General features: G+C 43.8%; 3 protein-coding genes and 1 long non-coding RNA gene across 5 annotated transcripts; all 4 read right to left on the bottom strand.

The window, feature by feature from the left end:
* Window positions 1-15,826: 15,826 nt before the first annotated feature.
* LOC127332435 (probable nucleoredoxin 1-2) lies at window positions 15,827-19,711 on the bottom strand. The gene is made up of 4 exons (XM_051358734.2): window positions 19,498-19,711; window positions 18,050-18,535; window positions 17,470-17,958; window positions 15,827-16,674 (listed from the first exon to the last, which is right to left on the bottom strand). Exons 1-4 carry the CDS (start codon window positions 19,585-19,587, stop codon window positions 16,006-16,008), a joined length of 1,734 nt encoding a protein of 577 aa, XP_051214694.1. The 5' UTR covers window positions 19,588-19,711; the 3' UTR covers window positions 15,827-16,005.
* Window positions 19,712-22,377: 2,666 nt separating this feature from the next.
* On the bottom strand, window positions 22,378-28,550 carry LOC127332433 (uncharacterized). The gene is made up of 6 exons (XM_051358733.2): window positions 28,117-28,550; window positions 27,919-28,026; window positions 23,762-23,929; window positions 23,505-23,676; window positions 22,875-22,948; window positions 22,378-22,783 (listed from the first exon to the last, which is right to left on the bottom strand). Exons 1-6 carry the CDS (start codon window positions 28,447-28,449, stop codon window positions 22,700-22,702), a joined length of 939 nt encoding a protein of 312 aa, XP_051214693.1. The 5' UTR covers window positions 28,450-28,550; the 3' UTR covers window positions 22,378-22,699.
* A 1,572-nt stretch (window positions 28,551-30,122) lies between these two features.
* LOC127332432 (3beta-hydroxysteroid-dehydrogenase/decarboxylase) lies at window positions 30,123-35,319 on the bottom strand. The gene is made up of 12 exons (XM_051358732.2): window positions 34,943-35,319; window positions 33,276-33,365; window positions 33,035-33,168; window positions 32,777-32,947; window positions 32,411-32,533; window positions 32,267-32,346; window positions 31,625-31,823; window positions 31,375-31,471; window positions 31,119-31,293; window positions 30,810-30,966; window positions 30,615-30,681; window positions 30,123-30,518 (listed from the first exon to the last, which is right to left on the bottom strand). The coding sequence occupies exons 1-12, from the start codon at window positions 35,181-35,183 to the stop codon at window positions 30,382-30,384; spliced, it is 1,671 nt and encodes a 556-aa protein (XP_051214692.1). The 5' UTR covers window positions 35,184-35,319; the 3' UTR covers window positions 30,123-30,381.
* A 13,316-nt stretch (window positions 35,320-48,635) lies between these two features.
* LOC127332431 (uncharacterized) lies at window positions 48,636-52,606 on the bottom strand. Of its 2 annotated transcripts, none has more exons than XR_007870465.2 (4): window positions 50,659-52,606; window positions 49,684-49,828; window positions 49,093-49,279; window positions 48,636-48,965 (listed from the first exon to the last, which is right to left on the bottom strand). It is a non-coding gene; the product is annotated as an uncharacterized lncRNA (long non-coding RNA). The 2 variants fall into 2 exon arrangements; XR_007870466.2 differs by having other exon boundaries at window positions 49,684-49,836.
* Between the last annotated feature and the right edge of the window lie 19,228 nt (window positions 52,607-71,834).

Consider the following 71,834-nt stretch of genomic DNA (forward strand, 5'->3'; position numbering starts at 1 on the left):
TGATACATGTGTGTTATGTAAACAACAATGAGTCCCTAGTAAGCCTCTTAACTAGCTTGTTGATTAATAGATGATTAGTTTCATAATCATAAACATTGGATGTTATTAATAACAAGGTTATGTCATTATATGAATGATGTAATGGACACACCCAATTAAGCGTAGCATAAGATCACGTTATTAAGTTATTTGCTATAAGATTTCGGTACATAGTTACCTAGTCCTTTCGACCATGAGATCATGTCAATCACTTATACCAGAAAGGTAATTTGATTACATCAAACGCCACTGCGTAAATGGGTGGTTATAAAGGTGGGATTAAGTATCCGGAAAGTATGAGTTGAGGCATATGGATCAACAGTGGGATTTGTCCATCCCGATGACGGATAGATATACTCTGGGCCCTCTCGGTGGAATGTCGTCTAATGTTTTGCAAGCATATGAATAAGTTCATAAGAGACCACATACCACGGTACGAGTAAAGAGTACTTGTCAGGAGACGAGGTTGAACAAGGTATAGAGTGATACCGATGATCAAACCTCAAGCAAGTAAAATATCACGTGACAAAGGGAATTGGTATCTTATGTGAATGGTTCATTCGATCACTAAGTCATCATTGAATATGTGGGAGCCATTATGGATCTCCAGATCCCTCTATTGGTTATTGTTCGGAGAGAGTTCTCACCCATGTCCACATAGTTCACGAACCGTAGGGTGACACACTTAATGTTTGATGTTGTAATAGTAGAACTTGAATATGGAATGGAGTTTGAAGTATTGTTCGAAGTCTCGGATGGGATCCCGGACATCACGAGGAGTTCCGGAATGGTCCGGAGAATAAGATTCATATATAGGAAGTCATTTATAAGTTTTAAAATGATCCGGTGAATTTATGGAAGGTTCTAGAAGGTTCTAGAAGGTTCTAGAAAAGTCCGGAAGAATTCACTTTGCAAGGCGAAGTCCCGGTGGGACTCCACCACCCATGGCCGGCCAACCCTAGAGGGGGGAGTCCAAGGTGGACTCCACCAAGGGGGCCGGCCACCCCCCTCATGGAAGGGTGGGAATCCCACTTGAGGTGGGAGTCCCACCTTGGGTAGGTTTCCCTACACATGGAAGGTTTTGGGTTGGGGTCTTATTCGAAGACTTGTAGTCCAACACTTGGGGGTTCCACCTATATAATGAGGAGCAAGGGGAGGGGGCCGGCCACACCAAAGCCATTGAGGCCGCACCCCCTCATAGTGGCCGGCCACCTCCCCCTCTCCCAAACCCTAGCCACCCCCTCTCCTCCACCTCTCCCGCAACGCTTAGCGTAGCTCCGCCGGAGATCTCCGTCGCCACCGCCACCACGCCGTCATGCTTCCGGATTCAAGGAGGAGCTACTACTTCCGCTGCCCGCTGGAACGGGGAGAAGGACGTCGTCTTCATCAACACCGAACATGTGACCGAGTACGGAGGTGCTGCCCGATTGTGGCACCGTCAAGATCTTCTACGCGCTTTTGCAAGCGGCAAGTGATCGTCTACCGCAGCAACAAGAGCCTCATCTTGTAGGCTTTGGAAATCTTCAAGGGTGAGTCTCGATCATCCCCTCGTTGCTCCCGTCTTCTAGATTGCATCTTGGCTTGGATTGCGTTCTCGCGCTAGGAATTTTTTTGTTTTCTATGCAACGAATCCCTACACTTGCATGCTTGTTCTAAGTTGTAAAAATTAGTTTTAATGCATGTTTAGTACTCTACCAAGTTCCTATAGTAGTTTCCCTCAATTATATGTCTCCAAATCAAATTTTATAATGTTTGTTGAAAAATTTCAGAAAAGGGAAGATGGATAACCATACCTTTGGAGATGTTCGAAAGAGAGACGACAAGCACGGGGAGGCCCTCAAGGGCAGCCACCCGAATTAGACGATCCTATAATGAGGATGTCATCACACCGAGCTTCGAAGTTGAAGAGGATAATGGAGTCCCTAATGCTTCATCTTTTCCATGTTATAATTTTTTGTGCAATGCAGGGCTTCTCGATGATTTCTTGGTCCTCATCAATAATGTGCGCTTATCCACCTATATGGAAGATGAGAGGGATCAATACTACATGCTAACTAAAATCTTTGTTGAGAGCTTTTAGTTCAACAACACACACTACCAACCATCAGTTACATTCAGGATTTATGATAGTCCTATTACTATGAAGTTGAAGGATTTTTGTACTGCCTTGAATATTGCTCCTGTAGGTACAGCGAAGAAGATTGAGAAGAGTCCCAAAGCTTTGACGGAGCTCTATCGAGAAGTCACCAATGATGATAGCCGCACCATTCAGCGCGGCAAGATAAGAAGCATTCAACTCCCTACCATTAGATATTTCGCTTACTATCTTGCTACTAGCATTCTTGGTAGGGAGAACACTAGCAACATTTCTAGTTATCATCTTGCTTTCCTAGTTGCTGCACTTACTGGAAAGACACCTTATCATCTTGGTGCTCTTGTTGCTCGTCGTTTGTCCACTAAGGGGCCTATTTTTGGAGGAATTGTTGCCTCACGTATCTTGGCATTTCTAGATCTTCCTCTTGACCCTACTGATGTGAAATTAACTCCTATAAGGCTTGATATTACTGCTATGAAGAGTCACCAATTTGTTACAACTGACTCTAGTATAGATAATATTGTCTATAAAATGTTGTTTATTGACGGGGATGAGAGGGCAATCCCTTTGCCGCAAACAGTTTTATTTGATATTCACAGGAGACCGTGGTCGCGCTCTAAGGAGGAGGTGGATGAGCAGCTGAGGATACATGGCTTCCACCAGCAGCATGACTCCGAGGACGCCGAGCCCTCCTACGGGTACATCGTCACGTATCCTGGTGCGTCTTCCAACACATACCCAGAACAGGATCCATCTTCGTCGTACTACGGAGGTGCCACTTCATGGGCACCATGGGATTGATCTCCACTTAGGCCAAAAGCCTAAGCTTGGGGGGAGGTATACCGGCATCACTCATTCATTGCATATTATAGTTGCTGGATACTTGTACATACTTGTTTAGCTTCTTAAAGTGGTTTTCTAATAAGAGGGAGATGATATTTGGGGAGGTGCTGCCTGAAAACAGATTCTGGACTGATACCAAAAAAATTCTCAAAACAGCCAGGACGTTATTTTGCGAAGCCAATTTTTGTGCTTGTTCCCCAGGTTATTATCTAACTTTCGTTAGTTGAACACTTTTCGAGTTGAGCAGCGGAAGAATTTCTTAAAAATCTATTACTGTACTGCAGTCAAGTTTGACGAATTTCTGCCGCTTTGTGTTTATGTGACTCTTTTAGTTTTCATTTTCTTGTTTTTGCTTTGTTTCTTTCCTAAAACACAAAAAGACCAAAAATATTTCTGTTGTTTCTCTTCACCATTTTTTTATTTTGGTTTCTTGCTCTTATTTTGCTTTATTTTCTATCGTTGGTTTGCTATAAGAAAATCCAAAAAGATTTTGCTTTGTTTGCTTGTTTCCTTTTGTTCTTGTTTCCAATTTGAAAACACCAAAAATATTTGTTGTTCTTCTTTGGTTTTGTAAAGTTTATTATGGAGTTCAGCGGTCTCCGGTGGCTGGAGCTTGGTTTTCATTCCATATTATTCAAGCTACACAAGTGAAAGGCAATAATGACGATCTACGACAATTCGACTGTGGTGAGAGGCTGGTATGAACCCTATTTGTTTTCATTTTTGTACATATACTCATCCATGTGAGCATGCTTAGTTGGTTCATGTGAGGTATATGTCATTTAAGGAAGTCTAGTAGTTCATGATCTCTCATGTTTAGCTCCAGTTTATTAATATGAGTAGCATGTCATAGATATTTGCTTGCATTATTTTATTCATAAATAGGTATGACATTGTGGTATCCTCCTCTGAATAATTCACTTGAATCGACTTGGCACATGCTCACGCATGCACATGACTGAACAAAAGTCAATTAAGCCTCGATGATTTACTTTGCCTCAGAGTTCTTGTATCACTTTTATGCCTCCGTTAATTTATTTTGCCGCAAGCATGATTATGACGGTTATTGCTCTCTTGATTGTCGCTTCCCAGTCTATTGCTAGCCTTCACTTGTACTGAGCGGGAATGCTGCTCGTGCTTCCAAACCCCTAAAAACTAAGTTATTCCAGAGTGTCCACCATAAATACCTATGCATGGTATTTCAAACCATTCCAAGTAAATTCTCATGTGCTACCTTTAAACCTTCAAAATACTTCTCAATTTGTGTTGATGTTTTATAGCTCATGAGGAAGTATGTGGTGTTTATCTTTCAACCTTGTCATTTACTCTTGATAGACTTTCATCAATGGACTAGTGGCACATCCGCTTATACAATAATTTTGCAAAAAGAGCTGGCAACGGGGTTCCCAGCCCCAATTAATTAACTTTCATCAATAATTCTCTTCACATGTTTTGCCCTGATTCATCAGTAAGCAACTTAATTTTGCAAATAGACACTCCTCCATGGTATGAGAATGTTGGAAGGCACCCGAGGATTCGGTTAGCCATGGCTTGTGTAAGCAAAGGTTGGGGGGAGTGTCATCCATAATGAAACTAAAATACGTGTGTAAACAAAAGAGAAGAGGGATGATTTACCTTGCTGGTAGAGATAACGTCCTTCATGGGAGCCGCTCTTGAAAGTATGGTTGACGAGGTAGTTAGAGTGCCCACTACCATTCGTTGACAACAACAAACACCTCTCAAAATAATTTTACTCCAGTTTTAAAAATGAAAAGCTCTAGCGCATGTTAATCCCTGCTTCCCTCTGCGAAGGGTCAATCTTTTACTTTTATGTTGAGTCACCATCCTTTCTTTGAGCACTTTCTTGAGAGCACAACTGTCATTCTTAGTATAATATGCTTGTCCCAAAATGTGATTAACTGTGGTATAACTTTGATGCTTTTATCTTTAACAATCTCTACTACCAGTCTTTCCATGAACTTCAAAGGTGCCCGAGCATTTATGTTTTGCTGTACAAATACGGGCAAGCGAGATACACTTTATCATATCCTTTTATGAACATTGCAATCCTGCTGATAGACATGATTCATGATGCTTATTATTAATTTGTTGGTACCTTTTCCATGATTGACATAGCTATTAGATGATTTTATTTGCATGTATCTTATTATGAATTGCCTAAGTACTTGTCCATATCATGAGAATATTTACATCATATGAACAAATGTGTTCGTGAAAGTTCTTTTATCGCACTCAGTTGTTAACTTAATTGCTTGAGAACAAGCAATAAGCTCAGCTTGGGGGGAGTTGATACGTCCAAAACGTATCTACTTTCCTGAACACTTTTGCTATTGTTTTGCCTTTAATTTGTGTATTTTGGATACAACTAACACGGACTAACGCTGTTTTCAGCAGAATTGCCATGGTGTCTCATTTTTGTGCAGAAACTCAACTTTCAGGAAAATCCCCGGGATTAATTCCAATGGGCCTATTTTCACATAACATTGACGGAGCCAGAAGACCAGAAGGAGGGGGGCCACGAGGCAACCACCCCACCAGGCGGCGCGGCAGGCCCCTGGGCCGCGCCGGCCTGTGGTGGCGGCGCCTCGGGCAGCCCCAGGTGCCCCCCTTTTGACTACTTAAGGGTTTCGACCTAAAAACGCACGGGGGTTAGACGAAATCGCCAGAAGCCATCAAGAACACCGCCGCCATCGCGAAACTCCGTCTCGGGACCAGAAACTCCGTTTTGGCACTCCGCCGGGACGGGGAATTGGAGGAGATCATCGCCATCGTCACCACCGACGCCTCTCCATCGACCAGCCATGTTTCCCCCATCCATGTGTGAGTAATTCCCACGCTGTAGGCTGAAGGGGATGGTAGGGATTGGATGAGATTGGTCATGTAATAGCATAAGATTGTTAGGGCATAGTGCCTAGTATCCGTAATTGGTACTTTTATGATATTGTTGCAACTTGTTATGCTTAATGCTTGTCACTAGGGCCCGAGTGACATGATCTCAGATCTGAACATGTTATTGTTTCATGATGATATTCATTGTTTTATGATCTTACCTGCAAGTTGTATACACATATCGCTGTCCGGGACCCGAGGCCCCAAAGTGATAGCAATTGGGACAACCGGAGGGGAAGGCGGTGATGTGAGGATCACATGTGTTCACAGAGTGTTAATGCTTTGCTCCGGTGCTCTATTAAAAGGAGTACCTTAATTTCCAGTAGATTCCCTAGAGGCCCGGCTGCCACTGGGTGGTAGGACAAAAGATGTTGTGCAAGTTTCTCATTGCGAGCACGTACGACTATATATGGAACACATGCCTATGGATTGTTTAGTACTTGGATAATGTTTTATTACTATCTGCAAATGCCCTATATTGATTGTTACATGAGTTTCTCTCATCCATGCAACGCCCGTTCATCCATCCCTGTGCCTACAGTATTTTAATCCTGCTATTTATTATAATCACTACTTCTGTCTTTGTTACACTGCTGCTGATATTTCACTACCGCTACTGCTATAAAACTGTTGCTACTGATAAACTCTTGCGAGCAAGTCTGTTTTCAGGTGCAGCTGAATTGACAACTCCGCTGTTAAGGCTTACAAATATTCTTTGGATCCCCTTGTGTCGAATCAATAAATTGGATTTTACTTCCCTCGAAGACTGTTGCGATCCCCTATACTTGTGGGTCATCACCCCGCGCACCCTCGTCGGCCCCAAGTGCGCCCGCCCCGGCCTCGAGAGCCCCCGCCTCGACACCGCCTCGCCCAGCCGGGTCCTCTACCGCGGCAGAGAATTCGGCGTTTTCTCTGCCGCCGCAGGCTGCCACTGCAGGAATTCCGGCAGTTTGTCTGCCGCGGCAGGCAGCCACAACAGGAACTCCTGCCGCCGCATGCCCTGCCCCTGCCACAGCTTCTGCTGCCGCCGCCCCGACGGCCTCCTTGAGGTAGGAGGTGAAGTCGGTCTTCTTGACGTGGTTGAAGCACTCGTCGCGGAGCACGTAGAACTGCTGAAGCACAAGCCTTATCTCAATAGCCCCGTTGCGCTATCGCGCAAATAGTAGAATAAACTATAAATTTTACTTAATTTAGTATTGAGAATTAGCATGGAATTTAACTGTTGTATTTTTAAAACTCACCAATCCATCAAAGTGCTGCAGATACGACAACCAATCCATCGAAGTGTTGCAGTAAGGTATGCCAATTTAGTACGATTTCTTACTATATTTCGGCTTTTATTCTTTCGTATATGCTCCGTCGGCAAATTATGGTTATTGTACCAAAAAATGTAGCATCATAAGAGAAGCATAGAAATACAATTACTAATTCGAAGAAGAATATTTCTACTATAAGTAGCAATACAAAACAAAGTTTGGTTCAAGATTTTAAGCCCTTAACCAATACCACATAAATCAGAAACTATACAAATGTTTGACCCGCGTAAAAAAATTCACCACTATTCTTGGCTCATGCCGCCAATCCCATAACGATTTGAGTTAATGGTCCAGTCTATTCATGTTAACTCATCTCCCTAACCCTCTGCCTTGTTCTGTTACATCTCCCTTCGTTGCCTCCACCCCATCTAATTTGCTGACCAAGTACTCAAGCACAGCCATCCACACCATGAACCACAACCATCCACGGCATGAGTCATCCGCTGCCCGTCCCAAGATTTACCTAACACTTGATAGATGACAAAACAGATTGAACATTTTAGAATCCTAAGATAATATGTTGTCATTTCATAATCCTAAAAGAATACATTTAGAGAAATAGTAGGAAATCTTAAAGAAATATATTTAAAAAAATGATAATGCAATCTGTTAGAAAGCCATCACTACCATTAGATAACAGAATGTACACTTTGCAGATTAAGGTAAGGTAACTTCATGATGTTAGCATCATAAGAATGCAATTTCTGTTCTCGTGAACCTAAATTAAATGTCCACTTGAATACACTACATATAGAATTTATTCAACTTGTCAAAAGTAAATAATTACAGAGATAATAAGAAAATGAAGGTATCACATGTATGAAAGACCTCTATACCAACTATGGAAATTCCTTGCATTTATCTCCTTTTCTTGAGACATAGAAGGCATGCAGGTTGACAGCGGAATCTTGCAGACTATAATGGTGAAAACGGTGTCAAATAAATTTAGATATAACAAATCCAGGGGTTGCACCTGATTGTTAATTGATGAAACACATGGCACTGAAAAATCTCTAGTACCGCTATAGAGGCGTTCCTTAATCTTTGCTGGTAACGCCACAGTCCAAGCTAATGTACGTACATCGCTATCTCGTAGAAGAACTTAACGTCTTAACGGTTGACACCCTGTATGTTAATATGGAAACATATATTTAGATAACTTTATAAAATAAAAGCAATTCCTCTTAACTTGGATGAGCCCTACATTCTTGGTATGTATATACACTTTTGTTTATACTGTGACCCTCGGCCGAAACCTATCCCACACTCATAGTATTTTTGTTTCAAAGACATCAGCATGACATCCAGGTCAATAACTTATAGACGGGCAATTCTACCACTTTTTGATTTCATTGATAAGTTTGGATAGGCCAGAGCTCTCCCAAATCCATGTGATTCTACCATTCTATCAGCAATGAGTTTAACTCCCAAATGTAGGGATGACTATTGGGTCGGCCTTGCCGTGTAACTTATGCATGATCCCTCCTTGTAAACGCTGTAGTTCAACCTATATATATCGAGAATCTAAATGAAAAAAATTGAGTGCAAAGTTTCAGTTCTCTTTTTATCAAACAAATGCATCACCAAATCAAACTAAAACAAAAAAATTATCACTCGGGCAGGGTAAATTAACTACACACGAAAAGTACCATTCACGGCGAACCATATTGCCTTCAGTAAAGCTATGCACTGTAAGTTTCATTTAGAATGAAGATGTAAAAAATATACTATGCCATGAACTGCAATACTGCCTCACTGGGGAAGATGCAGCCTTTTATACAGATGCTACAATTGTGTAACTTACTTTCTATATAGTGTGCACTCCCGCGCAGAAATTTGGTACAGATCCTCAATATTCCGATAGCACCATATCCACACTACAGTAGAAAGGCAATCATCAAATGACACTCACCCAGGAGTTGCAGGGTTCTTCTATTTCACTTTACAATCCCAATGAACAAGAGGCATGAAAACTAAAAGTATGATTTATAGAAAGTTACAACATAGCAACGTTAAGGTTATATGAAGAAATTAATCTATACAGTGGAGCAAGCATGCATTATTTCCAAGAGAAGACGCAATTGTTTTTCTCCCAAAAATATATATATAATCCAACAACTTGGGAAAGGCATACTGGTTATTCTAAATAAGTATCATAGTTAATTTTGATAAAAGGCATGATTGTCAGAGCGGACCATGAGAAAAGGAGGAGAGGGCTAGTAGATTATGCCTGAGTATCTCGTTCATTGACAAATCTGGTTTGTTGATCCTTTCCCTTACTTCAGAAATGGCAATTAAAGGCATACAAAATTGAGAAAAATAATTAGTAAATATTCGTATAAGAAGACCTAGAGATCATGAGGGTGAGGGAGTACATGATAGGACATTGATGGGAAGAATGAATACCTGCAATAGGAACCAGAAACACTAATGATCGCCGTTGTCATCAGAGATGTAAAATCTCCAAACTGAACAACAAACTATAGTTAGAAAAGAATAATGAACTTACGACATCATTCCGCACTGATATTGTCTACCCCCACAAAACATACACATACTGTATATTTATAAAAAAAAACGCCTACATGCTGAACATGCTGAAATTTCTTGATATGTCCCAAACATATCTATAATTTTTATGCTCCATGCTTGTTTTGTTACAATTTTTATATGTATTATGTGCACTTTTCAACACTTTTTAGTATTTTTTGGGACTAACCTATTAACGTAGTGCCGCAATGCCAGTTCCTGTTTTCTGCTGTTTTTGTGTTTCGGAAAAGTTGTACATGAAAGTTTCTCGGAATTGGACGAAACAAAATCCCAGAGTTTTATTTTTCCGGGACGAAGACGGAGCCATAAGGACACGCGCAGGAGAGCTACCATGTGGCAGTACATAGGGCAGGCGCGGCCCCCCCTTGGTCGCGCCTGGCCCATGTACTGGCGCCTCGTCGCCTCGTTTGCTCCGCCCTTCCGTCTATTTATTCCTCGTACCGGGAAAACCCCAGGGACCCGAGCCTCCATCCACGAAAAGTTCCAACGCCGCAGTCAACCGAAACCCTAGTTCGGGAGGGTTCTGCAGTCCATCCCGGCACCCTGCCGGAGAGGGAAATCACCGTTGGAAGCCTCTACATCGCCATGTCTTCATCCGAGGTGATGCGTGAGTAGTCCTCTGATACGTCTCCAACGTATCTATAATTTCTGATGTTCCATGCTAGTTTTATGACAATACCTACATGTTTTGCTCACACTTTATAATGATTTTATGCATTTTCTGGGACTAACCTATTAACAAGATGCCGAAGTGCCATTTCTGCTGTTTTTGGTTCCAGAAAAGCTGTTCGGGCAATATTCTCGGAATTGGACGAAACAAAAGCCAAACCTCTTATTTCACCGAGACGGACCCAGAACACCGAAGGAGAGACGGAGAGGAGGCCCACAGCCTCCAGACCATACTGGGGCGCGGACTAGGAGGGGGGCGCGCTGCCAGGTGGTGTGGGCCCCTCGGGACCCCTCCGACGCCGCCCTTTCGCCTATATATTCCCCACGACGCGAAAATCCTATAGAATCGATCATATTCCAGAAAGACTCCAGGGGCGCCGCCGCCATCGCGAAACCAAGTTTCGGGGGACAGAATCTCTGTTCCGGCACGCCGCCGGGACGGGGAAGTGCTCCCGGAAGCCATCTCCATCGACGCCACCGCCTCCATCATGCTCCGTGAGTAGTTCCCCCATGGACTACGGGTTCTAGCAGTAGCTAGTTGGTACTCTCTCTCCCATGTACTTCAATACAATGATCTCATGAGCTGCCTTACATGATTGAGATTCATCTGATGTAATCGGTGTTGTGTTTGTTGGGATCCGATGAATTGTTACATTATGATCAGTCTATCTATAAAGTTTGTGAAGTTATTGTTGCTGCAATCTTGTTGTGTTTAATGCTTGTCACTAGTGCACGAGTGACATGATCTTAGATTTAAGCTCTATAATTATTGCTTAGATTGTATCTACAAGTTGTTTGCACATGTCTATGTCCGGAACCCGAGGCCCCAGAGTGACAACAACTGGGATAACTGGAGGGGAAGTCTTAGGTATGAGGATCACATGTTTTCACCAAGTGTTAATGCTTTGCTCCGGTGCTCTATTAAAAGGAGTACCTTAATTACCAGTAGATTCCCTTGAGGCCCGGCTGCCACCGGCTAGTAGGACAAAAGATGTTATGCAAGTTTCTCATTGCGAGCACGTATGACTATATATGGAAAACATGCCTACATGATTAATAATCTTGATGTTATGTCTTAATGCTATTTCAATCCTATCAATTGCCCAACTGTTATTTGTTCACCCAACACTTGTCACTTGTTTTTGGAGAGTTACCACTAGTGTAGATAGCTGGGAACCCCGGTCCATCTTTCATCATCATATACTCATTCATATATGACATTAGAAGTAGTATCAACTATTTTCTAGTGCCATTGCCTCTGTGTTACTGCTACTGCTGATGTGTTACTGTTACTATTGCTCCCATGTTACTGCTGCTTTCACATCACCCCTGTTACTAGTGCTTTTCCAGGTGCAGATGAATTGACAACTCAGTTGTTAAGGCTTATAAGTATTCTTTGTCTCCCCTTGTGTCGAATCAATAAATTTGGGTTTTACTTCCCTCGAAGACTGTTGCGATCCCCTATACTTGTGGGTTATCATCCTGCACGGGACCATGGCTCCATAGCAGTAGCTAGATTGCTATCCTCTCCTTGTTGTGCTTCATGTATAGATCTTGTGAGCTGCCTAACATGATCAAAATCATCTATTTGTAATTGCTACATGTTAGTTTGATGTGGATCTGATTTATAGAGAGATTGCTTTGGTTGAGATTATGTATTATGATCTTGCATGCTCTCCGTTTCTAGTAGATGCTCTGGCCAAGTGGATGCCAGCGACTCCAAGAGGGAGTATTTATGCTCGATAGTGGGTGCATGCCTCTATTTAACCATGGGAAGTGACCTTGTTCTCTATGGTTGTAGATATGCTGTTGCTACTAGGGAGAAAACAACGGTGTTCTATTCAAGGGTAGTTTCATCGTTTACTTTACACACATTGCTTAAAGCGATAGTCCGTTGCTTGCAACTTAATACTGGAGGGTGTAGCGGATGCAATCCTGAAGGTGGATTATTAGTCATAGATGCAGTTGGATTACGGTCTATGTATATTGTTGTAATGCCGCATACTTTCATAGCATGTATTCTGCACCAACCATTAGCGTAGAATCTCTGTTTGTCAGTTGCCCATCTGTAATTTGTTTACCCAGCATATTTATTTTATTGGGGAGACGCCTCTAGTGAACTGTGGACCCTGGTCATTCTTCTTTTAATTGCAATCTTCTACAACATTTTTTGTTCTGTTCTCTTCAAACAATTCTTTTTCCACACGGTCCGTTTAATCCTTTGTTTTCAGCAAAACTAGTGAGCTTGACAACCTCGCTGAAAGTTGGGGACAAAGTACTTGGTTGTTTGTGTACATGTCTCCACGTTGCTGCTGACGCCAGCAGTGCGCCCTGCCACAAGTTGGTTCGCAACACCTCGGGAGAGAACGTTTTTCTCCTACTGGCCGATAAACCTTGGTTTCTTACTGAGGGAAAACTTCCTGCTGTGCTCATCATACTTTCCTCTTGGGGTTTCACTCAACGTTGCGCATAAATTCTCCTTCATCAACTCCACGCCCAGCAAGACTTTCTCCGGCGCCGTTGCCGGGGAGAAAAGCATCTCTTCTGCGAGGGAAGTCTCTCACTCTCAACTCTTTTACTTTATTATTGTTTTGCTTGCATACTTTATTTTTATCTTGTTTGCATTTTATATCGAAAATCCAAAAAAAATAGTATAGCTTTTATTTATGTTGCTTGCATTATTTTTATTAAATGGCTACTCCTGAGAATACTAAGTTGTGTGATTTTACTAGCACCAACAAAAATGATTTTATTTGCACACTCATTGCTCCACCTGCTCCTGAAGCAGCTTTTTATGAGATTAAGCCTGCCTTGTTGAACCTTGTTATGAAAGAGCAATTTTCTGGTGTTAGTACTGATGATGTTGCTTCTCACCTCAACAATTTTGTTGAGCTATGTGAGATGCAAAAATATAAGGACGTAGATGGTGATATTATTAAGTTGAAATTGTTCCCTTTCTCACTAAGAGGTATAGCTAAGGAGTGGTTGCTATCTTTGCCTAGAAATAATATTGATTGTGGGGTTAAATGCAAAGATACTTTTATTGAAAAATATTATCCTCCTTCTAAAATTATATCTTTAAGAAGTGATATTATGAAGTTTAGACAATTTGATACTGAGCATGTTTCCCAAGGTTGGGAAAGAATAAAATCTTTGGTTAAAAATTGTCCCACTCATGGACTGACTACTTGGATGATTATTCAAACCTTCTATGCAGTACTAAATTTTTCTTCAAGGAACTTATTGGATTCAGATGCTGGAGGCACTTTTATGTCTATGACCCTTGGGGTGGCTACAAAACTTCTGGACAATATGATGGCAAATTATTTAGAGTGGCATACCGAGAGAGCTCCACAAGGTAAAAAGGTAAATTCTGTTGAGGAAACTTCTAGTTTGAGTGATAAGATTGATGCTATTATGTCTATGCTTGCAAATAATAATGCTCCTATGGATCCAAACAATGTTCCTTTGGCCTCTTTGGTTGCTCAAGAAGAAAATGTAGATGTGAATTTTATTAAGAGCAACAATTTTAATAATAATGTCTATAGGAATAATTTTGGTAGCAATAATTATAGGCTGTGTCCTCCCAACAATGGAAGTGGTTTTAGTAGCTTTTATTGTAATTCTTATAACAGCAATAGGAGTGCTCCCTCTGAACTTGAGGGTATTCTCAAAGATTTTATTAGTAAACAAACTGCTTTCAATAAATCTGTGGAGGAAAAGTTTAGCAAAATAGATGCTCTTGTTTATAAAGTGAATAGCCTTGCTCTTGATGTTGATCTTCTTAAATTAAAGGTTGTTCCTCATGATAATACTGAGAATAAAACTTTTGCTCAAGCAAATGCTATTCAAGTTAGAATTGATGACAATATGAGATTGTTAGCTGAATTGCATGCTAGGTGGGAAACTGAAGATGAGATGGATAGAGAAAATAATTTAGCCAAGGTTTACACAATCATCACCAATAGTAATATTGAACCTTTGAATTCTAGCAAACCTCCTACTAACTAGCAAAATCGAAAATATAGAAAAAGTCCCCACTCCACATAGAAAAGTGTATAAACCCATTAAAACTGTTCCCGACAAGCGTGCTGAATTTTTTAGAGGTGTGGGAGATAATTGTCCTTATATTTTTGATAGCAATGATTTTGATTTTGAAAGTTGTACCATTACTGAAGTTATAAAGTTCTTGCAAGAACTCAATGAAACACCCAATGCTAGTGAACAAAATGTTGCTCTTACAAAGCATATTGCTAGTGCTATTATGAAAATGAGGGAAGAGAAGTTGAAACATGAGGCTTCAATTCCTAAAAAGTTAGAAGATGGTTGGGAACCTATTATGAAGATGAGAGTAGAATAATTTTATTGTAATGCTTTATGTTATCTTGATGCAAGTATTTCTGTTATGCCTAAAAGAGTTTATGATATGCTTGACTTGCCACCGTTAGAATTTTTTTATTTGGATGTTCTTCTTGTTGATGTTACTGCAAAGAAACCTTTGGGGAGAGTTGATAATGTTCTTATACAAGTGAATAACTATTATGTCCCCGTTGATTTTGTTGTTTTGCATATTGAATGCAATGCTTCATGCCCTATTATTTTGGGAAGGCCGTTTCTTAGAACTGCAGGTGCTATCATTGATATGAGAGATGGAATAATTCGTTATCAATTTCCACTCAAAAGAGGTATGTAACACTTCCTAGAAAAAGAAATAAGTCACCTTATGACTCTATTTATAGGACAACTTATGGTTTTCATGAGCCACCTCTTGATAATACTTGATTTGCACCCTTTCTGCGCCTAGCTCAAAGACGTTAAAGAAAAGCGTTTATAGAAGACAACCCATAACACGCGCTATCGGTATACAGTGCGCCGAATCGGCGGATACAACGCCAAATTTTAGAGCCTCTATTGGAGATGCTCTAAGGGCATGCCCAATGCATTGCCCTAGAGGTACTGCCTCACACCTTTAGCTAGGTTCGGGTGGTCCAAAGTAGGTTCGGATGAGGAGGTAGCCTCTTCATCAGGAGGCAGCCTCTTCAGCCATAAAGTGAAAACTGAGTGAAAATGTGAGAGAGAAAGAGAAAAACCAAATCAACTTTTCAGAGAAAGATATATTAATGGGACCATAACATAGCATGCATATGTCAAAAGTTTTATCCAAGCCTAGTTGGACAGCTGCCTCCATTGCTCATGCCCTAAGGCAGCTAACAGCATTTTTGACCCACTTTCCTAATTGATACCCAGCTGCGGTGCTCACCCCGTCGTCGGGATGAAACAAAAGGTCTACATCGCTGGTTATACACGCCCCAACTGAAAGGTGTGAGGCAGGCAAAATGCAATGCAAAATTGTATGAACTATGCACAGATCATAACTACCACAATCTCCACTTCGCAACTGAAGTACCGTGAAAGATCAAGCCATTTCATTCAACACTCTGAAATCATATTTAGACGGTTTTGCTCACATGTGTCACCGGGATAAAATAACCTCCAGGCAAAAACCATCGGATGCAAGATTTATTACCACACCACACATCACATGATTCAGATACGCTTCATCTGGCAAGAGAAAACACAACTCTAGGCCTTTCTGCAGACGTCTCCTTCGCAAACGTACCCAGCTGGGGCAGCATCAGCAGCATCCTGCCCCTTCTCTTCCTCTCCCTTCTTCTCCCCATCCAGCGCACACGAAGTGTGCAGATCGAAGTCGCATTCTGCGCAAGCATAGGACCAAGAGGTGCCCATCTCGTCGCATCCATCACAGCCGTATGGCCTGGGCCGGCGCGTCAGCACAAGCTCATGCTCGTGCAGCTCATGCTTCAGCTTCTCAGGCCATGTCTTCGCCATCTCTTCGATCTTCTTCTCCAGCTCCTGAAGCCTCTCCTCGGTGAACGGGAATGCCTCCGCACCGTGGACCGCTATTGGAGCTTTCGCATCAGTGTTGACTGTCTTCCCATCAGGACCAATGGCGACGAGAGAAGGGATCCCACGGATTTTGAACATCTTTGACAGGTATGCCTTCCTTTCATCTCCCAGGGGAAGGGCGAGCCATGGCATGCCGGAGAAGAAGTCATCGAAGGAGTCCTTGTCTCTGTCGCTGGAGACGAAGACGATCTCAAAATCACTGTTCTTATCCTTAATCTTGTTGTATACATCCACAAGTGTCGGCAGGAAGGCCCTGCATGGTCCACACCATTTGGCTGAAAAGTAAAGGAGGACAGTCTTCCCAGCAAGTTCTGATACAGGAACCTGACAAAACACAGTACAGAGTATATTTCAATTTCTCATACATCACAAACTTAGGTAACACATTGTAAGTGCAGTTTTTTTTTTTTGCATAACATCTCTCAGCTAAACAAGTAGCATGATTGTAGTTGTAGGAACAGGTGAAATAACTACCATATGCTCATTTGTCAGTATAAATCGCTCTCTACCAGTACCATAAGTTGGAAAAGGCTGAACAAGAGTTCAGACATCATTTTCCTTTGGTTCTGGGCCCTAGCAATATAGATTTTCCATTCTAATTTGTGCACATAGTTCCTAGGCTAGTCCTTCAAATTTGTCCTTGTACGGCTCACGCAACACACATGTTATGGCATGTGGTACATCTATGGTTTTTATTTATTTCTTTTGGTTTAAAACCATCTACAGTTGTTTTTTTTATAGACAAACTGAGATGAACAAACTAGAATGGGATGTGTGAGAAACTAGTTGCAACAAACTGTATTTAATTTACTAGTACTAACTAGAAAATGTAGGATCTTGGTAAAGATGATATGCTGTCTAAATATCCACATTTATGTTTTACGACTCTTTAACATAAATAAGCAGCGAAGGAAAATAGAAAGATGAAAAATGTTAATTAACCTAACAAAATTGCTCTTTAAATTGTGTTACATCGACATGGTCAATCTACTCCGATGATATCTTCTAAGATACAAAGCATAATTTGCTGCATCTTACTTCAAACACAAATAGGCCTGATCCATTCTTGCCAACCAAAAGGGATTCGGATCTATGAAATCAAGCATATGTAAGACATACCTTTGCTCCATCTTTCCCGATGACAAAGTCTAAATCACCAGTAACCAAAAGGGACTCCAGCGTCTGTGACGCTGCTTTAGCCTTTGCCTTCTCAGCGAGAATTGCCAGCTTCTCTGCATTGAAGGGGAACCCCTCCCATGCATCCATACCATGCTCATCAATTATGTCCGCAATATTGCTGTTCAGTGTCTTCCCATCAGGACCAATCAGCACAACTGTAGGGAGATCACTAAGCTCAAAGTAACTGACCAGCTTCTGACACTTCTTGTCGCCCTGAGGAATAGCAAGCCAAGGCATGCTAGAGAAGCTCTCATTGAATGATGTCTCATCACTGTCTAGTGATACAGCTACAACTTCAAACTTCTCACCCACTTCTTTGAGCTTCCCATATATCTTGGAAAGAACTGCTGTAAATTCCTCAACCGGACCATATCCACTCACTACAAAGCACAAACCAACATACTTCCCCTCAAGATCAGAGATGGGTACCTGGGTACAAGTAATGTCAACATAGCAGATAAGAATGTCTGCATCTGTAAAACCGTGAATGGACGATAAAGATTTTTTGTCGATCAGTTACCTTGTCCCCCTTGTTTGAAATTACATAGTCGCGCTCCGGTGTACCAAGCACGCTATGGATAGTTTGATTATCCTTAGCTGCCTTTTCTTGTTCTTTCAATTCACTGATCCTCTCGGGCGTAAAAGGATAAGCTTCTATGCCATATTCACTCACAAACTCGACTCCATCCCCAGTAAGAACTTCACCAGTTTTTGCATCAAGGATAACAAGGTGTGGAATGCCCCTGACTTCAAACCTCCCATCAAGACCTTTACGGCCTTCAGAGTCAGAGAAAGGGACTGCCAACCACGGCATCTTTGCGAAATAGGCGTTGAATGCCTCCTCATCCTGATCGCCTGACACGAAAACCACCTCAAAGCTCTTGCCATGTGAGGCAAGTTCTTTGTATGCTTCAATAAGCTTTGGGGTGAACCGCCTGCATGGTGGGCACCATGAGGCCGAGAAGTAGAGGGCCACAACGCCTCCCTCAATGCTGCTGATCTTCACCTGAAGGACGACAAAAGAGGACAGGTGCAGAGCACTTCAGGTTCAGCTACTACAGACTAGTCCGTGTAAACAAGTTGTTCTCATCCAAATCATGTAACTGTATCTGTTGTTTGCTCTTTTTTTCAGAAATTTACAGAATATGATGCACACTGCTAATGATTTAATAACCTTCTAATATATGCATGAAGGTTAAAAAGAGGTAGCCTGTTTTCATCCACTTAGGAGGTAACCTTTCTCATATGCATGTACGGGGAGTTATGGTAGCGAGATTGCTAACTATCAGTCACAGGACAAAGACAGATTGAACTATACTATTTCTGGAAGACAGATCATTTACTTATGCACCAAGTATTATGTATCCAGGAAATGCATGCTGCTCCCTCCATCCCAAAATGTAAGGTGCATTTCAATTCATTAAGAAAAAAGGCTTCAACCAGAAAACTGCTCTCCAGATATGTGGTTTACATGACGCAAAATTGATGCCACTAGACTTGTATTACAAGTTACCTAGTACTTACAATTGCAATTTTACATCACGTAAATAAACCACAAAAGACATATTAATCTAATAATCGTTGGTGAGACTACCTTTTCTTAAGGAACTAAAAATACACCGGCCCAACAGCAAAAAGTTGACCACAGTGCAAATCATGTACTAGCAGCGATATCAGCGCAGACATAATCAATTGGCCTCGATCAAGCCAAATCGTCAGTCTATTATTTATATTCAACAGCATCCTTGGCGGAAAAAAAAGGGAGGAAACCCATCACATCCTATTTTGTACTAGCTGTTGATAAATATACAGCTCGAACTCTAAATCCACCGATTCAAGCGGAATAAACAAGGGAGGCGCCAGGTAAGCGCGCACGCCGCGCGAAGCGGCCAGCATCAGAGCCGTACCTCGCGAAATCGTAGAGGCGCACTAGGTTGGGATAGGGAGGGAGGGAGGAAAGGGGCATGCCTGCTCGCCGGAGTTGCGGACGAGGTAATCGCGCTCGCCGGCGGCGAGGATGGTCCCGATGCCGCCGCCGGTGGTGGGTGCCGCCGCCATCCGGCGCCTTCGCTGGAGGGGCGGAGTGGAGTGGGCTAGAAGGGGCTAGAAGCGGAGACGGAGCGGTCGAGGTCGTGATTTATTCCCGTTTGGTTTAGAGGAGAGAGGTTTAGGTGGGGGTGATGTTGGTTAATGGTCGGGTTTATATAGCGAGCGGCGCAATGGGCGGTGGCGGTCTCCGTGTAGTTGGCGTCATGTCCGTCCACGGATGCCAAGTGCTGATGCTTCCTTAGCATGGAAGCTTGGAAATTACGCGGTTCCTTCCTGCAATAATATTTGTTAGTTGCAACAATAATTATTATACTTATAATACATTAATAATAATGTTGTTTAAGACAGTACTACAGTACTTTATTTGTAATTTTAGTCCTGAACTTTGTAGTAATTGTGCTGGGTGCCGACCCGCCACCAGCAGCACACCGGCGTACAACGACTAAATCATTGACCAAAAAGTTTTTATCATCAAGGCAATACTTTGATCAATGATTGCTTTTCTACAACATAGGCTTCGTGACATATTAGCATTAAAATCATAAGTTGAAATTTTCTATGCAATGACATCAATTTTCCCCAAAATTATTGCTACGTAGGTAAATCGTTTTAAAGATCAAAATATAATACTTCTTTAGAATGAGGTTTAGTTTTCCAAAACATCTTAAGTTTTTGTTTGTTTGAAAGTAGCTTATCACGTGTACCACGCGATTAAAAAACATCATAAATTAGCAAACAAAGATAAACATCACAGAGGTAGGTTGTCGTATGTTTTTGCATCCCGTGGTGCTTTGTTTTCCTGAGATCCGTGACGTCATTTACATTACATAAGCTTTCATCGTGTGTGCTTGCGTCAGCCTATCTTAAACATGACACGCATCATACATCTTAAAGATGACACGCCGCATAAAGTGTCGTAATCCCTCCGATGCAAATTACTTTGTAGTAATTGGATGGATCTAGACAGGTTTTAAATAACACTTTTGCCTAAATCTAATGTAAATAATTGTGTAATTTGAATCAAACGGAGTAGCTTCTCTATAAATTTAGCGAATCTACATAGTAAATCAAACATGTTCGATAAAATCATCCTTCCAATCCAAAATAAGTATCGGTGACTTACTATAAAATTTGTCCTAAATTATGCCAACCCGTGTCCATACGAAGCCGCCAGCGTCTTGATTTGATTGCAGCAACTAGGCCACGCATGAGCTCATCGAGTCCGTGGGGTTCACACTCACGAACACATATTTTAATCTAACAACGTGTCACATAGCAGTCACTAATCGACAACTCAAACAGGTCACCAACTAAACACTTTCTCGGTTACGCGCACAGGTCTATCCTCACAGCGCTTATTTGTATAAAAAAGTGCTATATAGAATGTAAGAGAATTTCAACATGAATAAGAAAGTGGTGGTGGAAACGTCGAGAATGGACGTTATCGATGGAACCGGAAAGACAAGTTCACACGCTTTCTTCATTTCTGGAAAACCTTGTTTAGGATGTCATGGATGGGGCCAACGCCCAAGCCTGCTCTCATTGCTTCAGCTAGATATATCCGGCATGTACACAAGAACTAGAAGGACCTGGCGTGCTTTGACGCGTCGTTTTCTGATGTCCCTTCTCGGATGCCAAGTGCCGATGCTTCCTTAGCATGGAAGCTTGGAAACCATGCCGTTCCTTCGTGCAATAGTATTTGTTGGTTGTACTAGTAGATTATAACAATAATATTTTCTCCGTTCATGAACATGTTGGATATCTGCCAAAATTTGAATATATCTATATACTTCCTTCGTTCACAAAAGAACATCAAAGATTTGTCTAAATTTAGATATATCTATACACTACAATATCTAAATTTCGATGAATTTCAGACATTTTTTTATGCACAGAGTAGTACTATTCACTGACTAGATATATCTAAATTTAAATAAATCTCGAACATGTTTCGTGACACGAAGGAAGTACATTAATAATGTTGTTTAGGACAGTACTATTTTATGTCTAATTATAGTCTTGAACTTCGTAGATAATTGTGCTAGGTTCCAACCCACCACCAGCAGCTCACCGGCCTACAACGACTCAAACAGAAAAGTAATGTCACCAAAATTTCTTTAATTTCTATTCCACCACCGTACCCCCAAGTTCTCGATTCATCAAGACGATACTCCGATCAATAATTGCTTTACTATAACATAGGCTTCGTGATATAGCATCTAAATCATAAGTTGAACTTTTCAATGCAAATTTAGTGCAATGACATCAATTTCCCGCAAAATTTGTTGCTACGTAGGTAAATCGTTTTAAAGATCAAAATATACTACTCCATTGGAATGAGTTGTAATTTGCCAAAACCTTTTTAATTAGCGAACAGAGATAAACGGTCGGAGAGGTAGGTTGTCGTATGTTTGTGCATCCCCTGGTGCTTTGTTTTCCTGAGATCTGTGACGTCATTTAAGTTACATAAGCATCCATCGTGTATGCTTGCGTCAGCTTAAACATGGCATGGTCGTATTAACCACCGATCCGAATTAGTTGTTGTAGTTGAATGAATGTAGACAGATCTTAGACATTTGCCTAAATCTACGATAAATTTGAATCGAAGGGAGTAGCTTATCTCTAAATTGGGCGAATCTACAAACTACTAAAACAAACATGTTTTATAAAAGCATTTGTAGTATTGTACTCCTTCTGATACAAAATAAATATCGATGAGTTGGTATAATCTACATTATTACAAAGTCTACGACAATAAGAGGGAGTACTATAGTTCTTTAAAATGCCAACAGGTGTCCATACGAAACCGCCAGTGTCTTGTTTTGATTGCAGCAACTAGGCCACGCATGGGCTAATTGAGTCCGTGGGGTTCACACTCGCGAACAAATATTTTAATCTAACAACGCATAGCAGTCACTAATCGACAACTCATACAGGTCGGTCACCAACTAAACACTTTCTTGATTACGCGCGCAAGTCTATCCTGACAGCGTTTATTTGTATAAGAAAGTGCTATATACAATGTAAGAGAATTTCAACGTGACATAAGAAAGTGGTGGTGGAAACGTCGAGAATGGGAGTTATTCAATGCAGTCCGCAAAGACAAGTTCACACGCTTTCTTCATTTCTGGAAAACCTTGCCCAGGATGTCCTGTATGGGGCCAACACCCAGGCCTGCTCTCATGGCTTCAGCTAGATATCCAGCCTGTAGACAAGAATTGTTTCAGATCACAAGGCGGGGTGGCGAAAATCTAGAATAGCCTACACATTTTGATTTAGGGACTGTGATTTGCTACCTCCTTAACAGATTTCTCGAGATTGAGAGCGTCTTTGATGCGGCTATTCACAAAAGTCCACGTGTCACGAAACTCTGCAATGTGTCAACAGAAATGTAGATAATCAGTGAATCTGTAATAGAATCAGTCGTGCAGAGAAAATGTCGAGTCTGATTTTTCCATAATCCAATCAGTCGCGTAAGGTAAATGTGAATTCTGCGAATTTTTATTTATATAATATTAGTGCACCTAAAGTAATATAGGACGAATAACTCTCAGGATCGAGAAATAAATGGCAAATGTAACTGCTTACTCTTAACACATCAAACATGACAACAAAGCAAAAGATACAGCAAGGTGTACAAGTCAATAAGAATCAGAGATATTTACAAATATTCCAAATACAAATTTCGATTTTCAAATGAGGGTATTGAAAATTCGAGAACTCATAGTAGTAGAAGTTGAGTGTAGGTTAATAATTCCAAATACAAATTTCGATTTTCAAACTCAAGTTACTTTGGTTTCATTACACACAATAATACATGGTTACAAGGATTGCTAATTTGCTGAGGTTGGCTTAGTCATAGTGTCAAATTGTAAAGTAGAAAAAAATATATGCAGAATGGTATCAGGCTTAGAAAAGATGCAAACCTGGAGAATTATCTGTTAGCATGTACACCTCCGAGGTTGAGTAGATCCCACCAAGCACAGCACGCTTCACATACCAATCAATATCTGATCCAGAATCTCCAGCAGCATGCCAAATCTCATCAACAAGGACCGCTCTCTGCTTCAAGCTTGTGGAGACGTTTGCCGGTTGGGACTGCCAAACAAATTATATAGTTGGACATATAGCTATCACATAATTTAGTCAAAGACATGAGAAAAAAGAGAAGACAATGCACCACCTGGATACTCAGGGCTTGAGGCCACTTTGAAATGTAAGGTGCCTGCATCTCAAGCCTCGTACGAATAAGCCTGGCTAGTCTCTCAGTGAGTATCAAGGTTTTCAACTGCTCTCCCTCACCAGCATCAACGCGATCCATGAGTTGTTGAAGGCAGTCATCCATGAAAAACTATGTGCACACTCAAAAAGAAATTCATAAGTGTGGGAAAACAGAAGCATAGAAACAAAAAACTTTGACATGTTCCAGAGTCTGTCTAATATGTTCGGTTAACAAATAGAAATTTTATGCATCAATGAAGTTCCAATCTATGCTTATAGTGATCCTGAGTTTCATAATTTATGTGCTCACGAAGTTAAAGAAAGAAGTTTCAATGTATGCACGTGGCAATGATGAGTTTCATGCACCAATGGATTGAGAAGTTTCAACCAATGCTGACAATGCTGGTGTTTGATTGTTTCTCACAGAGCTCAAGAACCTCCAAAATCATGTACTCTCTCCGTCCCACATTATAATAAGCTTTGGCAAGCTGTTTTAGCTTGCCAAAACGTCTTACATTGTAGGATGGAGGGAGTATTATTTAAACTAGATAAACCAATGCAACACCCTAAAGCAAAGTTTAAAATAGCGAGCTCTTGCATCCAGCCAGAGCGATTCCAGCAGCTACGAAAGGCTATGGCCGGGCTATAGCAGTTTTGCTAAATAATGAAAAAAATTATCAAATTTTGGGAAGCATATATTAGTATATATATCAATAATTCACAGATGCATAACATATTTATAGTCACATAAGAGATACGAATAACCGGGAGTTCTGGACATAGTTCTGTCCACGTATTACAAGTTCACAACATAAAGTAGCAGAAATTTAGGACATAGTTCTGTCCAAATATTACATAACCAACAAACGCAATTAGCATGTAGCAAAAGCAAGTTCAGGACATAGTTTTTGTCCACATGTTACATACTAACAAGAAGTTCAGAGACACAAAAAGTTCACAGTAAGCAACAACAAGTTCACATAACCGGGTTAAATTGGGTTTAAATTGACTTAGCCGGGCTAAACTGGGGCTAAATTTACTTAGCCAGGTTACTAGCGGCTATTCTCCTTTTAGCCTATGAAGACCCTAGCTATAGTGGGAGGCCTCTCAAAAGGCTATAGCAGGGCTATGGCGGGTCACTTAAAATTTGCCGTAAAGTAGTTCAGTTTCTAACATTTATCTTTAGTTCAAAACTCTAGTAAGCGTGATCAGTGTTTCCAATTGAAAAAGTGTGCCCAGTACAAGAAAACAGCAAGGGGTTTCTGAAGGAAACAATAACTATAATGAAATCAAGGATTTCATTTTGGAATAAATACAGGTGGTGGTGGTGTGGATTAGTAGTACGTCGCATCAAGGCGGTGGCAATTTGGTTGGCCACCCGGCAAGAAGACCAGGGTGGTCATATTGCAGCAGAAGTTGATTATATGTTTGACATGGCTAATAAGTCCAATCGTATTAGGAGAGGACAAGGGCTTGAGTATCTATGTTTAAACATGCAAGAAGAATCGATCTATTCTGCCAAGTTATTCACTATTCTCAACCTATGTGTAACTAGCCAATCTCCCATGGCGTCTAACAATCTTCAGCGCGGTAGTTATCTTGCATGAATCAAATTTCCCAACAGGTTGAGTAAATATATACAGTTGGAGGCAGAGACAGTAGTATGTACAGAGCCTATGAGACAACATAGGAAGGGATATTTTCATTTTTCTGTTGTTTGTCGGTTGAACAGGCAAGTTGTCGAGGGATAGGGCGACGGAAGTTTTGGACTGAACGATCAAAAGTTAATAACGATCTTCCTTTTTTTCTACATTGATCACAAGAAGAATGTCTATCTGCAGATGTCAATCCCTCAGAGTAGCAACTGATTTCAAGACATATAATTCTAGTGTTTCAGTGCATACCAACATTTTGACTATTTTAAGTGCATGTGGTGTAAACCTTTCTACGAACATTGAGAAAATATCCAGTGGAAATCAGTAAAACAAGTAAAACAAGTAAAAATAATCTCCAAATTTTTTTAAAAAAATCAACAAAAAATTACAGTATTTTAGAAGGGTAGAGTTCTATAAACATAAACATGTCAAATTTCAAGTTTAAACTCAAAACCATTCCAAAGAACATGGTTCCCGCGGAAAGTTCACCATAGTATGGTTTCCATCAGATACTTTCTCATGCATATTTGTTAGTATTGTACCCTGACAAATACCCTCATTTCAAAAGATTATGAACAATTGAAATCAAACAAAAAACTAGACATCACTCACATAGGTTGTAGATAAGCATAATTCCGGTGACATACAAAACAGATAAATAGTTAGCTAATAGTGATCCACCAAAATGCTATTCCGAGAAAATTTGACATGTGTTCGACACAACACGAACATAATGACCTCACGTACACATGGCATCAAGGATAAAGACACTGGCCAGTTTGTTGAAACTACGGATGTCATGCTAAAAGGGATACCCACAAATTTCAGATATATTCAAAAGCAAATAGTGACCTTCGGAATAAGCAACCAGCCACATCTGCTTCTGTCAAGAAGCTCAGCACCATCAGGGTGCAATGTGGTGCCACTGAAGACAAAATCAAGGCCCTCTTCAATGCTTCGGTGCCAGCTTCTCCCCCATAATCGACGTGAGTATGATCGATCAATGTGGTTGTTGTGCCCCTTTTGTGCTTTACATAGTACTCACACATTCCCTTCTGTCCCTTTGCCAGAGCTAGGTACTAGCAACTGTTTAAGGTATGTCTTTAAGTCGCTTTGCAGCAATTTTGGTTGCATATCCTTATTCACCCAAAAGCTTAAGTTCATAGGGAAAGCTAGCAAAATATATTTCAACGCCCCCTCACGTCTAGGTTCCTCAGGGATAGATGTAGGCTGCAACTATTTTTATTAGTACTGTGTTAGCCAGGTCTTGACCTCGCGACAGCTTGGCTCTGAAACCATATTGCATGAACCTAACCAGTTAACCCAAAAAGTTGATGCAATTGGGAGAGGTGAGCAATATATTTCAACACCCCTTGTCTACAATCCTCAAACCAGTAAGTGGCAATATTAATACGAATGGTTGTGATATTAATTGCCACTGCCTCGCAGAGAGGAGAGGATGGTTTAGGCATTAAAAATCTTCAAAGCCAAAACAGATGCCTTCCTCCAAATTTGCTTACAAAAAATCTAAATTCCAACTGCTTCTCCAGGATTTCCTGGATTCTAAGGGACACAAGCCCTCAAATACTCCATCCTACCTTTCCAAACTCACAGCTGACAACATACAGACCCCTAATCCAAATCACCCAGGTCAGAATCAAAGATGTTTTGGTGAGTTTCTTTTGGGTTGACAGATTCTCCATGCGCCCTTAGCTGCCCCTCTATTTTTCTCCACGCACTAGAACCCAAAGACTTGATTTCTTCAGTTCTCCAAGATAGATTGAATTTGAATCTGAAGAATGGAGAAACTCTTTTGGTACCATCCAGCTTTGATCCCGGTCTTTGCTGCTGTAGGATCTCAGGTTACCGAATGACAGCACACTCGACTGATGACTGGTGGAGGAAGCCAACAAACTCCCTCCCTTCCCTCCCCACCTTCTCTAAATAGTGAGATAACACAAATACACATATACTAGCATTGGTAACATTACTTGCACTCGCATCAAACTTCTTCCAGTAAATGACCCCAACTAGGATGGTCTTATCAGTCATTAACATTTTCCACCTAAAGGATTAAACTCTTCGTACACATGAGTTTCTTTATGCAAACATGTGATACATAAAAAGCAATGCCACAGCATTCCTAGCTCTGATATAATTACGCTCTTTTGAGCTCAACAGCTGAAGATGCATAGAAATCACCAAACACATCACAAAGTTGAGAATAAATATCACACATTCATACCACACAATAAAGAAAACATAAAACTGAGTAACAAAACTGGCCTAGTTAGCTTCCAATTCAGATAATATGCAATCAGGCAATTAACTCTGGGGTAAACTACAAAGCATACATTCCTCCAAACTCTGATTCGTGTAGATTATTTCCTTATGAAATTGGCCACCACAGTAGTATAAGCCAACAAATCACAACAGAAAATGTGCAGTCGAAGGGGGGTGGTACCTCAACGAGCGCGGCCTCCTTCCTCTGGAAGGCACCGACAATGGCCGGCGACACGCCCACGTCCCTGGCCCCCGCGATCATGGCCGACTCGCTCCATCCCATCCTCGGCTAAAGAAAAAAATTACACAAAAAATCCATAAAAAAAAAGTACGAAGGCCCGGAAACGGAACTAGATTTGGAGGGAGTTCGAGGCACAACCACATGGAGCAGCGACGCGCGGAGGACCTTCTCCTGCTCCTCCTCGTACCCCGCGCCACCCGGGCGGCGGCCCCCAGATGCAGCACCCGGTCCCGACCGGTAGGAGCCCCCAGCGCCGGCACCGGCACCGGGGTAGGAGGAGGCGCCCTCCGACTTGGGCGGATCGACTGTGGGCTCGAGAGGCGGAGGCGGGAGAGGCGGTGGCGGCGAGGCGTCGGTGGCGAGCCGGCGGAGAGCGGAGGGGGAGGAAGGCAGCGGAGAGGCGCAGGGGAGGACGCGCCGGGCGGCGAAGGCGCGGGAGAGGAGGCGGCGGGCCGCGAGGGAGGAGGCCATTGCGGCGGCGCGGGTGCGGCCTGCGACGTGTTCGACGAAATGGCGAGCCTGTGCTGAAACTGGGGTGGCCCTCCGATCGGATCGTTCGCCGCTTCGGAAACACACTGACTCGTGCGGTTCATGCCGTCCCTCGCGTGCCACGTCATGCAGCTAGCATCGTCCAAGTCCAACACGTGCCTCTCTTGGCACGAGCTTACATTGGAAATCGCAGATTTTGGTGTTGTTTGGGCATGAGCATCGTCCAACACTTAGTATTTTATAATCACAAAAAAAAAAAACACTTAGTATTTTATTGACATAGCACGATAATAATTAAAAAAAAGGGTGGTAACTTAATTATTGGTTGGAGTCTAATGAGGTGGTAACTTAATCCGCCCACCTTTCGCCTCGCCGCGTCGCCGGCGCCATGCCTCTGCGCGTGAACCATACGGGCTTCACCGGCCGATGGAAGGTTCTATGTGGAGATCCGTGCCGCCGGGGAGCGCAACGTTCTCGGGACGACATGACGGAGCTCGGCGCGCGTATGACGCCGCTGCATGGCGGCTTGGGCGCCCGGCCACCACCGCCAACTTCCGCGACGGACGTACCCTCGCGGAAGCTGAGTTTGTGGCCGGCGTGTCCATGAACCTCGTCGGTGCTGAGCAGCTCTGTCGACTGTCGCCACCACTAGCTCTAGCGCCGCCTCGACATAGTAGAGGCGGACGAACGCACCATGAAAGCGTGGCTCCAAGCCTTCCCGCACGACGTCCTGAACGAGGAGGCCTTCTTCGCGCAGAAGAGGGCCGAATGTAAGGCGGATATGGCATCGAAGAAGGCGGCGAAGATGGAGGTCCGCTGGAAGAAGGCGTTTATCGCGTCTCAGAGGGAGGGGCCCTGCACAATCAGCGACAACGACGATCGTTGGCTCGATGAATGCCTGACCACGCCATCGGCGTCATCAGCCTCTGAAGAAGATGATGATTTCTAGATCATCGCCGTGAAAATAAAAATGTTTAACTTCCTAGTTTATTCTCTGCACTAGACTTTTATGCTAAATGTAATCCATGGTAAACATGTTTCATGCTAAATTATGTTTAGCGCACCTGCTGGGGGTGATTTTTTCTACTTTAGCGTGCCTATGTTCCGACAGAGATGCTCTATTATACTCCGTAGAAATGATCGCATCATAGAAATGATCACGCATTCTATATCCATCCTTTGTCCAATCATATCGTAGGATCTATATATCTACCCATCTAAAAATTCGAGTCACACAATTATTGGTACGTATATTAATTAGGATTAGGCTCCTAACTAGGATCATTTCACCTCCGGTCTCCATGACTGCCACAATATATATCTTCTTTACGAGATCATAACACAATATGTTTCAGAAAACGTTGCATGAACTCCCACCAATCTGATCCCAGTTTTAAGAACTGAGCTTTCCAATGCATCAATACAAAATTTGGAAAATTTCAGTCACTGATTCGACCACATTTACAACAACTTTCAGAAATTTCAGCTTTGTACTATGGAGTACATGGTTTCCACATGTCCAAAATTTTGAGAGGCAAGTTCCAACCATCCAGAAAATGCAACTAATAGCAGGGGTATAATGGGATAAAAACCTTATTTCAATAGACATCTATTTGGCCGACAATACAATGGGAGAAACACCTTAAGAAAATTCTAAAAATGGACAGCTCCATATATTACATCCACTACCGTCAGGAAAGTGTCTACAAACTTTCATCTGTGACTTGAATGACGATTGTGTAACAATAAAATGACAAACAAAGACAACAACAACAAAGCCCTTTGTCCCAAGCAAGTTAGGGTATGCTATAGATGACATAGGAAGACTAGTTCAGAGATAAAAGAAACAACAATAGCTGAACAATAAAAGTTAATAACACTAAAAAAAATGCTATTCAATCACGTGCTCCTTGTCTATGTTTGTTTCTGCCTTGAAGATTTCTGGGTAGGACTAAACTGCAGAATGAATGAACAAGCATCACCCACCAGGCTGTCAATGGTGTCCTCCCATTTCTCATATGCCTTGAAGCCTATGAAAATCAGAGCAATACCTATTGTTGCCATGTAAATTTCATGTCATCAGTAGTCATGCGGATGATGCACACTTCGCTGGAATTTAGAAAGGGAAGCGCAAAAATTTTCATTACCGATTTTAAATGCAGCCTGCGAAGACATGGAACTAAGGATGCTAACAACCAGTAGGAAGAATACCGCCTGACGGAAAAAAAAGTAACTAAGTTAGGCACTAGCACAAAACATATCCGAAGTGCCGGTACTTAGCACAACATCAACTCGTCAAGTAGTGTAAAGCGTTTAACGCAAATCATCGGAGCATATCATGCCTTGAAAAACAGTGGCCAGTCATTTCCTCTACAAAGAGATTTTAGCACTCCAACTGATGAGTTCCATGATGAGCTGACTGAACAAGCAATCTGATGAGCCTCCATCTGTGAGATGTGAAAGTTTGAGGGCTCAAGTTTCTCAATCTTGTGTCCAAATCTGCAATAAATGTTAAACCAAATCACAATCTAGTACATGGAAAACACTCGAGGAAATGCTAAGAGATGAATAAAAGACCCAAATGGTGTTTAACTGTATTTGGTAGCAGGTATATTGATTGACCAAAGGTAGCAGGCTAACAGAGGACGTACACATTTGCGGGCAGCATGCCATGAATGAACAAGAACAGCGCTGTAAGTGAGAAAAGTTTTGCCATTGCTGTCATTATGGTGTAACCACATGTAAATAACTGGTAGTAAATAACAGCCAAGAGTAGTAGCACTGTCATTGTTTGCTTCGTATCTTCCCAAAGAAGCGTTTTTGCAACTGAAAATAGATAGAAAAAATAATTATTGAGAGCGGAACGGGCAGGGAGGGGAGTGGGGGTTAAGGGAGGTTAAGTCATACGATTTCCATTCCCAAGAAATATTGAAGCCTTTGATATACTTCTTTGACTCCTAGCTTGTAGATGGGAATACGACTCTATTGTTCTCTTCAGACCATCCTGAAATTTTTAAACAAATATATGAATCACTTATAGTGAAGATTCAGAAGAGAGAAGTAGGAAATGAGCTGAAATCGATGTTCAAACCATCCCACACAAAAACACATCGAGTCAAGCAAGCTCATTAGTAAAACTACAGGACACAGTAAACACCTTGACTGACACGATGGGTTCATAGCCAAGCTGATCTTTCGCTCTTGAGCAACTGAATGTCCGGTTGCATGACAGGAGCCTGATCCTTGATGGTGTCAGCTGAGGAACCTTCATTCCATACTTACAGAACGTCTTATAAGTCCATTCTACCACATGAGCTACTGGCATCATAACAGAGACAGGAATTTTTATTGAAGGCCTGCAACAAAGTCCTAAGGCATTAGGATGCTGGTTACTTGGTCACCCCAAAAGGTATAAAAGATCCTGAATCTTTAAATGTTTTACATAGGTGTAGAGGTATAACTTCAGATTTATAATCAAATTGGTACAGCACATCTAGGGCCCTGGAACCATAAGACTGTGCAGAGGCGATTTAAGATCTCACAACCTTGCAACATCTCTTAACAGAAAAACCTATGATATGGAATGGTAATAATCTATAGGAAACTCAAGATAAAGCATAGAATTTTAAATTGATGTGCTCTGAAGTTATCAATTAACCAAGTTCAAAATGTATCTCAAATTCATCATCAATCTGCATGAGAATTTCAGCAAACATTGTTTAAAAAACAGCAAGTGTTCAATTTTCAGATAACGTGTATTTACGTAAAGTCATTTTCAAAAAATTATTGAAGTGAATACCTTTGATATCCAAGACCTTCTAGAATCAATGACATGAACTCCCAGAATTTTATGGGCTCCGCATTTGTTATGAAGTATGTCTGGAAAAGGATCATAAATCATGACATGGAATCTTAAAAGTAAATTGTTAGGCATTGGCCTTACTTTTCCAGCAGCTCTCTTTGCACCATCTTCAGATGATAGAGTTTTATCTGCACAAACATGGCCATATGCCACGTTCTCGACATAGGTGAAATCATAGTAGTTGTCCCCATCGCCAATTATGTACTGCAAATGAAGATTTCAGTAAAAATTGAGAAGCCAATTCAATAGCTTACAGTATTTACATTGTCTGATACAGTGACATGATTTGAGTAATTGCATTACTAATACAGAAAAAAGGCATCCCAAATATATCTTTATGGGAATTAACTATGAATATCAATATTTGAAGATAAACATTGAGACTGACACAAGAATTACAACTTAGCACAAGCAAGTTTACAGATTTACACATGTAGCAGTTCTTACTTTGGACTTGCCTGCCCTTGCAGCAGCAACCAGAGAAGGAACCAGTAGCTTATCGCCAGGCCCAAAAATGCTACTTGGGCGTATACAGCAAGTAAGAAGCCCATCCCTACCATTAGCTCTCATTACTAATTTTTCTGCATCTGCCTTTGTTTCTGAATATGAATCATTAAACTGGAGTAAGAGAACATCTAGTCAGGAGTTGTAAATAAGTATGAACCAATGGAAAATTAAAAAGGATGTAATGCAGATGAGACATACCTTGTCTGGGTACGGCATTGATTCGTCTGCATTGAAAATTCCGTGAACTCCATCAAAAACTACACTTGGTGAGCTAGTGTAGATAAGCCTCTTCACCTTGCAACGAATACACACATCAATGACATTCTTTGTTCCTGTGAATATAAGAACAATAAGCAATCGACTTGGTGTCATCCCGTAAGTAAATCGGTGTCATCATTAGTAACCAAAACTGCCCAGTATACAAGTTTGCATTACAAACCTTCAACATTAACTGAATAATGAAGATGAAAGTTGTTAATGGATGAATCTGGAGCAGCCATATGAAAAACTACTTCGGCCCCCTCAAAAGCTGCAGACAAGAAAAACACAATGGGGGCAAGAAACAAAGGCATTAGGCATGGATAAAGTAATGAGAAATGCCCATAACACCCTGCTATATAGGAAACAAAAGCGACATGTACCATGGCAATACTAGTTTTGGCTTTATGCTTTAGGAACAAACCAGAGAGCTGCCAAGTCAACTGAAATTTAACAGGGAGAACTGCTAAGTCACATGATTCCCGATTTCCTGGTTTTGTACCCCAACATAGTAGACATGTTCCCGGGATAATGGGAACGATAAACAGGGACCCGGGTCGAGGATCGCCACTTTCCAGCAGTTTGGAACGGTAGGGGTACACATCTCTCGATCGACCAATCGATAGCGGGGACGCGACCCAAACAATTCCAGGATGATGACTCGGGAACGATATGGGGTCGAGAAATTTTTCAACCAAATCTTTCCTTATCCAAGCCGTATATGGAGTAGACATAGAGGGAAACATCAAAACATCCGGCTAAAATCTTTCACCGGTGGACAAGGCAACAAATAACTCCTTAGTCATTCCTAAAAATCCTCCTATTACTTGCCATCTGCATCGAAATCCTGGGCTAACCCCAGTCGATTGACCCAGCCGCAGGCTGCCAGCCCCCCACTGCGTCATTAGGTGAGTGCAGCTGGCCGTCTGGCTGCCGCGCCGCACAACCACGTCTAGGGAAGGAGCCGGGATAACGTGCTGATGCGCAGACTGCGGATGCTGCCGCTGGAGTTGTTTCTTTTTTCTCCTTCATCGGCGGCAGAGGGCAGGACTCCTGGTAAGTCTCCAACTTCCGATTGATCAAGATGGTGCTGCTGAGTATTTTTCCTGAATCATGGTTGAGAACCTAGCCTATGTGATTGCTGAATCAGTGTATCGGGACGCGTTCCAGCAGCAACTCCCAGCGTCCCACAGGTCGACCCCCACTGTCGATTCGGGACAGAGATCCCGGTTCAGAGGTCACACCACCGTTCCCCATTTCCGTCTCAAACCATGCATGACCCCAACAAATGACTGAAAAGCTTATGGGATCAACCAAGGAGAAAGACCTGGGGCCAAAATTAAGCACGCAAATTGTCATGCAACTAAGCGGACCTCACACCACGGTGATACGGATAAATGTAGTGACTCTACTCTATGCACGATCCCATACTCTTTTCGTCAATCACTAGTACTTAACTGTTGATAATAACTACATAATAGTAAACATAATTTAGTAGAATTCATTCACTACAATTGACACCACAGGATTTCTGGTCTGACTGTGCCACAACATTAACAGAGTGTGCAGCAACTAGGAGATGCAGATTATATCTACCAATGTGTGGAAGCTTAATATTCAAATAATATAGGTCTTGGCAAAATTAACTCTGTCACCCTAAACTACAACAAACTAACGCAAAAGGGCAAACCAGCTCTATCAAGCGTAGATCATGTGACTGGTAGGTACACCGGCGGATCACTGGCTCCTACGAGTTTCAGATCCACACGGATCACGGAATGAGGGGCAACATTATCGTCAACTCCCGCCCAGCCTAACAATCCAGGGAGCAAATGGTGGATCACGCACCTTTGGCAACCTGGGCCTTGTCGCGGAGGTCGGCGGAGGCGTAAACGGCTTGGCCTTCGCGGAGGGCGGCGCCGAGGATCCCCTCCTCCTCATCCCGATCGAGGGAGATGGCGTGGGGCAGGTCGGCCACGCGCACGCGCCACTGGCCGGAACGGAGCAGCATCAGCACCAGGTGCCTCGCCGCGAAGCCGCGGCCCCCGGTGACCACACACCATCTCCCGCCGCCTCCAGCCGCATCCATCTCCGCCGTCGCCGTCGTCAGATTCGAGGCGGTTATGGCGGCACGAACACTGTGGTCTCTGCCCACGCTGTGTGTGAAATTGGAGTATTTCTATCTCGTGGGTGGCCTGCGATCCGATCTGTGGAGTTTGCGCCGTGCTGTCCATTTGGCCTGTTTCGACAGTGGAACGGGTATATTTGACTCGTTGACCAAAAACAACGTGCCAACGTCATTCACTTGATTTTTTTTTTGAAACTTCATATATATTAATATGGACAGCAGGCCGCCTCATCAAAAATCTTCCAGCCCCCTTAGGTACCCTAAAAAGAAAAGAGAACGTCATTCACTTGGTAATCATCATAACTACTACTACCTCGGGTCAATTAATCGACACCAGATATACTACGAGCTCAAGTGTATTTTGTGCATAGGCCCGCGTCAATCTAATCCGACCGGAGGGAGTAACTATAACTATATTAAAGGTGAATAACTTTCCTTTTTTTCACAGAATTTTGAGGCCTTCTATGAATTAATTGGTGGTGACCCTACGTACGCTACTAGATGATTTGATACACACAGTATTTCTTCCATGTACACCTTGGTGTCTCTAGAAATTTTTAGACTATGTCTGTCTCACTGTTGTGTCTCTGTTATTTGGTGGACATAGTTGGGTATAGGTGGAACCGCCGTTGAAAGTGCATGGAGCCCCCATGTGTGGTTTTGGTAATTAATGACAATCCCTATGGACTAATGTTTGCATTGAGTTATATTTGTAGGAGTTGTCCATAGGCAATTCTTGAACCATATGTTGGCTTCAAGGTTGCAATAAGAAGAAATTGATGAAGGATATCAAGTGTCAAGTATGTCTTGAAGATGAAGATGAAGTGAGCCCTCAAGCTACTTCAAGACATCAACATGATGAAGAATGAAGAAATGAAGTGCAAGTTCAAGATGAGCCATCTCGAAGAGATCCTTTGCTTGAGTCTTGCCATCCATATGGTGATCATGGATATGTGAAGATGCGCCGAAGAAGAAGCTCTCCCATGGTGGATTATGGGGGAGCAATCCACAAGACTTCGTCAAGCAAGCACAAGCAAGAAAGGCGTTCCATCTTGTTGAGGTCAAGATCGTCGTCATCGAGCTCAAGTGGAATGCGCAAGTATAAGGTTTGCTCTTGATAGGGTTTGTTTCTCACCGGTCTCATAGTGTAGTTGGAGACCGGTTTATAGTTTAGTTGCCGTACTATCAAGAGGGCTCTCGAGTGAGTAACTCGATCGTATCGTTCGGAGAGAGCTCAAACCTTTGCATCCTTGCATCATCTTTCTTGGTTGTTATTTGGACCTTATCCATGTGATGTTTTAGAGCTTGTGCTTATTCTCATGACAAGCTCTAGTTCATCGAAAACGGATTTCGCATAGATCACTTGTTGCGTTTTCGAGTTTGGTTCATCATCTTTCTTGGTTGTTATTTGGACCTTATCCATGTGATGTTTTAGAGCTTGTGCTTATTCTCATGACAAGCTCTAGTTCATCGAAAACGGATTTCGCATAGATCACTTGTTGCGTTTTCGAGTTTGGTTCATCATCTTTCTTGGTTTTATTTGGATCTTATCCATGTGATGTTTTAGAGCTTGTGCTTATTCTCATGACAAGCTCTAGTTCATTGAGAATGGTTTTTCCATGGGCAACTTGTTGCATTTTCAAGATTGGAGGTTTTACCGTATGTCTTTTTGAGATAGGTCAAACCTTTCTTCATTTGTTTCTATCCTCCTTTGCTGGACTATGATGTTTCTATGCATATTGTTGTAGAGCTCATTGTTGTGATTTCAACGAGCCCAAGATCATCGAAATCGGAGTCCGGATGCTAAAGTTATGCCCGTTTTAGTTTTGGTGTTTCTGCAGTTTTGCCAGGCCGGATTTTTCAGTAAATATCCGGGCCGGATTATCCGGCCGGATATTTCGAAATATCCGGCCCCAAATCGTCTAAGGACCGGAAGAAAAGCAGCTCTGGATAGGGGCCGGATTTTTGGCCGGATTTTGTCCAGGTTTTGTCCACGAGGCCGGATTATCCGGCCCCGGATAATCCGGCCCCAACTTGGGCCGGAATATCCGGCCTCGTTTTTTGCCCAAACGGCTCGATTTTCTTGGGGGGTATAAATACCCCCTTCTTCCTCCTTGGGCTGTGCTTCTCTCACTCTCTCTCCCTCCATTGTTGAACTAGAGAAGCTTGCTCCATCTCTCAATCCCTCCATGATTCTTGCCCCCATTTGAGGGAAAAGAGAGAGGAGATCTAGATCTACATTTCTACCAATCAAATCCATCTCTTTGTGAGTGGAACTCTCTAGATCTTGATCTTGGTGTTCTTTGTGAATTCCTTTGTTCTTCCTCTCTTATTCCCCAATAGCTTTTGTAGCGTTGTTGGACTTTGAGAGAGAAGGACTTGAGCATCTTTGTGGTGTTCTTGCCATTGCATTTGGTGCATCGGTTTGAGTTCTCCACGGTGATTCGTGGTGGTGAAAGCAAGAAGGTTGTTACTCTTGGGTTCTTGGAACCCTAGACGGACTCTAGGCCTTTGTGGCGGTTTGTTGGGAGCCTCCAATTAAGTTGTGGATGTGTGCCCCAATCTTTGTGTAAGGCCCGGTTTCCGCCTCGAAGGAAATCCCTTAGTGGAACCGTGACCTAGGCCTTTGTGGCGAGGGTCACCGGAGATTTAGGTGAGGCGCCTTCGTGGCGTTCGGTGTGTGGTGTGAGTACCGCATCTTGGGGTGAGGCCTTTGTGGCGTTGGTGTGCATCGAGCAACCACACCTCAAGGTGAGCCTCTTGTGGCGTTCGGGAGCACTAAGCAACCGCACCTCTCCACCGGAGATTAGCACTCGCAAGAGTGTGAACTCCGGGATAAATCATCGTCTCCCGCGTGCCTCGGTTATCTCTATACCCGAGCTCTTTACTTATGCACTTTACCTTGTGATAGCCATCGTGCTTGAAGTTATATATATCTTGCTATCACATACTTGCTTGTATTGCTTAGCATAAGTTGTTGGTGCACATAGGTGAACTCTTGCTTAGAATAAGTTGTTGGTGCACATAGGTGAACCATAGTATATAGGCTTTGGGCTTGACAAAGTAAACGCTAGTTTTATTCCGCATTTGTTAAGCCCATCTCGTAAAAGTTTTAAATCGCCTATTCACCCCCCTCTAGGCGACATCCGTGTCCTTTCAATTGGTATCAGAGCAAGGTCTCTCATTCTTAGGCTTCACCGCCTTGAGAGTAAAGATGTCGGTTAGGGGATTAGATCACAATAACTTGTTTATATTTGATGGCACAAATTATGATCTATGGAAAATTTATGTGCTTAATATTTTGCGGGGTATTTCCCCGAACATGGAGCGATTTCTTGACATGGGTTTTCTTCTCCTAAGGATCCCCAAAATTTATCTTATGAGGAGAAGAAAAACTCTTGTCTCGATGCTCTTGCTTCTCATGTGTTTTCCATTGTTGTGAGCAATGTAGTTACTTCTTCAATCATGCCTTTTGGGAGCGCTCATGAATTATGGACAAAGCTTCGAGATAAATATGATGTGTCCAATATCATTGAGGATGATTGTATTGCTTCCACTTCCGGCCGTGATGAGTTCTCATCTTCATCCACTTCACCAAAGTGTTTCAAGACACAAGGTAATGATATGGTGAGTGGTGATGGAAATTGCAATGTTGGTATTGAGCTTACTATTGATGATCCTTCATCTATATCTCATTGCAATGGTTCATCTTTGGACTTAAACACATCTAGCACTAGAAATGATTTACATGCTTGTGTTGATAGTCCTTGCATATCATGTGTAAGTTGCTTGAATAAATCTAATGATGATATGCTTGCTTTGTCTTGTGGCCATGATAAAAATGCTTCTATTTCCTCTAGTTGTTGTGTGACTAACATTGTAGAGGAAACCAAAGATTCTATTGGTCAAGACAAGATCTTGAAAGGAGCCTCAAGTAACTCCTCATCTTTATCTCACGGTTCTCATATGTGCCTTATGGCCAAGGGTTCCACGGTATCTCCTACCATGGAACCTCATACTTCTCGTGGTGATAAGGATGAGGATGTTTATGAAGAAGAGGATTGGGTTGTCTCTCTACGCGATAAGGGTAAGAGTGTATTCAAGATTATTTGCAAAGATAAAATTGCTAGCACTCACTTCTTTGAAATCTTGACTACCGCTATTGAGAGCCAAAAACTTATTTGGATGCATGAGAACACCATTGATAAAAGGGTGCTCTTGAACGAGAGTATGCCGATGATGTAGCATCTTTAAAGAATGAACTTGAAGAAGAACAAACCATCAAAGGAAGCTCTTGAGGAGACCTTTGCTCTAGAATTGTCTAGAGAAAAGGAAAACCATGATAGAGCTCTTGAGATGGCAAATGAACTAAAGCTAAAAAATGATAAGCTTGTGTTTGTTAATGCTAAACTCCTTGAGGATTTTGAGCAACTCAAAAAGGGCTCAAGGGTCATTGAGAGTGCGCTCACCAAACTCACCGAGTCGCATGAGCAACTTAAAGCTTCTTATCTAAAAGTGCATGCCAACTTGCCTTCTCCTATTGCTATTGATAATGATGCTTGTGCTACTAACTCTACTTCTTGTGAAGCATCTACCTTGAAGGAGAATGTTGAGCTAAGGGCTCAACTTGATTTGCTAACTAGCAATTATGGGAAATTGGGAGAAATTCATGGAAAGCTTTCTAGCTCCTATGAGGATCTTCTAGCCTCTCATGATAGGCTAAAGTTAGCTCATGAGGCTATAATATCTAAGGCAACACCTTGTGAGCCTCATGTGGGTACTAGCACTACTACTCAAAATGTTATATTGCCATGTGCTAGTCCTAGTAATTCATCCACTCATAATATTGCTAAATCTTGTGATGAATTATCTTCATTGCCTTGTTGCTCTAACAATGAAGGTTCTACTTCCACTAGTACTTGTGTTGTTACTAACCATGTAGAGGAAATCAAAGAGCTCAAGGCCCAAGTCTCTTCTTTGAAGAACGACTTGGTAAAGGGTCATGAAGGGAAATGCAAACTTGATAAGATGTTAAGTGTGCAACAATCCCCCAATGACAAGAGTGGACTTGGATTCAACTCCAACAACAAGATCAAGTCCAAGAACAACAAGAAGAAGAAGGGCAAAGTACAAGTCAAAGACCCGGCCAAGATCGTTTGCTTCAAGTGCAAAATTGAAGGGCACCATGTTAGATCTTGCCCTTTGAAGAAGAAGCAAAAAGGGAAGCGGCCTCAAGCTCAAACTCATATTCAACCTCAAGTTGAAGAAATGCCACTTCCCAAGAAGAATCAAGCCAATGCTCCCATTGTGGAGAAATCTAGTGAGAAGAAGGAGAAGAAAAGAACTTGCTACATATGCCGTGAGAAGGGTCACATCTCCTCCTTTTGCACTATTGGTACCTCATCCAACTCTATCACCATTGATGATGTTTATTCTCTTCGTAAGGATGAGGGTGGCAATGTGTTTGCCAAATTTGTTGGTGCTCAAAGTGGTGTCAAGAAAAGAACCATTTGGGTTGCCAGGCCTATTGTGACTAACCTCTTAGGACCCAACTTAGTTGGGGACCAACAATCCAAAACTTGATCAATAGGTGCTTGTTGGAGGGCATTGGAGACTTGGCTACATCATGAAGAGTTAAGGGATCTTCATCATTTATACTATCTCAAGCCAAGTCTTTTGGTTATCTTACTTCTATCATACACCCAATGTTCCTCCTTGCGGTAACATGTGCTCAACTCATTTATATTGAAAGTTACTCGCCCCTTTGCATGTGTTAGTTTTGTTCCTAACATGTGTTTGTATATGTTGTGCATCCTACGTGTTTTTCTTGAGAAATCAAGGCTATGTATGTTAGGTTGCACACCATGTATTTGTGCTTGTGTTGGAGCCTCTTTGCATCTTGTTGTATCTTATATGGCTCTTATGAGAGATTATTGGACTATAACATTTTGGGGGAGTGATATGCCTTTAGGAATTTCACAATCCTAACAATGTGTGTACATGAGGAATATCACTTAGAATTGATATTGCAAGATTATCTAGTCTCTATGTGGTATGTCATCTTCATGAGAAATTCAAATTCTAATGTTCATTAATATCTCTAGTTGGATCTTATTTGCCTCTTGTGAAAATAAATTCCTTATCACATTATGGGGGAGTAATAAGCTTTGTGCATATTACAAGCCTAGGAAATGTGAACATTTGAGGTTGTGTCACATAGAATTGATATTGTAGATTATCTCTCCTATGTGGCATGTTTGCTCAAACAAGCTCCAATTTGCTTAAATGGCTTCATTGCTAATATCTTTGTGGATCTTATTTGTGTAAGTTTTTCTTGGCATGGTTTTTCACAACGTGTCCCTCAATACATTTTTGGAAAACCATGTGCTTCAAGTCATACTATTAATTGCTTTGCATGTTGGTATGAATACTATTAATTGCTTTGCATGTTGGTATGAATACTATTAATTGCTTTGCATGTTGGTATGAATACTATTAATTGCCTTGCATGTTGGTATGACTAAATGAAGCTATCAAGAAACTTTCTTTGCATGATGGTTAACTCTTATCTTTTACCATATGCTTTGTTCGTTGTAAATATGATCTTATGTATACTTACAAACTACCACCGAAATATTTCCTAATACCTCTTGTCCTAGGACAATTGGTAATCAATTATGAGGTGGATATTTATTGATCATATCTACATTGGCTCTTGTGTTTAAATTGCCTTATTTATTGCCATGAATTTGTTGTGCTTTGACTCCCATGTGTCTTCCTTGCATCTTATGGATCTTGTGTTTAAATTGCCTTATTTATTGCCATGAATTTGTTGTGCTTTGACTCCCATGTGTTCTTTTTTCTATTCAAACTTTCTTAGCTTTTTTTTAGATATAGGTAGTGTGATGATCCTAGTTGTGTGCATTTTGTATCCATATTCTAAATCCTAGATAATGCACTAATCTTGGGGAGCTCTCCTATATTTGTTATATAAACTTCTCTTGATCTTTATCAAAAATTTGGTTTTGGGAGTCATAAATTTTCTTTTTGGTACTGTGTGCCATCATAAAAAGTGTCGAGGGTTTGGTTTATTTGTTGGAACCTTGCTCTCTTGGGAGTTGGTTATCTCATTCCTTTGTGCTTAGGTTTAATTAGCTTCTTATAATGAGATAAGTCTTTGGAGTCAATCTTGTGTTGATTTGATTCTTTGATATAATTTGGACAACCATTGTCTCTTGGTTTATTTGGTGTTTTGTCCAAATTGTATCTTCCTTTGGTTCTTGAAAGTATTGTGCATGCATATTTAATATATGTATATCTTATGGCATGTGTCACTTTCTTTGATCCAATATATAGGGTAAACTCCATCAAATCCTAATTTGGCTAAGATGTGCATGAAATTCAATTTCATATCTATATGCACATAGAATTGTGGAGTTTGTCCTATATGTTGTAGTGTGTCTAACTACTTCGGACCCAATTAGTTTGGGAACCATTTTGTACTTACCTTTGTGTTAGGTACAATGGATATGCATTGAATGCTTGTCTCACTCTTGGAAAGAAGTGGTGACTCAATGGTAACGTGAGGCAAGCTAGGATGATCAACGAACACATATCTACTACATCCACACCAATGCTATCTTGGTAACAAGTATCTTCTCATGCATACTTTTCTTGTATCCAACCTTATGGTTGCATCTTGGCATGAATCTCTTGATTTGCAAATGTTGTGCTTCTTGCAAAAGTCTTAATGAAACCTCTTTATTGTGAATGTGAGTAATTTGAGATGAGTGCATGTGTTGGGAAGTATTTTAAATCATGCTCATGATTCATCCATCCCAACTATGCCTATCTAGCAATTTTGTTGCATATCAATTCCTCAAGGCTCTCACATGTGCAATATTGATGAAAGTGCAAATTTAGTTACTTCTTTTGGTATCCCCGTTTGTGATACTTGTTGCCTTTCTCAAATGCATCCCAACTATCTTCTATCCCTTGTTGATATTTGTGATGTATTTTAGTTGTTTGTGGTTGAAGTTCATGAATGTACAATAAGATAATATTGAGCCTTTGGCCATGCTATTAAGCAAAAATCTTATTGGTATATTGCATGACTTCGTCTTGGATATCATGCTATTTTTCTTGTGTATCTATTTGGTGTGTGCATGTTTCTTTGTGGATAAATATCTTTGTGATATTGTCCACTTAGAGAAACTTATACACATAAGAGATGATACATCTCCATTTGATATCTTTTTTATTTGTTGCATGTTGATTGGTCATGCTAAGAAATATAATTCATTGAAGACTATGATGATGCTTTTTGCTCATCCATATAATAGTCTTATAATATGCTTTATCATGCCTTTCACATATCTTCTTGGTTGAGCCTTTTATTATGGTGCCTCTTACTTTTTGCTCAACTATTTGTTTGTTGCAAGTGTTAAGCTTATTTCTCTATCTATGATCTATTCCAAATGTTTGTGTTTTAAATGGTAATGAGGGAGTGAGGATTCCATGTTATGCATATTGTATTCAAATACAACATTTTAATTTATGCATGTACCTTGGGGAGCTTCCTCATTTGATTTAGAGCACTATCTTGTGGTGATCATTAGAGTTTGATTCACTTGGTATCTTTTGTTTTTGAATGATATTATGGGAGTGATGATTCCATGTTTGTGCACTTTATACTCCAATGCAAATTGTCTAGTTTTGTGCACAAACCTTGGGGAGCTTCCTCATATTATTTAGAGCAATCTTCTTGATCTTATCATAATATCTATCTTTCTTTTGGTATCCTCTTTGTGATTCATTTGGTTGCTTGCTTCATTTGTTGAAGCTTCTTGACTTTGTTATCTTTTTGCAATCTTTGATCCTATCTATAGTGTGATTCCTTCCGAATATTCGCCATTGGATATGTGCATTTGATTCCACTCAAATTATGAGAAATGCACACGCTATGGAGGAACTCTCACTATATTAGCCTTTTAAATTTTTCACCCATTTCGGCAATTGGTGCCAGTGGGGGAGAAGTTTGGAGGGTTTAAGGGAATTTGGTTATGTCTTTGCTTTGTGCTTAAGCATGTGCCTTTATTGCATTGCATCTTGTTGCTTTGCATAGTTGAATATTTAGAGGAAACTCCACTAGGCTTTGAATGCCAATATATGCAATGAAAGTCAAGATCATTCACACATGCATATATTATGGGGGAGTTTGCTCTATATATTCAACTTATTTGTTACTTAAATTCCTTATATAAACCCTCTCAAAGAGATTGTCATCAATTACCAAAATGGGGGAGATTGAAAGTGCATGGAGCCCCCATGTGTGGTTTTGGTAATTAATGACAATCCCTATGGACTAATGTTTGCATTGAGTTATATTTGTAGGAGTTGTCCATAGGCAATTCTTGAACCATATGTTGGCTTCAAGGTTGCAATAAGAAGAAATTGATGAAGGATATCAAGTGTCAAGTATGTCTTGAAGATGAAGATGAAGTGAGCCCTCAAGCTACTTCAAGACATCAACATGATGAAGAATGAAGAAATGAAGTGCAAGTTCAAGATGAGCCATCTCGAAGAGATCCTTTGCTTGAGTCTTGCCATCCATATGGTGATCATGGATATGTGAAGATGCGCCGAAGAAGAAGCTCTCCCATGGTGGATTATGGGGGAGCAATCCACAAGACTTCGTCAAGCAAGCACAAGCAAGAAAGGCGTTCCATCTTGTTGAGGTCAAGATCGTCGTCATCGAGCTCAAGTGGAATGCGCAAGTATAAGGTTTGCTCTTGATAGGGTTTGTTTCTCACCGGTCTCATAGTGTAGTTGGAGACCGGTTTATAGTTTAGTTGCCGTACTATCAAGAGGGCTCTCGAGTGAGTAACTCGATCGTATCGTTCGGAGAGAGCTCAAACCTTTGCATCCTTGCATCATCTTTCTTGGTTGTTATTTGGACCTTATCCATGTGATGTTTTAGAGCTTGTGCTTATTCTCATGACAAGCTCTAGTTCATCGAAAACGGATTTCGCATAGATCACTTGTTGCGTTTTCGAGTTTGGTTCATCATCTTTCTTGGTTGTTATTTGGACCTTATCCATGTGATGTTTTAGAGCTTGTGCTTATTCTCATGACAAGCTCTAGTTCATCGAAAACGGATTTCGCATAGATCACTTGTTGCGTTTTCGAGTTTGGTTCATCATCTTTCTTGGTTTTATTTGGATCTTATCCATGTGATGTTTTAGAGCTTGTGCTTATTCTCATGACAAGCTCTAGTTCATTGAGAATGGTTTTTCCATGGGCAACTTGTTGCATTTTCAAGATTGGAGGTTTTACCGGTATGTCTTTTTGAGATAGGTCAAACCTTTCTTCATTTGTTTCTATCCTCCTTTGCTGGACTATGATGTTTCTATGCATATTGTTGTAGAGCTCATTGTTGTGATTTCAACGAGCCCAAGATCATCGAAATCGGAGTCCGGATGCTAAAGTTATGCCCGTTTTAGTTTTGGTGTTTCTGCAGTTTTGCCAGGCCGGATTTTTCAGAAATATCCGGGCCGGATTATCCGGGCCGGATATTTCGGAAATATCCGGCCCCCCCGAAATCGTCTAAGGACCGGAAGAAAAGCAGCTCTGGATAGGGGCCGGATTTTTGGCCGGATTTTGTCCAGGTTTTGTCCCTGAGGCCGGATTATCCGGCCCCGGATAATCCGGCCCCAACTTGGGCCGGAATATCCGGCCCTGTTTGCCCAAACGGCTCGATTTTCTTGGGGGTATAAATACCCCCCTTCTTCCTCCTTGGGCTGTGCTTCTCTCACTCTCTCTCCCCTCCATTGTTGAACTAGAGAAGCTTGCTCCATCTCTCAATCCCTCCATGATTCTTGCCCCCATTTGAGGGAAAAGAGAGAGGAGATCTAGATCTACATTTCTACCAATCAAATCCATCTCTTTGTGAGTGGAACTCTCTAGATCTTGATCTTGGTGTTCTTTGTGAATTCCTTTGTTCTTCCTCTCTTATTCCCCCAATAGCTTTTGTAGCTTTGTTGGAATTTGAGAGAGAAGGACTTGAGCATCTTTGTGGTGTTCTTGCCATTGCATTTGGTGCATCGGTTTGAGTTCTCCACGGTGATTCGTGGTGGTGAAAGCAAGAAGGTTGTTACTCTTGGGTTCTTGGAACCCTAGACGGACTCTAGGCCTTTGTGGCGGTTTGTTGGGAGCCTCCAATTAAGTTGTGGATGTGTGCCCCAATCTTTGTGTAAGGCCCGGTTTCCGCCTCGAAGGAAATCCCTTAGTGGAACCGTGACCTAGGCCTTTGTGGCGAGGGTCACCGGAGATTTAGGTGAGGCGCCTTCGTGGCGTTCGGTGTGTGGTGTGAGTACCGCATCTTGGGGTGAGGCCTTTGTGGCGTTGGTGTGCATCGAGCAACCACACCTCAAGGTGAGCCTCTTGTGGCGTTCGGGAGCACTAAGCAACCGCACCTCTCCACCGGAGATTAGCACTCGCAAGAGTGTGAACTCCGGGATAAATCATCGTCTCCCGCGTGCCTCGGTTATCTCTATACCCGAGCTCTTTACTTATGCACTTTACCTTGTGATAGCCATCGTGCTTGAAGTTATATATATCTTGCTATCACATACTTGCTTGTATTGCTTAGCATAAGTTGTTGGTGCACATAGGTGAACTCTTGCTTAGAATAAGTTGTTGGTGCACATAGGTGAACCATAGTATATAGGCTTTGGGCTTGACAAAGTAAACGCTAGTTTTATTCCGCATTTGTTAAGCCCATCTCGTAAAAGTTTTAAATCGCCTATTCACCCCCCCCCTCTAGGCGACATCCGTGTCCTTTCAGCCGTTTTTATTGGTCTGTTTCTTTTGTCTCCCTACCTATCCCACGGCCACGTCTCTTCACCCGTTTTGACCAGATCGAGAGAATTCTCTAGATTTGTTCTTCCTCCTTCACGGCTCCACCGATCTCCTCCATCCCCACCAGCGCGCGCCTAGCCTCTTCCCTCGCCAGCTCACAACGAGCTGGCACAAGCTCCCCATGGCTGCTGTCCTTTTTTTACTCCCTATGTTTTACGGATTCTTTGCTCATCGGGGCGGATGATACACTCTTTGTGCCTCTCACCATAGATGAAGGAGGAAGGAGAGGGGCGCTACCTGGGCATCATCGAAATTGGAGGAGGCGGGGTTGATGTCGATTGATGAGTTGGGACTACAGTGGACTGCGCCGGCGGGTTGAATGGCGGGCCGTTTTGGAGGTTGCGGCGCAGTTTCTGTGTGGCTGGAGACCCGGTTTGCAGGAGCACAGTGGCGACGCCAAGCTCGATGGCGCAACGGTGGGAGCACCATGGCGGCGCCAGATCAGGACAACGGCATGGACGTGGGGGCGGGGGGGGAGGCGGTGGTGGTGAGGAGACCGACGACCCGGAAGGCAGCGACGAACTAGACCGCACTCTATTTCACTTGAGCCGTAATTGAATCGAAAGCTAGCTCGCCCAACGCTACGGGGTGATCACAATGAGTAGTGGTGGTGGAAGAGGGTAGTCGAAATCACTACCAAGCTAGCGATTCAGCTTCGTGCCCAAAGTCCCATTGCTCAACTTGATGGCTAATAGAAAAACTCAATTATCCAACAAAACAAATGCAAAAATTAATTTAAAAACTAACAAGACATTTGGCTAACTGAGAATTAGCCACGTGTTTTCTTCTTATATCTGATTAGGCCTTTCACAATGAGTTGTATGTTAGGGCGCTATCCTATTTAATTGTGTATGCTAAGAGACAAATGCTTCAATTCATTGTATGTTAAGTCTTGTATTTACATTTAATAAGTTTAGAGACATGCATGTGTATGATTGGCATAGACATGTATTTTGCCAATGGTTTCGTGCAGAGCTACTTCATTTAATATAGTGCCATACTAGAATAAGTAAAGTGTCTAGGATGCATCACTAAGAAACCTCCATTGTAAAAGGTCTTATATCCTACTAGATGGCCGGGCGCGCTTCGCCGCGCCGCCTGCCTCACATTCTCACACGCCTTTACATATGTGATGAAAGTATGGACGGTTTCAGATTTCTCACATACCTTACATATGTGATGAAAGGATGGACGGTCTCAGATTTTGCCCATAACAGGGTAGAATGCATTCTTTTGCTGTTATCGTTGTGGTGTATTATACACCATGGTTGGATGCAAGGTTGGGTTACACTGTTTCAGATCTGATCAGTGAGAAGCGGGCATAGAAAATTTGTATGGCCTGCTAATCAATAAGATGGGTATCACTAACATCCTAAGATTACTCACATTTCAGTTCTCACAAAAAAATATTGTGACCAAAATTCAAACAGTGACTAAAATTTCAATTACCAATTAGAGTCTATGAACAACCTCAGAAACTCACGTGCAAACAAATACGAAATATCAGTTCACCACTCAACTGTATTTGGCAAAACAAAGTTACTTAATCTCTGTAATGGCAGCGGATAGGGAAAGTTATAGGAAACCTCCAGTTGTACAATAATCAAAAGTCACCAGAACTGTGAATATTTGAAGGAATCGTGGGCTTCACAATTGACAGTTTCGCCCATAGTCCACACTGAAGCTTGTAATTTTCTCATCAAATTATCCACCTGTTTAGATATACATAACTTTTTTTTTGTGTGCCATTACATAGAGGTCGTTTTGCCACCCTTGTCTCCGCTTGATCAAACTAATTCATAAAACGTCCCACATACCTAGACTCTATCATGAGGAGCACAACGTTAAAACATCACCCATGCCACATGCCAAAATAACTAAACCATGCTAGAGACTAATTAACTAAATAGAAAATAAAGACAATGAGGAAGGGAAACCAGGAAGAACAAACCTTCAGCTCCGAAGCCGCATAGCCACTCTGAAACACAACAGCACCAACCGGCGATCCAGCCCCACCCAGTCACCCCGGCCATTAGGAAACAGCAAACCCCGGCCAAAATGGTAGGAGTGGCCGCCACCAAGAAGTAAATCACCACCCTCAATGAATGACTCCAGAACGTCACCCGCTGAGGCAAGATCTAAATCAAGACATAAACGGAGACAGTAGGTTCTGATTACCAAGAGGGATAATAACTTAATTGCTTCCATGAGTTGAATTAAGAATAAAATATTGGCCGTGCAAAAGGAAATAATGTACTCATGAGAGGTTGCCTAATTTCATGCCTATTTCATATATTTCATCAACAAATACACGAAGCGCTCCAAAATACTATTTATGCAGGAAAGTAAATTTCTATTTTTAGTTCAATTCCCACAATCGTCGAGAAGTAGAATACAACTTATAGCAAACCTATCAAGATAAGCCAGTGTTGAGTGCCAAGAAACAATGGAGAAAATGTACTACTGTTATTGTAGGCTAACTCCAATATGCTTCAGAAAAAAATGTCATACTCCAAGGGTGCTTCTACTCTTCTGTTCTTACCAGGTATTCTCCTTAGCTGTGTAAAAACTATCATACAAATGCCTCCATAGGTAGGATACTGCTCCAAGGCATTGACAGTGCGGTGGAGGTGACAGTTTAATCTAGCATGCCAGCTAATGGTTTAGTCCAGCAACCATTCTCCCACCTACAAAACTGTAATCAATATGATATCTGAAAACTGAGTGCTAACAGTCTCAGAAATGGGCAACAACATATGTAGATATATATTCCATTTATTAGAAGTGTGCCTAGTAGAAGTAATATGTGAAAAGTCTTGCAGTTTGCTCTTTGAGCTGAAACTTTATTTTTCCTTGGAGACACGCTGGCTAATGCATAATATTTGTATGGATCCTGTAGAAGATGCTAGTTCCCTTAAAAGTATATGTTTGATGGGTAAAAAAAAAAACCATTTTCCTCATAATGCTCTCAAGATAACTCCATGACATAACTGACTTCAATATCAAGAGCTAGGAAGATAACAAATAGGCATGTTTTTAATGAACAAAACTATGCTATGATGAATTTGTAACTGATCTGCTTTGAATAACAAAGAACAAAAGGATGAAATGCCATGACATCTGAGATTCAAACAAGCACCTACTAAGATTCTTTCCCATGAAGAAAATTGATGGGTGGTTACATCAAGAATATTGTTTTTGTGCTTCAACAAATAACTCTAATTTTGGCGGCAATTCAAGGAAAGTGGAAGATCAAAGAAAAATGATTTACCAGATAAGAGTCTAATCTTATTAATTCAATATATATATTTCTTCCTGCTTTGAAAGGTGACACATCTATAATCATGGGTTACTTAACAGGTCATCATGCATTGCAATGAACCTATCCACAATCCACACAATAAATTGAAACCTGAATCGCTCAAAACATCAATCGTATAGAAAATCAAATCTATTAAATATTGTTCCAACTTCACACAGTAGAATGCGACAATAATATTATAGAGCACCTAAATACCTTCATCAGTAGAAGCGTCAAGACGAAATCTTCCCGGCCATATCTACCTTCTCAGATGTGCTTCTTGAATCTGTATGTTCAATATTTTCCGTCGGGCATTGCTACACACAAGTACACAACCATTGTATATCTGCATTCAAGTAAAAAGTGAAATCCAATCAAGCAAACACAAATTATTGCAGTCATAACTGTTCACCGTGAGCGTCTGCAGTACAAGCAAATCAAAGGAAGAACCCAGACACGCACACGCAGCAACAGACCTTTTCCCGAACAACTGAAATGCACATTCGAGACCATAACGATTAATGCAAAGACTATATCAATGCCCCAGCAATATTATTTTTAAATTCATTGGTAGACCAGAAATAAGCAATTGGCAGCAGCATTGCCGACCAGCCCAAGTCCGCTTCATACATGGCAGTCGCAAGTCTCCATGGATTCCAACCAATGCCGTTTCGGACAACGATCAGTTGCAGTTGCTACTGTAAATGAAACGCCAGCTGCAACACACACGCACGACCAGCAAACACAACGGGGACCAAAAGCCAGTGCAGAGAGAATGGAAAATAAGCTCAGAGGAGCCACAGCTAACCCACTATACAGTTTAGAAGAATGATATGATTATTGTTCTTTTCTAAGAATAAATGGATGATTTGCAAGGGTGAAAACTAAAAGGAACCTGTAATGATTATTCCGATGGTTCTACAAATAGTTGTGTCCCTTGTGAACTCTTGATCCAACTTCATGAGTCATGACTGATGCTTGTTTTGTACTACAATATGAGGCAGACAAAAGTATATTTTGTGTTCAAGAGGTAGGAAGATCCATTATTTCACTTAGCGTCTAACCCTAGTAATTGTTTGTATTCGTTTACCTGATAAGAAAAGGTTAAAAGTAAGAAATCCTCGGTAAAATTAAACCTCAGAGCAACACACCGCAAGAAGAGGACGTAGTTCAAACAACACTCAGGGAACATCCAGGGAGCCTCCAGGTCATTTTAGTATTATATTTTCCCCTTTAGGATAGTGGCAGGTTAGTATCTTGACTTAATATACAGAAGGTCTCTCAGCCATAATTTTTCCCATGAACAAATTGATAGCCATAATATTATGTATATATTCAGAGGGCTCCCTAGTGTTGAACATAAATCGATACAGTAGCAGAAGTCCTTCGTTGTTTAGCGTAATGGATCACATTAATACAGAATTACAGATTATAAATCTAAGGGCATGTCATTTTTCTAATAAGAACATTACTGCAATAAGCAATAAAGTTTGTTATCTATAAAGATTATACAGAATAACCTGAAGGTTCTTGGTTGAGAAAATACCGTTTGATCTCCCAGTGCTAGAATATAATTTCACCCAAGAAAACATGAGCTGGGAGCATTGCAATATTTTGATGTTCTCACCCAAGAAAACACATATCAATTGGAGCCTTGGAGGAGGATTCGGTAGGCGCGATTTTCTGTCAAATCAAACTCGCCGCCACCAGATCGATGAAAAAGTCAGCGCTGGCCAACAGGCCAGAGCCGCTCGTCCCCCCTGAACCTGCCTCGAGCAGCGCCTCCAAGCCCCCTCCCGACCCCGTGCCTCTTGCAGCGCCTCCCCCGCGCTGTCTCGCCCTCCTGCGCGACTCCTCCACGACCTCCGGTAGAATGGCGCCATGGCGGTCGGAAACCCTAGCGCGGAGCTCAGCAGGAAGATGATTCGAGAGAGGGAGGGTGGGTGCCCGTGACCAAACGACCAGAACGTGCTCCATCCCGCGCCTTGATCTTGCGCCGCGCCGCAACCTCCGGAGGCGAGCTCCGGCGCGCTCCTCCTGGTGCCGCTGTCCGCCATCGAGGCAGCGCGCACAGCCCCACAGAGGACCAGATCGAGAGACAGGGAGCCTGCATCCGGGCCTGTGGGAGAGACTGCAGCGGAGGTAGGGGATAATGGAGGGAGGACGGTTACAGGTTTAGGTAACTGCTGTATCACCGTACAGTGGGGCAGTAAACAAGCCTGACCCAGCGTTAACTTGAAAGAAACAGACACAGCTGGTAACAAAAGTTTGTTTCAGTGGCCAAAATCGCACGGACAAAAATTCTCGTTGGGACGATCTGACGGCTAGCAAAGGCTCGTGCGGAGAGGCCCTCACCAGCCTGGGTCAGCAACAGCCTTAACTGTTGTATCTAATTACGAAAAATTATACCGAGTACTATATCTGAGATAATTATGTTGGAAGCTGTTTTGCATTAAAGCCTAGTGAATGGTTATGAGGTGACATTTTAGGGTCAGTTTGGTTGCTCGCGTAGTGGTTTTCCGGCTCCGCTCATGCAAGAATCGGCAGTTTGGATCCCACGTTTTTTCCGCTCTGCTGCTTCGCATGATTCTTAAAACACCGTCTGTATGAGTAGGCACGCTCGATTCGGGCGTTCCTGATGAGTCAAGCTCTTCTCGTGCTCGTGGGAAAATTTGCGCCGTGCTCGTGCGATCGTGAGATGGCGGGAGCTTACGGGCATACGGAAATCACGGGGAGAAATTCGCTCACCTCCCGCCGAAACTCCGCCCCTATTTACACTATCGCACCTCACCGGAAAATCCCCAACCACAATTTCCCCATTTCGAGCTCTCCGTCCAGGAAAACTGCTCACCGAGAAGAAGGTAAGCGACTGCATCTTCTCTGACCAGTGTAGGCGTGTAGCCCCACCGTAGCAAGTCATCCTCCTCTTCCTCACCGGCATGTCGAGTTCCTCCGCCTCCTCGGACTGTCAGATCCACGTGAGTAACATAGAACCCTAGCTTAGATCTGTTTGCGCATGCTTGTTTGTTTGGATCTGGCTAGTTTGCTTAGATCTGGAGGTTGTTAGTTCATGCTAGATATGTAGTTTATTCATGAAGCGTTTGCATTTGTTCGTTGCGAATTGTGATCTTCATTGTTGTGTAGGCTACATATAAGTGTGATAGTTGATACGAAGATTGCTTCTACAATGTGTATGTGCTCTCCTTGTACCAGCTTCGGACTTATACATGAAAACAGGCAAACAAGATTGTTACTAGTGTTCTCGCCTGCAAGGTGTTTGATGTGTGCTATGTTGTAAGTGCTTGTTGTTGTTCCTATCTGCAAGGTGTTTGATGCATGCTATGTTGTAAGACCATGTTAGTATGTTGCCTGCAAGGTGTTTAGTGCATACTTAACAGTTCGTAAATATGCTTGCTAGCAAGGTGTTTGATGCATGCTATGTTCTAAAAGCTTGTTAATTTGTGCTCTGGTACTTTATTTTATGTTTTAGGAGAAGGAAAACTCGATAGATCTGTCTGCGAACTCCGTGTTGCAGGCGGAGGCAGCTGTGCCGCTCCGGTACAGGCCGGTGCCTAACAAGTGTTGCCCGCTGACGAAGAAGAACATCATGACATGGACACCAGCTCTTTCCACGTTCGTTCTAAACTGGGTCTATGACCTCATCAGGAAAGGGGTTAGAGTGTACATTGGATTCAAGGCGAAGTAACTAAACGATGTTGCAGAGTCCATTCTCACGTACTATGGCCGTGGAGTTTCACGTGAGCAGATCTACAACCATCTTAGGCACTGAAGAGCACGTTGTGTTCATGTGAGCATGGTCAAATGGCTTGAGGGCATGCGCTGGGTGGAAGAGACCACATAAATCATGATGGACGATTATGCCTACTTTGCCCACATGAAGGTTCGATCAATGCACCTAATTTTTCAGTCATGCACTCAATTGTAAGGTATGACAAGACGAACTAACTATCTTCTTGTTTGCAGACTTACTCCAGGGACGGTGATCTCATCAACAAGCCCATCGTGAACTATGCTCACATGAAGATGATCTATATCGAGCGTGTTCCACAAGCACCCATCTCTCCCACTGCGATCCACCGTGCTCTTAGCCACCTCATGGAGCACAAGGCACATGCCACCAGGTACCTTGCGATGAGCCCTGAGTGCAGGATGTCGTGGTTTACTTCCTTCCTGAAGAAGTATTATCTTTGAGGAGCCCGTGTACTAGGTTCTTGTTGTGGTGCTCGTTATGGTGTTGGTGACGACGATGTATATTTTGGGAGTAGCTAGGTATGATGAAATCTGATGCCAAGGCTATATATTTTTGGTGGTAGCTAGGTATGACGTGGAGGTATGTACTAACCTCTCGGTGGATGAACTTATGTTGCATCACGAGCAGTTGTTCGGGGACTCATGGTGCAACAATCTAATCAACTGTTAGAACTATGTTTATGTTGCTCTACCTGAAATGCTATTCTATCGAACACCTTATGTGCAATGTTGATCGTTTTGGTAAGGTCACCACGAAGAGGACGTGGTAACCGTACGCGGAAAACGGCTTGTAAGCAAACGCATGCCAAAAACGGGAAGCTGAAAAGGGCCGAACCAAACAACGGGGCATGGGCTTCTACTAAGATGCTCAAAAGGCCTTGTTGGCAACCAATCTAGATGCACAACGTGATTGTGAGATCGCATTACCTCCTAGAAGCTAAGTTCATAGATGCAGCGAAAAACGTGCAATCAACCAAACATGCACTTGGAGTCTGCGGATGCCATATTCACGTCAAATAACGAGGTGTCTATGTTGATTTCGTCAATCACAAAACCATCAGATAAGTTTGTTGGACTCAAAGGTGCTCATAAGGGTAGGTTATTCGTGCGTGTGTTCAAAGGAGTGAGTGTACATACATATTTATTGAGATTGTCTACGTATGTACAATGTTTTGTAAAAAAAATCTCGGGTTATGAAGGGTTTATGAAAACTTTAAATATTTTATAAGAAAACCCACAAATTTTGCGTTCATGATTACTTGATGTCAAAATCTTTTTTTGCGAATGTAAAGTTGACCAATCGAACCCATTGATCAAGCCTTGCTTCCTGGAGCCAGCGGTGGCCCATCTCCAAAAAATAAAAATGAAACCAACCATATACAACACTAAATTATCAGTTGAAAGTTTCTCAGAACAGAAGTCATGATTTGTGAAATCTATAAATGTTGCAAGGTTGAAATACTTTGTTTGCAAGTACCATTACTAACAGAAGGTCTATGATGTTTCGCTTTTTGCGGTACCTTGATTATGCAATTCAATCTCCATTCCCCAATTCTATGATGTATAGGTTTGTTTAAGATTTGTTTGGAAATTTTGGTTTTCCTAGTCAAAATGCAGTTAAACTAGGACTAAAATCTTCATAACGAATATATCCCAATTTTTCGTCTCACACGTACCTCTTCGTGATTTATGCTCGCTAGTTCATCATTCAACATTTGATTTAGGTCGTTTTACAGTTGACAGAGAAAATAACCCAAAATCTCTTATGTCATTAGCGCAAAATTGAATGGATTTCTTCATTGATGTGTTTCACTACGGTCTACTTCACCTCGTCGCCATCTGTCTCTTACTAAATCTAGTGACTAATCCATGTTCATTGTGATTGGTATCTTTAGCTGATAAAATAGATATGTGAACCTTCATTTCTTACTTGAGTGTAATTGATATCTTTAGCTAAATCTGCAATCTTATTTACAGTTCTTAAAAAACATAGCTACATAGTGTTGTTTTTTGAAAAATATGATATTGATGGATGTTAATGCTATAAACGCGACAAGCAAATAACGAAGAACGATAAAAGAAAACGCAGCGGAGACACGAGATTTAACGTGCAAAACCCCTTCCAACACAGAAGGGAAAAACCACGGGCACTAGCTAGTAAAACTTCACTATATCGGGGAGTGTTTACAAACATCGTGGGTTATCTTATAATCTGATAAACCCTAGTTGGAGGCTTACAAGATGTATATATAGGCGGTGGCAACGATCCGTATCCGATTGACGGGTCTCGCTCCGCTCATCAGAAGTTAGCCTCCCTTTAGTATATGAATTTGGATCACAATATAACAAACTCCACATGGAGACAAATTCCATCTTGTAGCATGAACTTCAACAATTTCCTGAATAACAAAGAAAAACACTTGCTGGCGCCAAAAACCACTTGGGCTAAACAGTTATACCAACCAAGCTCGAGCAAAGCTCAAACTTGGAACAGGAACCGGCTTTGTCATCATATCAGCAGGATTATCATGAGTACTTATCTTGCATACCTTCAGTTTACCTTGAGCAACAATGTTGCAAACATAATGATTCTTGATATCAATGTGCTTTGTCCTCTCATGGACATTTGATCTTTAGTAAGGTATATTGCACTTTGACGGTCAAAAAACAAGTTAATGCAAGAATCATCTCCACAAAGCTCAGCATACAAACCTTTCAACCAAACAGACTCTTTGCAAGCTTCAGCAATTGCCATATATTCTGCTTCGGTTGTAGATTGGGCAACAACAGGTTATAACATTGTCTTCCAACTCACAACACATCCACCAACAGTGAACACATAACGTGTGATGGATCTTCTCTTATCCAAATCGGCAACATAATCTGAATCCACATAGCCTGCGAGTCCCTCACCGGTCTTGCCAAATTTCAAGCAAGCTTTGGATGTGCCACGAAGGTACCTGAAAATCCACTGAACAACTTTCCAATGTTTTTTACTAGGATTAGCCATGTATCGACTGGCCAAACTCATAGCATATATATGACAAATCAGGACGAGAACAAACCATGGCATACATCAAGGAACCAACAACACTAGAATATGAAACTCGAGACATGTACTCAATATCTTCATCAATACTAGGACATTGCAATGCTGATAATTTAATGTGAGGAGCAATAGGTGTGCTAACAGACTTTGCATCATGCATATTAAAATGATGAAGAACTTTCTGAATGTAATTTTGCTGACTAAGAAATAAAACACTAGATTTTCTGTCTCTTGTAATTTCCATACCTAGTATTTCCTTAGCAACACCAAGATCCTTCATCTCAAAGTAGTGATCTCTTTCTTGCTCTTGGCAGCAATCAACATATCATCAACATATAACAGCAATTATATTGGTGATTCATTAACAAATTTGATATAAACACAACTATTATACTGAGATCTCTTAAACTTCTGTGCAATCATAAATGAATCAAAACTTTTATACCACTGTCTTGGAGACTGTTTCAAACCATAAAGGGACCTCTTCAATTTGCAAACAAGATCCTCCTTACCAGGCACAACAAAACCTTCAGGTTGGTCCACGTATATCTCCTCCTCAAGCTCACCATACAGAAAAGCAGTCTTTACATCTAGCTGCTCAAGCTCAAGATAATGCATAGCCACAATACCAAAGAATGCACGAATAGAACTATGCTTCACAACCAAAGAGAATACATCATTATAATCAATACCTGGAATTTGGCTGAAACCTTTTGCTACTAACCTTGCCTTAAACCTCGGAGGATCATTAGGAGACAAACCTTCCTTTCTTTTAAATATCCATTTACAGCGGACAACCTTCTTTTGTTTAGTCAAGCGCACAACATCCCACATGACATTCTTGTCAAGCGATTGCATCTCCTCTTGCATAGCAGAAATCCACTTCACACGGTCAACGGATGCAACAGCCTCAGCATATGTAGTAGGTTCAGTATGATGCTCCACCTGTTCAGCACAACTCAAAGCATGATGAACAAGATTACACTCTTCAATTAAACAAGGACGTGGACCTTTGTTACGCCTCGGTCTATCATCAGCAATGGAACTATTTGTTTGCTGCAAAACAGGTGGTGAGTGTTGAACAATAGTGTTCTTATTCTCAGCAACATCAATTTCTTTCTCCTCAACGTGCTCCACCTGCACGCCAATCCTCTGTTGCTCATCATCAGAAACATCAGAAAAATCAATAGCATCAGAAAACATCTATAGATGAACTCTTATAAAACATGATAGCCTCATTAAAGACAACATTCCTGCTATGCAAAACTTTCTTAGTTTTAGGATTCCATAACTTATATGCTTTAACTCCTGAACCATAACCAAGAAACACACACTTAACAGCCCTAGGCTCTAGCTTTCCATTATCAACATGAGCATAAGAAGTGCAACAAAAACTCTCATATGTGAATAATCAGCAGGTGAATCAGACCATACCTCAATAGGAGTTTTCTTATCAAGCGGAATACAAGGTGACCTTTTTATCAAGTAACAAGCAGTGGGGGCTGATTCAGTCCAAAAACGTCTATGCATACCAGCATTGGACAACATGCAGCGAGCCTTGGAGATGATGGTTCTGTTCATCCTCTCCGGCACACCATTCTGCTGAGGAGTATATGTGACATAGGCATCCCAAATGGGCCTGCCGAAGATAGTACCCGGGGTTTACTGAAGGCCCACTACCCGAAGAATAAGAAGATTCGGAAGCCCAAGATATTATTAAGGAAAGCTAGAGTTGTAATAGAAAGTCTTATTTGTAATTTTATGGGATGAGTTAGAAACCTTCCCGGACTTTGTAACTTGTACAGCACGAATCCCTCGGCTCCGCCTCCTATATAAGGGGGAGTCGAGGGACGCAGAGATCATCGAATCATTGTTTACAAACCCTAGTTTTCTTAATCGTCGAGTACTTTTCGGCTGAAACCTTCGAGATCTAGTTGCCCTCTACTTCCAACTAAACCCTAGTCTACAATCCGTAGGCATTGACAAGTTAATACCTTGTCAATTGGCGCCGTCTGTGGGAACTAGAGGCGTAAGGATCTGATCTCGATGGCACGTTCAAGATCTTCGACATCATCAACTGCAAGCAACGCAATGGATCGAGGTAAACAGATCGCTGCTGGTCCTGTCGATTTTATTCCTCACCCACCCTCCCGTTTGGATGCATATGCGTATCTGGCGGAGCCTATGGAGATGACGTTCGGAAAGTTTCGCTTTCGCGTCGAGAAGGAAGGATCGTATCGTGTCGAAATTCCGATTTCGTCGGGATCGTCGGCGGTCGATTCCGATTTTTCAAGCTATACATCGTCAACCGAATCAGGAGAAGAAGAAACTTCGTCGTCACGCTACATCAGCACCAGGGCAAGAGAGAAACTCGCCAAGATCTTCAGCGACATGTCGTTTGAATCATCTGCGGACTCATATATAAGCGATGGCTCAAGCAGTGTCGACAGTTACGACTTCATCGACAAATCTACTACAGTGGGCAAGGTCTTCACCAATCTCAACGATGGTGTCACCAAACCCAACATAGATCTGAATACAAAATATCATCAGATTTATGTCATTGGAGAGTCAAGCAACGACCAAGAGGAAACATCTGAGGCTTTCGACGATCTGGGAAATCCATACGTCGATCCCTCCGATCTGCGACGAGGCCTGGGCAATAAATACGTCGGGCCACAGCCGCGACACAGAGTTCGACTCTCGCAAGCAGCGTGGGATAGAGCCGCGAGAGCTATGGATGGATCAGAACCAATGGCCACCACAGCCACGCCAGAGGAATTACAAGCATATCAATATAGGCTCGCACGAGCTGCAAGAGAATTGGAAAAATAGGCAGCTGAGTTAAACAGAAGAAAGGAGGCAGCTTCTGCATCCAGCAGGAGAAGGGCAGAGTTGAGTCGACAATCTAGAACTTCGGGTGATAGCCACAGGGAAGTTCGGAACAGAGCAAGATCAAGGTTACAACACATACCCGAAGCAGAAAGAGAGCACCTGGTCCAAAACCTCGACATGTCCTTTATGTCGATAGATACAAGAGGAAACATCATCCCTAAGACACCAGATGCTGGGTATATGGCGACACATGCTTTTATCCTCGCATCTAAACCACCTCCAGGGGATCCAAGGGAAACACTTTACAACATGGCGATGGCAGGAGTTGGTGCCATGGGGACAGCGTTTGTATCAACACCTCCTGAAGGAACAGCAAGGCAAAATAGTCCATGACCTGCGGCAGCAGCAGCAGCTCCAGAAGGACCAAGTGGAGCAAGAGATACGGCAGCACAAGCAAGGGTTGACAGAGCGTGACAAAGCAGAAGAGAACATCGGCAGTCCCCAGAGTTAAACGACGAGGATATGTGCGGTTTGTCATGCTTCACGAGGAGAGTGCGAAAAACTCGAGTACCTTCAGGATTCAAGTTGCCTGATAATTTCAAAAAATTCGACGGCCTTCAAGATCCAGAAGATTGGCTAGTTGATTATCTCGAGACGGTGAAACTCACAGGAGGAACCAGAGCAACAGCTATGCAAAGCATCCAGGTGCATTTGAGTGGAGCCGCACGGTCTTGGATAAAGAAACTCTCTCCAGGATCTATCGACAGTTGGGAAAGCTTCGAGGACGTGTTCGTCAAGAACTTCAGGTCCACGTGCAAAAAACCTGTGTCATTAGAGGAGTTGAGAGCATGTCGACAAAAGCCAGACGAGCCAATGAGAAAATATATCCAAAGGTGGAACATCATCAAAAACTCGGCAGAAAATATATCTGACGAGAGAGCGATAGATGCATTTGTCGCAGGAATCAGGCGTGGAGATTTTGTCGAGGACTTGGGAAGGACCAACCCAAAGACAGTATCCGCGTTAATGGAAATAGCAAACAGATGGGCAGATGGAGAAGATGCTGTCCACAACAAACGGCACAGGTCGCCAGAGGAGGACCGTGGTCGAAATTATCAACCGAGGCGACGATTCCCTCGGCAGTACCCAAACTATGATGCTCCAGGACAAATTTCGGCAGGTTTTCGGGCAAACACAGGAGGAAACATCAGAGATGATTATAAGAGAAGCAATGAGCAGCGAGGCGATAATAGAGACGATTCTCGAAACAACAGGCAAAATAGCGGACCTAGGTTCCCGAGGCCTTTCGTGTCTCCTGAAGAGATGATGAATGGGCCGTGTCAGATGCACTTTTTCCTCGACAGCAACGGAAAAAGACAGTCAGGACATCTGCAGAAAGATTGTCGCAATTTCCAGGCAATGTTAAGGTGGGCAGAGCACGCTAACGCTCGGGCAGCACAGAGAAATCCTCGAGAACCCAGGAGCGAGATTCACTTGCCACCTCCTCCCGCAATTACAGAAGATAATCGACATCAGCTCAGAATCGCGGCAGCACCTCCACCACCACCTTACGTTGATCCTAACTCCAACGGAGCGGTGTCGATGATTCAGAAGGGAAGGTGTTGTGGGTATACTTCATGGGTGTACCATCGACAGTGCCTAGATCCGGCAAGCCCGGGTGGCCCACAGACGGTGATGAGGCATGTGGCCCATCGGGCGGCCCAGTTGCTGTTGATCATGAAGGAAGAAGTCCAGCCCAGGATCAGCAGGCCGGATCCGCACCGACCTAGGAGTGACCCGGATCCAGGGAGGTCCATGAGGAACCCGGATCCAGTACGACATGTATGGAAGGCGGATCCGTGATGTGCACGGCAAGATATTGTGCCGTAGCTAGGCTATCTGTAATCCGGCTAGGACTCTCCGTGTAAACCCTAGATCCGTGCGCCTTTATAAGCCGGATCCCGGGAGCCCTAGAGGCACAACCACAACTCATTGTAACAACGCGAAAGCGCCCAGATAATTCCAGACAAGCAGCAGTAGGCCCTGTCATCGTGCAGGTGTTCCGAAGCTGGGTAACTCGCGTACCACCGTCCCGAGAGCACTCCGCCCTATGGCCCCTACTTCTTCTCCCCCTCGTGAGGATCCCTCCTCCGGGGTACCGTCGATTAGGCAACGACAGTTGGCGCCCACCGTGGGGCCTGTGGCGTCAGGAGGCCGGAACCGGGAGGGTTCCGCCATGGGAAGCTACGACGACACCATCGCTGTGGGGCGCGTCCTTTACGCCGGGAATCTGCCGATCGTCCCTCCGGATGAGTGCTGGATTCCGGCTAGGACAAACCCCGTCAAGCTCTCCATCGTCCCAATTGGCGGCATTCACATCTTCATCGGGGAAACCGTCGATTCCGACGGAAACCCACTGGTAAGTAACGCAGACGCGACCGCCGCAGAGCTGGACGCTGTCGCGAAGATCCGATCTGAGATGCAGGAGCTTCCCAAGGAAGATTCCGCCTTGGATCTGGAAATTTCAAAGCCCACCCAATCCGCCCCTGAGCAGGAAACAAAGGTGGAAGACCAATGCAGATCCGCCTGGGTCTCCCAGGTGTTAGAAAAGCAGAGGTGCCACTTCGTACACTTCTTGGCCCACACCGCCGGAACCGCCCCTCAAGCAGTCGGAGCTGGTCCTGAGCAGGTAGAGGCACCGGAGCACAACGCGGATCCGGATCAGGCTCAGCTTGTCGGAGAAAGCGAAGCTCCGGTTGAAGAGTCGATTTTGGGCAATCTGAGCCCAATTTCCGGCGACACCCCGTCCACGGAATCTGATGACTTCGTTCGCAAGATAAGGGAGTACGGATATGGCGATCAGCCTGAAGTCGACTCCGCCCAGCCCAAGCAGGTTCTCGCAACGGTAGCGCCCTGGGACAAAGCTGGATCCGGAGACCAAGTCAGCCAATCGGACCCCCAACCATCCCATCAAGGATCTCCAATGTCTCGGGTGCGACCCCAAAGGGATTCTCCCTCGGAGGAAATCTTGTCAGCAGAAGAGGTGGCCGCGCGAGCAGTTCTTAACACACCTATAACCCCGGGCGACGCCGCAGATCTGGAGGCCCTAGAGACCGCCAGAAAGGAAATGCTGGCCACAGCCAAGAGGCTCGCCGACACCGAAGCTGCGTTAAGGATAGGAAGGGCAGATCATGCGGCCTGGACGGAAAACTTCGAGAGACAGGACCGCGAGATTGCTGCCACACTCGAGCAAGTCAAGAGCATGAGGGCTGAGTGGGAGGTAAAGATGACCTACGCGCAGGCGGAGGCCGATCGAATTGTTAGAGAAGCAATTCCGCCTCGCAGAATACCCTTCAACACGCCCGCAGATCACCAGCCGCTGGAAACTCCCAAGGACAACATACAGAAAGCAGGAATTGCTGAAGAAGAAGGACGAAGAAGTTGACATCAACTATCTCCGCACACTTGTCGCTTCAATGCAATGCGACGACGAGCAAGGCGAGATACTTCGCGCAGGTTGGAATCCAATCCGGATAACTGTGTATCTACCGCGCAGAAGGACGATGAATCGCACACCGGATCGTCGGAGCGCAGAAGAAGGGCCAGGGAGCACCCAAATCCGATCCCCGTTCCGTCACAGACGCCTCCGTCGGATCCAAGGAAGGGAAAGGACGCGATGTACTCCGGAAGAGACAAATACCGCAACCCCTCACCTCCACCCAAGGGTTACCCGCGACCCCCTCGCCGCCATAGTCCAGCCGGAAACACCAGGCCCGTAGGGCATGGTGCGCTTGTTATCCGCGACAACGTGCTGCCAAGAAACAGAAACAGGGAGCGCTCGCCGGAACCTCGCCGGAATCAGAACAATGTTCATGAGCCCGAGCCCAGGAGGAGTCGGAATGAAGACCGCGGTCCAGAGCCTCGCCGGAACCGCGATCCGGAACCTCGTAGGAGCCGGGACCCGAGCCTCGTCGGAGCCGTGACCCGGAGCCTCGCCGGAACGACCAGTGGCAGCCAGCGCCAAGGCGAAGGCAGCCACGGAGCCGGAGTCAGCACCAGGAAGGCCGAGGAGATTCAGATGGCGGAAGCAAGAAGTCAGACCGCCCACCTCGCAGGTCTCCCTCCCCACCACCTAGCGGTGGTGGCGGAGGTGGAGGCGGAGGCAATGGCCGGAGATCTCGCTCTCGCTCTAAGTCTCCTCGCCACGGCTCGCGCGACGCGCGGGACCGCCTTAACGAGTACAGAACCGACTACATTGGCCCGAAGTGCTTTGGCAGGATGATTCGAGAGGAACCAAAGCCAAGGATGAACCTCAAGCTACCCGGAAATCTGAAGCACTATGATGGCACCGAAAGGCCGGATACCTGGATCGAGGATTACTACAATGTCAGTAACCTTCGCCGGAGGAACCCCTAACATCGCCGCCGCATGCTCCAGCTTGTACCTTGTAGGTCCAGCCCGGATCTGGCTCGGTGACCTCGAGAAGAACTCCATCTTTTGCTGGTTCGACACAGAAGAATGCTTTTGAGAAACACTTCAGGGGCACCTACAAGAGACCTGCCACAACAAGCGACCTACGGGCTTGCATCCGGAAGAAGGGCGAAACATCGAGAAACTTCCTCACCCGATGGTTGGCATGCGTAAACGAGTGCGAGAACGTTGACAACCGCACAGCAATGCACGCCTTCATTGGGGGCTTGCAGCGAGGAGGATTGCTGCGACACAAGCTAACCTGCATGGTCAATGCAAATCAACCGACGTTGGATGACATGATCACCATCGCTAGCGACCACACTTGCCGCCGATGACGACGCAGCGGTGATCTCGCAGCCTACAGCAATCCCCCTGCACCAACAAAAGAAGAACCGTGACAATGGCGGCAGCGGCAGCCATAAGCGCAAGAACCCCGATGACCGAGAAGAGTGGCGGATCCGAGATGGTCGCCATGGCGTTTCAACGCGGAGGTCCAGGAGGCGGAAGAGGACGCGGACGCGGAGGCGGAGCCGGCGGGGTCGGCGACATACCTCCGAGGTCACTTCTGCCGGATCCCGCGCACCGCAAACCTATGAGGAGTACAGAGACATGCCCTGCTGGCCCATCTGGATCCGGTTACGTGGAAGTCCACTCATACCAACCGCAACTGCAAGTGCGTCAATGATATAAAGAACGACCCGGAGTCCGGATACAATCGCGCCAGGAAGCACAGCCCTCGAGGAAAAGGTGGCAAGGGCAAGAACAAGGACAAAGAGGATGATAGTTCAGAGGCGAAGGATGAGGATGATAACTCGCCGGATCCCAAGGCGGGATCCGCAGAAAATCCAACCCATTCGACAAAAAGAGCGTGGGGGCTTACCACACTTTCCTCGGAACCCCAACAGGACGCGCCTCCAAGTCAGCTACCCGGATCCTGAACGCCATAGTTCCGGCTGTGCCGCAGTACGTCAGGTGGTCGGAAATTCCGTGCACATTTGATCGGAAGGATCATCCCGCAATTGTGCCAAAGGAGTGCTACGCCTTGGTTGTAAGTCCCCGCATAGACGGGTACGACTTCTCCAAGTGCCTCATGGATGGCGGAGCTAGCCTGAACATCATGTACCTGGAGACTCTAGAGCGGATGAACCTCACCAAGGAACAGCTCAAACACAGCACCACTGAGTTTCATGGCGTGGTTCCGGGTAAGAAGGCGAATTCCTCGGCGACATCACACTTCCCGTGGCTTTTGGCGATGTTCATAATTTCCGCGAAGAGAAGATCACGTTTGAAGTTGTGCCCTTCAAGAGCTCCTACCACGTCATCTTCGGCAGGCCCACCTACCACAAGTTCCACGCAAGAGCGTGCTACATCTACAACAAGCTCAAGATTCCGGGTCCTAAAGGTATGATTACCGTATCCGGAGACTACAAAAAGGCTCATGAGTGCGAGTTAGGCGAAGCCGCCTTCGCAGAGTCTGTGATATCCGGAGAAGAGCTGAAAGGCTATAGAGCCGCGGTGGATCCGACTGAGATGCAGACAACCAAGAAGCAAATCTCCGAGCAGAAAACCTCCTTCAAGCCCGCGATAGAAACCAAGAAGCATGACCTCATTCCAGGTGACTCTTCCAAGCAGGTTTTGTCGGAGCCAACATGGACCCCAAATAGGAAAGCGCGCTCGTCGAGTTCCTCCGCGCTAACATGGATATCTTCGCATGGCAACCTTCGACATGTCCGGAGTACCTAGGGAACTCGCCGAGCACTACCTCAACATAAATCCGGGGGCCAAACCAGTGAAGCAAGCTATGCGACGCTTTGGAGATAAGAAGCGCCGCGCCATAGGGATGGAACTAGCAAAGTTATTAGAAGCAGGTTTTGTAATGGAAGTTATCCACACCGATTGGGTCGCGAATCCCGTCCTTGTACCCAAAAAGAACACTGAAATACTAAGAATGTGCATCGATTACTCGGCTTGAACAAACAACTGCCGAAGGATCCGTTCCCCTTGCCGCGCATTGACCAAGTCATTGATTCGACGGCGGGGGCGGAACTTCTGTGTTTTCTTGATGCGTATTCCGGGTATCATCAGATCCGGATGAAGGAATCCGACCAAAAGGCGACTTCATTCATTACCCCGTTCGGTACTTACTGCTATGTTACTATGCCCTTTGGTTTGAAAATGCAGGTGCTACCTACCAGCGTACGATGCGGCGGTGCTCGAAGGACCAAATTGGCCGGAACATGCACGCTTACGTCGACGACATCGCGGTCATGACCCGGAAAGGATCCGACTTGATCAGCGACCTCACAGAAACCTTCGACAACCTCCGCAGGTACAAGATGATGTTGAATCCGCTGAAGTGCGTCTTTGGCGTGCCAGCCGGAAAACTCCTTGGCTTCATAGTCTCTCACAGAGGCATTGAGGTTAACCCGGAAAAGATCAAGGCAATCCTGTGCATCAAAAGGCCAACTTGTCTCAAAGATGTGCAACGACTAACTGGTTGTGTTGCAGCAATCAGTAGGTTTGTTAGCCGTCTTGGCGAGAAGGCACTACCTCTGTACAAACTGCTGAAGAAAACAGACAAATTTGTCTGGGACGACGCAGCTGATGCAGCTCTTCGAGGGTTGAAGGAAATACTCACCTCCCCGCCTATCTTGGCAGCTCCAGTAGAGTCAGAGCCAATGCTCCTTTATCTGGCAGCTACCAACAAAGTCGTCAGCCTCGTCATCGTGGTGGAGCGAAAGGAAGAAGGTCATGAATATGACGTCCAGAGACCTGTCTACTACATCAGCGAGGTGCTGACGGAATCAAAACAGAGATATCCTCACTTTCAGAAGCTAGCTTATGGCGTGTTCCTAGGCAGCCGGAAGCTGAGGCATTATTTCCAAGAGCATCCAGTAACAGTTGTGAGCAAGGCTCCGCTGTCAACAATTCTCAACAACGCTGACGCAACAGGACGTACGGCTAAATGGGGCATCGAATTATCCGCCTTCGACATCGCTTACAAGCCAAGGACCGCGGTAAAATCCCAGGTTCTGGCGGATTTCGTTGCAGATTGGACAGAAGCTCCGGATGCAAGTCTGGAGCCGGAACCAGAGACATGGGTCATGCACTTCGACGGATCCAAACAGCATCAAGGCTCAGGAGCCGGAGTCACCCTGAAATCCCCTACCGGAGAAGAATTGCAGTATGTTCTGCAGATCCACTTCGAAGCTACCAACAACATGGCGGAATATGAGGCTCTACTGCACGGTCTGCGCATCGCTAAGGAAATTGGGATCAAGCACATCATATGCTGTGGAGATTCCGACCTGGTGGCACAGCAAGTAGCCGGAATCTGGAACGCCAGAAATTCCGTCATGGCGGCCTACAGAGACGAAGTTGACGAGATTGCCAAGAGCTTCCTCGGATACGAAGTCAAGTACGTCAGGAGAGACGATAACACAGCGGCAGACATGCTATCCAAGCTCGGATCCGGCAGGAAACCAATTCCGCCTGGCATTTTCCTGGAGCATCTCCGGATACCCTCAGTTAAGGGCGCTAACCCGGAAAACCCGAGAGGTGGCGGTGTCTCCGGCTAGGGAAGTGATGGCTATCATTCCGGCTTGGACCCAGCCTTTCCTGGACTACCTCATCGATCAGAAGTTGCCGAGAGGACGAGGTCCTCGCACGACGAATCATCGACGAGCAAGAACCTACACAATAGTTGATGGACAGCTCTACAAACGAAGTGCAGCAGGGGTATTTCTTAAATGCGTCTCCAATCAAGATGGCATTGAAATCCTCAGAGAGATCCACGCAGGGGATTGCGGGCATCACGCCGCTCCCAGATCACTCGTTGCAAAAGCTTTTAGGTTAGGTTTCTATTGGCTTACAGCTAAAGAAGACGCTGATAAAATAGTCAAGACCTGCCGAGGTTGTCAGTACTACGCTACTCAACCAAACGCTCCAGCCCAAGAGCTGAAGACCATACCTATCACCTGGCCATTTGCGGTCTGGGGGCTCGATATGGTTGGTAAGTTAAAAAGATCATCTCCTGGCGGTTTTGAGTACCTCCTGGTCGCTGTTGACAAGTTCAGCAAATGGATCGAGGCTAAGCCAGTAAGAAAAGCCGACGGTGCTACGGCACTAAAATTCGTCTGCAGCCTCGTGATGAGATTCGGCATCCCGCACAGCATAATCACAGATAATGGCACGAACTTTGCTCAAGGAGAATTGAGGGATTATTGTGAGACAATGGGGATACGACTGGACCTCGCATCTGTGGCTCATCCACAGTCGAATGGTCAGGTTGAAAGGGCTAACGGCCTAATATTATCAGGAATTAAACCACGCCTTGAAGGACCGCTGCGACGAGCAGCCGGAGCTTGGGCTGACGAGTTGGAGGCTGTTCTGTGGAGTTTACGAACTACCCCTAACAGATCAACAGGGTTTACCCCTTTTTTCCTGGTATACGGATCCGAAGCCGTACTTCCCTCCGACATCATCCACGATTCACCGCGAGTTTCCGCCTACAATGAAGAAACAGCTGACGAGGCCAGACAGCTGTGGACCTGATCGAGGAAGCTCGGAACTTAGCAGATCAGAGATCCGCCATCTATCGACAAAAGCTCCGACGTTATCACAGTCGTCGAGTTCGGAAACGCTCCTTTATGGCAGGAGACCTGGTCCTCCGCCTTCGACAGGTGAAAGACCATAAGCTGCAATCTCCATGGGAAGGACCCTTCGTCGTTAGCAAAGTGCTTCATAACGGGTCGTACTACCTTGTTGATTTCCGCGAGTTAAGGGATAGACCTGCTAACTGGCACCGGAAACGCAAGCGTGAGGATCCGGATGACATCTACGATGAAACAGATCGCCCTTGGAATATCGCACAGCTACGTCCTTTCTACACTTAGCATATATTTTCCGAGTTCTAAACTCTGTAATAGTTATACATGATCAATGAAATAAAGCTTCTGGTTCACTCTTTTGAGTCTTTTACCTCCTTTACTTGTTCATTTTAGATCGTGTATGTTTTTTCCGACTAAAACCGCAGAGCTGGATTTTTCCGCCTAGGCGTGTATGAAAGTTGTGATTTTCAAAATCGTCCTTTAGGACGTAAGCTTAAGTTTTCTGATTAAGTTGTTATCTGTTGCGAACTCGTGGATTCCTAGTAGCGATCTCCGGCACCTATGCACAGGGGCTTGTTTCCGCGGTTATGGACGGACTGCCATTGGGCTTCGTCGCCGCTGGCGAGCGTTTCCGGCTAAGGTTTTCCGGCTCGTGGAAGGTCAAGCGAGCAAGCCGGAAAATAGCGAAATCAGCACTTGCTTTCCGACATAAAACGAAACATGCGCATAATATTTAACGGATAGCAGGATAAGTTTTTCCGCCCCATGCATTATCGTTTCGTTCCTAGCTACTTAAGAATTTAGTCTTATTACAAACCCTCGCTGGGGCCAAAATGATGCAACTTTTTTCAATGTTTCAAACAGGAACTCTACTCGGAGTCCTCCTCTTCAGATTGCTGGTAGCTGGAGCCGTCGTCACTGCCACCAGATCCGGCTTCAGAGTCGTCTCCAGAGTTTTCTCCGGAGTGCTCGCTGCTGGACCCGGATCCTTCCCCATAATACTCTGGCTCGCCCGCTTCCTCCTCCGCATCGGAAAAACCTTCGGGCAGATTGTGCTGCTTGTACCAGAACGAGTGATCCACTCGCCTGACAAACAGCTCTTCATAGCCTTCAGTTTCCGCGAGGAGGGCGCTCATGTCGGAACTCTCGGGGGCTCCGCGTGCAGCTTGCGCCAGGTTGAGTGAGGGGAAGAAAGCCTTGCAGGTGGCCAGGACTAAGGAGGCGGCTCCGCGCGGCGAAGACTTTGCCAGTCCTTCATAAACTCCGGCACCTGTCGCATAAGTTTGGTCATCGTGTCGATGACACTGGTTTTGGCCTTCTTTAGCCGCAGAGCCGTGGCGATTCCGCGACAAGCTCCAAACAGCGCATCAATTGATTTCCGCGCTTCTTCGTACGCCTCCGTCCTCGTCAGATTTGAATCCTTTGTCCATTCAAAGCCAAGGCTCGCTGCGGAAGAAAGAGGATCAGTTCCGTCAGAGAAAATATGCAAAGGTGGTCGGAGCAACGACGCGGAAACATGCTTACGGAAGATAAGTTTGTCAATGGCTTCCGCCTCCGCTTCCAGGGCTTTGTTCTTGGTAATTAGGGAGAGCGCGCGACCTTGGCTTTTCTCCAGCTTGTCGATCAGTTCCGCCTTCTCACGAGCATGCTTCTCGGAGAGCTCCTTCCTCGCCTCAGTCTCTTTGCTTGAAGATTCTTTCATGAAGTTTTGGAGGGACTCGTTCTCCGCCTCAAGCACCTTGACCTTGGCGGATAGTTCATCAAGCGAGGAATGCTTGGCAGTTTCTTCTGAAAGCAGAATTGAACATGTTATGCACCCTGAACAACTGTCAGCACAAGTGAATATCCGGATCTCGTACCTTGAAGTCGGGTCTCAAGCAGCTGGATAGCCTTTTGGCTATTTTCCGCGTGTTCGCGCAGTCCCTCGATCTCCTTGATTTGCTCCAGCACGTGAATGCGCAAATCTTCGTGCAGTTTCCGCGTGGACTGAGAAGCAGCAGAGAGTTAGTCGGATATTAAAATCTGGGGGGCTGGCGAAGATTTCAGACTTGGCGAAGATTTCAAATTTCCGCCTAACAGTACATTTTGAGAAAGCATCGGCTAATACATTTTACACGAAATTATATCACCCAATGCTTGGGGGCTAGTATTACCTGCCGCACTTCCCTGTGCTTGGCGAAAAAATCCTTCAGGCTATCCTCCAGTTCCGCGAGATAACCCACTTCCTCCTCCGGCTTCCCCCATACCTTGTTCAGCATGGCGGAAACTTCCGCGTGACGCTCTGCGAGGGTAAGTTTTCGGAGGGACGGAGTTGGCTCGAGGCTGACGCGGGTCGCATTGGTAACTTGGAGGAGCTTGGCCTTTTGCTCTTGCTCCTCATCAGTAGGTCCCGCGAAAGCGGAACTTGGTTGATCTGGTGGAGGCATGGGAGAGGAGGTCCCCTGGGTGGAGTCGCCATGGTGGGCAGGGTCTTCCGGAAGGTCATCAAGGTCAATGATGTCCTTCGGATCCGGCTTGCTGGCAGATGAAGCCTTAGGCGGAACTTCCACCTCAGGAGTGATAGGGAAGGAAGCCGGAGATGGTTTGGCCTTCTTCTTGATGACCCTTGGGGCCTTGGGAGGCTGGCTTCCGGAACTTCAGGAAAAACATACAAA

The sequence above is a fragment of the Lolium perenne genome, chromosome 4, assembly GCF_019359855.2.
Source record: "Lolium perenne isolate Kyuss_39 chromosome 4, Kyuss_2.0, whole genome shotgun sequence".
Taxonomy (NCBI): domain Eukaryota; kingdom Viridiplantae; phylum Streptophyta; class Magnoliopsida; order Poales; family Poaceae; genus Lolium; species Lolium perenne.

Coding starts and splice junctions, on each gene's coding strand:
- LOC127332435 (XM_051358734.2), bottom strand. CDS start 19,587: ATGGCGGCGGCACCCACCACCGGCGGCGGCATCGGGACCATCCTCGCC. Junction 18,536..19,497: donor TCCGCAACTCCGGCGAGCAG/GCATGCCCCTTT, acceptor GTCGTCCTTCAG/GTGAAGATCAGCAGCATTGA. Junction 17,959..18,049: donor TTTCAAACAAGGGGGACAAG/GTAACTGATCGA, acceptor ACTTGTACCCAG/GTACCCATCTCTGATCTTGA.
- LOC127332433 (XM_051358733.2), bottom strand. CDS start 28,449: ATGGCCTCCTCCCTCGCGGCCCGCCGCCTCCTCTCCCGCGCCTTCGCC. Junction 28,027..28,116: donor GCGCGTCGCTGCTCCATGTG/GTTGTGCCTCGA, acceptor TTTTTTCTTTAG/CCGAGGATGGGATGGAGCGA. Junction 22,784..22,874: donor TCGAGAAATCTGTTAAGGAG/GTAGCAAATCAC, acceptor TCTTGTCTACAG/GCTGGATATCTAGCTGAAGC.
- LOC127332432 (XM_051358732.2), bottom strand. CDS start 35,183: ATGGATGCGGCTGGAGGCGGCGGGAGATGGTGTGTGGTCACCGGGGGC. Junction 33,366..34,942: donor CAAGGCCCAGGTTGCCAAAG/GTGCGTGATCCA, acceptor TCTTGTCTGCAG/CTTTTGAGGGGGCCGAAGTA. Junction 32,948..33,034: donor CAATGCCGTACCCAGACAAG/GTATGTCTCATC, acceptor CTCTTACTCCAG/TTTAATGATTCATATTCAGA.